Source organism: Monodelphis domestica, chromosome 6 (assembly GCF_027887165.1).
Source record: "Monodelphis domestica isolate mMonDom1 chromosome 6, mMonDom1.pri, whole genome shotgun sequence".
NCBI lineage: Eukaryota > Metazoa > Chordata > Mammalia > Didelphimorphia > Didelphidae > Monodelphis > Monodelphis domestica.
Genome location: NC_077232.1, coordinates 23,215,030 through 23,287,118, shown reverse-complemented (window position 1 = coordinate 23,287,118; position 72,089 = coordinate 23,215,030). Strand labels below are relative to the sequence as shown.

The following is a 72,089-nucleotide window of genomic DNA, read 5'->3' as shown; positions in this document are numbered from 1 at the left end:
TTTAAAATCTTTTGAGAGTAATTTTAGAATAAGAACTTTCTACCTCCCCAAATCCAGAAAGTGTGACAAGGAAATCACTTTAAAAGACTGATATATATTAATTTAAGGTCGCCAAGGAATTCAGCTATGTAATTCCTAAATGAAAACTCAAGTCAGCCGTCAAACTTTTATAGAGTTTAATTACAAACAGGAGGAAGAAAGGAATTAGAGATAGAGAGAGAGAGGGAGAGAGAAAGGGGAGAGAAGGGAATAGGGCTTAAATACCCCTTCAGTTTAGGGTGGGCCAAAAGGCCCAAGCCCTTAGATAGCTGGGGCAAAGAAAGGAGATCAGTCCCTATTACTCATATGACCAAAATGGAGAAACAGTCTCAGGGGCCTCCACCTCCAGCTTCCTTCAGAGCAAGCTTTTCAGAGCACCTCTCCAACCACTCAGAGCCAAAACTCTCCAACCACCCTTCTGTCCTCAGACCCCTCTCTCTTTAAGGAAACCATCCAAGTTCCCTCCCCTCAGTTCTCACATCTACCAACCACTGTCCATGTCTTCCCTGTGCCAATGGTGGCTCTAGCTTAACCCAGGACCGCCCAGAGGTCTGTGGCTTTGCACATATCTGTTGAAGGTCATATTCTCAAATAAATAAATTTTGATCTATGCTGCAGCCCTTCCTAAATCCTGTTAGGACTGAGTGGGGTGGAAATTGTATTTTCTAAGACCTGGTTCTGTCATTCCAAGTATCTCTATGGTATAAATTCTAAAATCAATCATGACTCAAAGAAATTCCTGTTCTATGCTTAAGCATAGGTCAAAGCCTTATTCATTGTTCAGCAAAAGGTTTCTGTCCTAAAGTAATCTTAAGAAGGGAGGAGGAGGAACCACCCTTGCCAATGGGGTTCACATTCCAATAGACTATCAGTAAGAAATTTTTCAAGTATGACATTTCCCAATGGTGAAATTTCCAACATTTATAAGTCTAAGATATTTTAAGGTTTACAATCCCCCCTAATGATCATTGGGAGACTAGTCTTCCCATTGATCATTTAACATAATCATTTTGTAGTTCTAAATTCACTTCTAACTAAAGATATACACAATATTCAATTTTCTAAGAGAAATTAGAATAGTGAGAGAGGAAATAGAAAAGAAAGCAAAACCAATGTTTTGCTATGCGCATTGACAGAAAGCCAAATTAGGGGCAGTCCCTTTTGGCATAAATGTGTACAGTTACAATAAATGTTCAATCAAAAGTTCAGTCCAATCAATCACATCCAAAGTTCATTCTTGATCTTCTTGATGAAGTGTAGGTTTTCGGCATCTTTCTGCAACAGTTCATTCTCTGGATATAAAAGTTTCAAGCTTCTTTCTTGAAGATCTTTTCTCAAATAGAATCAAAATCTTTGAATTTTTTATAACAGTAAAATCTTAAACAAAATTCTTGGATTTTTATAAAAATAAATCTCAAACAAAAAAATTCAAAAATTAAAAAAAAATTCTTAGATTTTAAATTAAAATACAATCCCCCCTGAAGTAAGTATTTAAAAAAATATCAAGTTTAGCTCAGAATGCAATGTTCAGTTATGGGAGTGTATGTGTCAATTATCAAAAGAATAGAAAAATAATCAAAAACATAGGAAAAATTCAAAATAGGCCTTGTATAGGTCCAGTTTAAAGTAATTTCTATCCCACAAGTATGAAGGACAGAATGCAGGGCAAAGCAACAAACTTTCCACAGGTTTTTTTTTTTTTCTAATCCAGGAAGTTGTTCCTTAAGGGAAAAGATATTTAGAAACAGCTCTTCCAGCCAGGACTTTAGGGTCCTGTTGCTGAGATTTAAAACAGCTGTTTTCTGTCTCTCAGAGTCACACAGCTGGGAAGTATCCGAGGTCCGATTTGAACCCAGGACCTTCTGTCTCTAGGCCTGGCTCTCAATCCACTGAGCTACCCAGCTGTCCCTTAAGATTAAAGGGAAGAAAAAGAAAAACTGCTGATTCCAATTTAACTTAAGGAGAAAAGAGGAGAAAAAGTTTTTTATACTCACGTGTTCTAGCATCTGTGTCTTTAAGCCAAGTTTTTTGTTAAAAGGGACTAAGTGGTGAGACGGTAGAGTAAAAAGGCAAGGAATTTCAGAAGTTTATTGAGAGAATTCTTTAGACTCCCATGTGGTCAGCCACAATGTGACAAGGAAATCACTTTAAAAGACTGATATATATTAATTTAAGGTCGCCAAGGAATTCAGCTATGTAATTCCTAAATGAAAACTCAAGTCAGCCGTCAAACTTTTATAGAGTTTAATTACAAACAGGAGGAGAGAAAGGAATTAGAGATAGAGAGAGAGAGGGAGAGAGAAAGGGGAGAGAAGGGAATAGGGCTTAAATATCCCTTCAGTTTAGGGTGGGCCAAAAGGCCCAAGCCCTTAGATAGCTGGGGCAAAGAAAGGAGATCAGTCCCTATTACTCACATGATCAAAATGGAGAAACAGTCTCAGGGGCCTCCACTTCCAGCTTCCTTCAGAGCAAGCTTTTCAGAGCACCAATCCAAACACTCAGAGCCAAAACTCTCCAACCACCCTTCTGTCCTCAGACCCCTCTCTCTTTAAGGAAACCATCCAAGTTCCCTCCCCTCAGTTCTCACATCTACCAATCACTGTCCATGTCTTCCCTGTGCCAATGGTGGCTCTAGCTTAACCCAGGACCACCCAGAGGTCTGTGGCTTTGCACATGTCTGTTGAAGGTCATATTCTCAAATAATTAAATTTTGATCTATGCTGCAGTCCTTCCTAAATCCTGTTAGGACTGAGTGGGGTGGAAATTGTATTTTCTAAGACCTGGTTCTGTCATTCCAAATATCTCTATTGTATAAATTCTAAAATCAATCATGACTCAAAGAAATTCCTGTTCTATACTTAAGCATAGGTCAAAACCCTTTCCATTGTTCAGCAAAAGGTTTCTGTCCTAAAGTAATCTTAAGAAGAGAGGAGGAGGAACCTCCCATGCCAATGGGGTTCACATTCCAATAGACTATTAGTAAGAAATTTTTCAAGTATGACATTTCCCAATGGTGAAATTTCCAACATTTATAAGTCTAAGATATTTTAAGGTTTACAAAAGTGAACTGTTTGAAGAAGGAGCCATGAAAATGCCTGCAGAAATCACACACTGCACCAAAAGATCTACAATGAACTTTGGAATATGGTGAATTTAAACTGTGTGGGGGGGGCATTGAATGCATTTATTTTGAATGTATACTCTTATGCTAAAAGGGACTGCAACCAAACTGGCTCTTTTGGTAATGTAGCAATCACTGTTTTTTTTTTCTCTTTTATTTCCCTCATCACCAAATTATTGTAATTTCCCCTTAGAAAACTGCCATATTTAGGTACCACTAGCTAAACTCATAAGTTGGTTATGTTTACATGACCCACTGGGGAGATGAGTCTTCCAAAGAATCATAGTGGGAATTGTATAATTAGAATTTTTTACCCTTGAACTACATTTCCCAGCATTCCTTTTTCATCCCCACATTATATCCTTACATTTTATAGATAAAGTTTCTGTAACTCTGCCCTCTCTCTTTCTTCTACTGCTTTCAAGGTGTGGGAAACTGTTCTTTACTGATAGTTTTTACTTTCCTCTACTTCAAATGATTATTAATAAATCTTATAAAATATAAAACTTGGAGTGATTGGATATTATTTTTTTTATCTTACAGTAGTTATAAGAAGGTTGTTTAACAGAGCTATAAAGATTAATCTGAGAAGGTTCATTAAATGGATTTCACATTTATTACTAATAAATCATCTTTAACCAAATAAACTACTACCTAACATTATGGAAAAAGAATCTAAAACAAACCCTTCATCTGTCCCAATATCCCAATCAACAAAATGGTAACCCAAACACAAACTCTCTCTCTCTCTCTCTCTCTCTCTCTCTCTCTCTCTCTCTCTCTCTCTCTCTCTCTGTCTGTCTCTTTCTGTTGCTGGGACTCTCTGTGTCTCTGTTGCCATATCTCTATCTCTGTCTCTGTTTCTATTTCTCTGTCTCTGTCTTCCTATCTCTGTTTCTTTAAACCTCTGTATATATCTTTCTTTCACTCTACTCTCTCTATTTCAGCTTCTGCCTCTGTCTTTGTCTCTCTTTGTCCTGTTTTCCTTCTCCCTACTTCCACAAAAGAAGTCATACCTTTGGGAAATGAATATATTTACATATTACAGTGAACTTTCTATAACCTATATTTACACAATTCATTATTTAAAATAAAACATAATTGCTCTGACTGACAACCTGGTTATATGAAACTCCAAATTGACGCTTGTACCTGACAACCTATCTTCAAGAAACCCTTTTACTGACCCTTGTTCCAGATAGAACCATAAACCTTTAAACATTTATTTAGATGAGATTAGCAGATAACCTGAAGTTTTAATTAGCTTTTTGTATTCTTATTTTCTCCTTTTGGATCTGGTCTACTCCCAGCTAACCTAGCTTTTGGCTATTGCAGCTAGACCTCTCCCAGGACCTTTGGACTTTGAATAGTCCAGTTCACAAGTGAATGACAGGGCATAAACCCATCCCTTGTCCAAAATCTGTAGAAACACATTGCATTCTGTGGTCTCATGGAAGTCCCAGAACTGAGCTTCTGAATATCTTCCCAGATAAAAATTTCTACATTGATTAAGACTTTATTATAAATCCTTGGGTAGTTATGCAGGTTGTCTACACACACACACACACACACACACACACACTCACAGACACACAAACACATATATATATAATTATTATATATTATATTAAATATGTATTAAATACATACAAAATATACACATATACACATCTATATATGTGTTTAAGTGTTCACTATCCCCTTAGACTTTAAGTTCCTTAAAATCAGAGACTGTTTTGTCTCCTTTTGTTTGCCCCATTTAGCCATTACATTTGACAACTTGAAATCTGGAAAGCCTCAAATTTTAGTCAGCTTGAAAGTGCAAGATCCCAAATGTTACCTTGTCACATGAGAATTTCTCCTGGAGGGAGATCTGAGGGTTCAGACTAATAATATCCCATAAAGTACTTTACATGGAGCTACCAGACTCAATCAGATGTTAAATATTCTTTTTGCCCTAGAATTTCTCCTCTTGTATCAAATTCCTTTCTCAGGTAGCCCAGCCCTTTGTTGGAACTTTTCCTCTTGTATCCATTTTAAAGCATCAGCCTCTCCTTGATAATCCTGTCTAGAATTCCTCCTTTATAGCCTTTGTAAAACCAATCAAACCTATTCTCCTGTCCTCAGTTCCCCAAGAGGTATATAATATAAGTTCCCCAATTTTCATGGTTCCTTGGTGTTGTCATCTAACATAGTGGCCCTCCAGGGATTGGTAGCCAGAGTATCCACAGCTTTTGGCTCTGTGTGGTTTTGAGCACATGACTCTGTGGAAACTGTACAATTGTACAATTATTTCTTTCCAGATTAAGACTTGTTTTTTCTGACTATTTAATAATTCTGTGTTTTTTTCCCAGTTTAACACATTATATAGTGATGATTAATAAGCATTAATTAGTTAATTGATTGATTGTACATCTGAGGCTGAACTAGGAAGATTCCTCATGGCTTAAAAAAATAGAGCACTTTGTTCTCATTGAGTGGCTAGATTTTCTGTCTCAAATACATAATGCTTGAAAAACTAAGTTCAGTTGTAAACCAACAATCATGATATAGAAGAAATAAATGTAATGGGCCTTATGTCTCCCTACAGCTAATGGCAACTTTGACATAATGATAAATATTTGATGCAATAAAAAGAAAATCATAACCCAAATGGCATTGGCAACACAGAAATAGTCCTCTGGCTGATATGTCTTCCCACAGGCCAGTTTTGGTAATAGTAACATATTTATAATTATACATAAAAAACATGCATGTGTATTGATATATACTTGGATATATGTATATGTAAGTGATTGTTTCAAGTGGTTAATTTGAAATCTGGAGAATCTAAATTTGGCCATGTACCCTGAGAATACACCCTGAGGAAAGACTGAGACTCAGCCATTTCAGACAGAACAATATACTAATAAAGAACAATAGATTTAAATCAAATATTAAGGAACCTTTTGTCTTAGTAGTTGTTCCTATTGTATCAAATTTCTTTCCCAGGTAGCCAAGCACTTGGCTGGGTCCTTTCCTTTTGTATTCATTGTAAAGCATCAGCTTCTCCCTGATAATCCTGTCTTGGGTTTCCCATTTCCTTGTAACCATGGTAATCCCAATCAATCATACTCAGTGGGATCTGATGAACCCAAAGTTTCAGGAGTGGCTTGTAGATCAGAGACCCCAAAACTTGTACTTGTTCCCTGTTCCCATGGAATCTACCCTGAAGGGAATCCCAAGTTAGCAGTTTGAGACTCAGTGGGAGACCCTCAGAGGATTGACAATCCTGTTTGGGTGAGATAAGCATATGCTAAGGTCCCTCTTTGTTTTAGGTAGTCTCCCCTATTGTATTAGAACCTTTCCCAAGAAGATCCACACTGGAGCAGGAACCATCCTTTAGTATCCATTGTAAACAGTCCCTTCTCTTACACCCTTGCCTCTAGCTACGATTCCTTTCCCAAGCTTGATTGTATCCTGTCAGTGTAGTTTGAAAACTCCCATTTTCTTTGCAGCTATAGTGATGGCAATCATCTTTCCCTGCCCCTGGATCTTCCCAAATGGTATAGAGGTTCCCCAAATTCTTTGGTTCTTGGATTTGTCATCTAGCATGGTGGCAGTCCCTAGGGATAACATCCACAGAGTCCAGGGTTTACACCCTGAAAACGTTGTGGTGCCGGCTCTGAGTAAAGGGCCAAATTGGACTTATCCCTATCCTGATTAAAGACTTGGTTTTTCTGACTAATTAATAGTTCTGTGTTTTTTCCAAGTTAACAGGACCTATTTTGCCATTGTATATGGACATAGTTTCTTAGAAATTAAATTTTAGATTGTACTGTCAGAATACTCACTAACAGACTAGAAAATAATTATGGATTTAATTACTACTGCCAAAAAAGGTGAACTAGAAAAAAAAATGAAAAGGAAGAAAAGTATCTAGATATCTTTAGTAAATGTTAACTCCCTCAGACTCACTTATTTTGCTTTCCCTATATTAAGAAGAATGTATAATGAGTACTTATTGATGAATAATTATTATTAAGTTCATGTTCTTTCAGTCTTATGAAAGTTATTAAATACTGTTGGTATTTCTTGTTCCATTTTTAATATTTAATTCATTATTTGGGTTTATTCATTATGTAATTTACTCATATAAAATGTATAAATGGAGATTTTGGACATTTGACTTCATTCCCCAGAAGTCCTTAGTATTTCCCAAAATTCCCTATAATCTCTCCTGCTTATCCAGGCTGGCAAGATCATGTTAACTGGCAGTAATGCCTCCCTCCTCTCTCTTTTTACATGATGTAGCATCAACATTGATGGTGGTAAGGTGGGAAAAATTTAAAAATGGTTAAAGAGCCATGGGCACATGGTTTTTATTTTGTATCCTCTTTATTCCTTGATTTCTAATGATCTTTAATAAACTTCATAAAACATAATATTTTTATTATTAGAGATATAATTTTAGATTTTATAGTTTTGACCAAAAGGAATGAGAGAAAATTTCTCAATTTTTTTTTTGGATAGCCTAGATACATTTTTTTAATCCACATTTTTCTTGCCAAGCCTTTTCACCCACCCCACCCACCACCCACCCACCTTCACAAACTTCAGAAGAACTCAAGCTCTCTTTGTAATTGCTGCCTTTTTTCTTTTCCTACTTTTTGCCCAGTTGCTTGCCCTCCCTACAGGCCTGGCTGTTTTCAGTTTGAGAACTTTTGACCATTTGTTTGAATTCCTCAATTCCTTGCTTCTGACTCTGGTGTTACTAGTATGGCTTCCTCCAGACCCTGCCTCCAATCACTCATCTGGCTTGGCCCTGGCACCAGCCCCTGTTCTCCAGAAATAATTCTCCTGATCAACTCTGCTCCTAAAATCAGCCTCCAACCAGATGCTGACCCCTACAGCTGTTGCTGATTGTTGTAACTGAGAAGCTAGGAGTCAGGGCCCATGGTAAAAAACAAACAAACAAACAAACTGGTGTGTTCTTTCCTTCGGCTACAATAAGCCTTCATTATTCCACTGACCAGGGATCAGAAGGGGAGGGGGGACAAGCAGAAGGAAGAGACAACAGAAAGTTGATTACAAACATGGAGTACTCTATGAAAGAGCAGTGCATTGCCTATTTCAAACAGTTTCTACTATTTATGAGTAAAATTATCCTTTTACTTCTCTTGCCTAAGATTCAGGGGAGAAATTCAAATCCCTGCAACCCTTTGCCATTTGGGCCTACCCAGTTTGAGATTCCAAAACCTATGTTCTTCCTCACAGTGGGAGATTCCATAGTACAGACAAAAGTAATCTCAATGGATAAAAAAAAGGAACTTTAAAGAGACTGGAGGTGAAATTTTTGACCCTTTTCAGACTCCAATGTTTTATAAAAGCCTCTGTATTTTATTGCAATTTTCTGATTGTTTTGTTTAAGATTTAATTTTCTTGGTTTTAAGTTCATATATTAATGTATTCAATACAATTGTTACATTATATCTGTTTAAGGTACTGGGTTTAAACTATTGTTATATTCTGCTACCTTTCCCCTATACCTATACTGAACAAATATTATTGAATAAGCCCATATGAAAAATATAAACTGCTTTTTTTTTCTAGTTTGGCTTTCTCAATTGTCACATAGAGGACGCATGGACTTCATCAAAAACTGGTTACAATTGTATAACAACCTTTGGAAAATTTAAAGAACTAAATATCTCAAATTGATTTTAATGGGTTTTTAGACATGATTTTTAGATTTTTTAAAAAAAACTCTGATCATTTTGCCTCCCTCTAACAGAAGGTAAGGTCCATTTTAGTAACTGAAGTGAAGTACAATTATAATCTTCACTTCCTGATGAGACATTACAGTCTCATACCAAAGAAGCTGGGAAGTTGATCCCAGGGCATGGTACATCTGGATGGATGTCTGCCAAAAGAGAGGCATCTCTCATTTGTCACTCCTCAGTTCACTTTTCCCTTTGACCAGAATGATCTCTAGATTCTTGGTGATATTCTTAAACCCAACATAAACAGTATAGAGGTTTTGATTTTTCTAGACACCTGCCAAATTTTTGTAATGATGGCAGCAATATGATTTTAAAAAAAATATCTCAGCCAAGGTTGAAACATTGCTACTTCTGAAAAACTTGGGACAAATATCCATTTTCTTTAAAAATCATACAGCAGACCCATGTAAAATATGATAGTGGATTTTTTGGCTATTATACTTAACTAGACTATTGTGAACTTTGAGGATATTGATACTTTTAGAATATGCATTACATGTTATACTATTGTTCTTTATTAAAAAAAACTGTTATTTTGTTAAAATCATTACTTTGCACTCACAGAGGATTATGGCCAGGTTTGAAGAGGAAATGGATCTCATTTTTTGGTGAGAAACCATTGTATTCCACATTTCCTTAGCTGACACAATATGTCAATGATTATAAGCTATATATTTTTTTATTTTTAAAATCCTTTTATTATTTTTTGTTTTGTTTTTTTGTTTTTGCTTGCATATTGTGACAAGGAAATCACTTTAAAAGACTGATATATATTAATTTAAGGTTGCCAAGGAATTCAGCTATGTAATTCCTAAATGAAGACTCAAGTCAGCAGTCAACCTTTTATAGAGTTTAATTACAAACGAGAGGAAGAGAAGAATTAGAGATAGAGAGAGAGAGGGAGAGAGAAAAGGGGAGAGAAGGGAATAGGGCTTAAATACCCATTCTGTTTAGGGTGGGCCAAAAGGCCCAAGCCCTTAGATAGCTGAGGTAAAGAAAAGAGATCAGTCCCTATCACTCACGTGACCAAAATGGAGAAACAGTCTCAAGGGCCTCCACCTTCAGCTTCCTTCAGAGCCAACACTCAAAGCACCACCTCTCAGAGCAAAAACCTCTCCAACCAACAACCCCTCAGTCCTCAGACCCCTCTCTCTTTAAGGAAAACATCCAAGTTCCCTCCCCTCAGTTCTCACATCTACCAATCACTGTCCATGTCTTCCCTGTGCCAATGGTGGCTCTAGCTTAACCCAGGACCGCCCATAGGTCTATGGCTTTGCACATGTCTGTTGAAGGTCATATTCTCAAATAATTAAATCTTGATCCTTTGCTGCAGCCCTTCCTAAATTCTGTTAGGACTGAGTGGGGTGAAATTGTATTTTCTAAGACCTGGTTCTGTCATTCCAAGTATCTCTATTGTATAAATTCTAAAATCAATCATGACTCAAAGAACTTCCTGTTCTATGCTTAAGCATAGGTCAAAGCCCTATTCATTGTTCAGCAAAAGGTTTCTGTCCTAAAGTAATCTTAAGAAGGGAGGAGGAGGAACCTCCCATGCCAATGGGGTTCACATTCCAATAGAGTTCCCACTATCAATAGGGAATTTTTCAAGTATGAAATTTCCCAATGGTGAAATTTCCAACTTTTATAAGTCTAAGAAATTTTAAGGTTTACAATCCCCCCCTGATGATCATTGGGAGACTAGTCAACCCATTGATCATTTGACATAATCATTTTGTAGTTCTAAATTCACTTCTAACTAATGATATACACAATATTCAATTTTCTAAGAGAAATTAGAATAGTGAGAGAGGAAATAGAAAAGAAAAGAAAGCAAAACCAATGCTTTGCTAGGCGCATTGACAGAAAGCCAAATTAGGGGCAGTCCCTTTTGGCATAAATGTGTATAGTTACAATAAATGTTTAATCAAAAGTTCAGTCCAATCAATCACATCCAAAGTTCATTCTTGATCTTCTTGATGAAGTGCAGGTTTTCGGCATCTTTCTGCAACAGTTCACTCTCTGGATATAAAAGTTTCAAGCTTCTTTCTTGAAGATCTTTTCTCAAACAGAATCAAAATCTTTGAATTTTTTTATAAAAGTAAAATCTTAAACAAAATTCTTGGATATTTATAAAAATACAATCTCAAACAACAAAAAATTCAAAAATAAAAAAATTCTTAGATTTTAAATTAAATTACAATCCCCCCTAAAGTAAGTATTTAAAAAAATATCAAGTTTAGCTCAGAATGCAATGTTCAGTTATGGGGGTGTATGTGTCAATTATCAAAAGAATAGAAAAATAATCAAAAACATAAGAAAAATTCAAAATAGGCCTTGTATAGGTCCAGTTTAAAGTAATTTCTGTCCCACAAGTATGTAGGACAGAATGCAGTAATATTTCACTTAGCCATTTGTAGCCAAGACTACAGGAAGTTGCCATAATATAAGAAGAAAAGAATTTGAATTCTATTTTGATGGAGAAATGTCATTCCCTTGTCTGATTTTTTTTCCTCAGGGATATAGGGAGCCAACAGGATAGTCAAGCTTTGTACTTGTTTGAGTACTTCAAAAAGAGTATAGATACAAGGAAGTCCTACGACTTAAACATAAGTTAAGCGTCGCAACCTCGAGTCTCATTTTAATACTTCTTGTGTGCTCTATTGGCACTATTCAGGTTTAGTCTGTGCTCCTTGTTTTTATCCCTTTTCCTGGAATCAGACATAAACATTAATCACAGTCCTATAATATTTTATCAATAAATGACAGGTTCCCATAGTTTAAAGTTTTTAGGCATATATTGATATTATAGCAAGAGTATATATACTAACTTGTATTACTGCAGGGAAAAAATAATATTAATATTAATTATGTGTACCTTCAGTACAAAAAATGAGAAAAAAATCAAATATTCTGATCAAAAAAGAAAAGAAAAGAAATAAGAAAAAAAATCAGTAATTCAATATATTCTTGAAAAAACAGCATCCATTTGTCTATGGATTATTATCTCTAATTCATATGATAAGATAGAGTCACAATTCATATGATAGGATAGATTCAATCAATATACAATATACAATCTCAGTTTATTTTTCCCTCTTTTTTTAGTATTTGAAGCAGATGTCACTAGTATATAGAAAATGTTTTAACATTTTGAATTTGCAGTAATATAAGTTTAAAGTACATTTGTTATAATATTAATGCATACCCAAAAAGCTTTAGACAATAAAAATTATGCCATTGATTGTTTCAAAAAAATATGGGATTTTGCTTAATGATTCTGTCTCACTCCAAGAGAAAGGAATAAGAAAAGAGCTATTGCACAGTGCCAAAGAAGCACAAAGTTACTTGCACAGAGCCAATTGAGCACAAGGTCAAAGAGACCAAAGCAATCCTATGTGGATTGATGACATTCTGCTCAAAGAGTTCAAGGACTTGATCCTGTGTGAGACTGGAGGTTGCAGCATTTGACATATGTTAAGATGCAGGACTTCCTTGTAACACACCCTATATCAAATGCATATAAATCAATTGTTCTGGTTCTAGTATCCCTGAGAAAAATACATAAAATCAGACCAGGGAATGACACTTCCTCATCAGTACTTTTTTCTCTATTATAGTACAGCAACTTCTTATCATCTTGGCTTCAAATGAGTAAGTTAAATATTACTATATTTTGTCCTACAGACTTGTGGGATAGAAATCATATTAGTTGGGCCCTGATTCAAGTACCTGTTATGGATTTATTTTTCTTTTACTTATAATCTTTTACACATAAGACTTTGATAGTCTATATTTCATCCACAAATTATTTTCTTTTTATTTGAAATTTTTGATGTTTTTTTATTTATCTTGCCAATTGATTCATATACTTCATAACTCAGCCATGCATTCCTAAGTGATCCCTGTCAGGAGGGAATGTATAATTATTCCAAATTGCAAAGTTTAAATTCTTTAAGAGAGTAATTTTAGGTTAAAAAACATGTTACCTCTCCAAATCCAGAAAATGAACTGTTTAGAGAAGGCATCATGAAGATGTCTCCATAGACCACAAGCTGCATCAGGAGATCAAGAGTGAACTTTGGGATGTGGTGATATGAACTATGTGGGGTTGAATGCATTTGTTTTATATGTATAATCTTATTAATCTTATGCCATAGGGGACTGCCCCCTAACTGGCTTTTTGTCAATGCATCTAGAAATCATTGGTTTTGTTCTCTTTTACTCCTAGCCTCATATTATTATAATTTCATTCATGTTTACAAGACACACTGGAGAGATTAGTCTTCTGCATGTCTCAAGGAGGGAATGTTTAAATGGAGATTTTGAACTTTGACTTAGTTCCCCAGAAGTCCTTAGTATCTCCCCAAATTCCCTATAATCTCTTCTGCATCTCCAGGTAGGCGAGATCATGCTATTGGTATTTAACTGGTGGTAACAACTCCCTCTCTCTCTCTTTTTGTATGATGTAGAATCAACAGTGAGGGTGGTAAGGTGGGGAAAATTTGAAAATGGCTAACCAGCCATGGGCATGTGCTTTTTATTTTGTATTCTTTTTGTTCCTTGATTTCTAATGATCTTTAATAAACTTCATAAAAATAATATTTTTACTATTAGAGATATAATTTTGGATTTTACAAAAATAAATAAAATATCATTCCATTATTTTATTTACCAAATGTGTATTTCTAAACTAATACTAAAACAAATAGGAATATTAAAATGTTTCTTTTGAAAACGATTTGTTTGTAAACTAGGAGACTTATTTAATAGAATTCTTTCAAAGTTTCCTTTGTTTTTCAAAACCTTTGTCAGATCAAACTATGTGAGTTATATTAATGCTTTCCCAGGAGATAGTCTAGGTAGTGATAAATTTTTATGTTTGGGCTTGTATATCTAATTGGTGGCACCAGGGATTTTATTTCTAAATCCCAAAATGAATTACTAAAGTAAAATGCATTCATAATACTTTATTTTACAATAGAGGAAGATATTAAGGAAGAGAGAAAATGTGTGTGAGAGAGAGAGGGAGAAAGCTCCAGCTTCTTCAGAGCCAGGGGGAAATTCTAAGGCCCTCTTCAGGGAAAAGGAGTCTCAAGATGATGGACCATTCTTGAAGCCTCACACCTCCAGAAAGGGAAAGGAAACTAAACCTTTCACTCACCATGGTGATCATCTAAGAGGAAAGCAGTCTGAGGTCTCCTGCATGAGCTCCTCCAAGGGTCCAGTTCCACAGCCAAGTGTCTTTACTCCAAGTCTGAGTGTCTGTCTTCCAGTCCAGTTTCTCACGTGTCTGTCTTACAGTCTCTCCTCTGAGTGACTCTCCTCCATTCTTCATTCCCCTTGTGTGCCTGTATTTCCTCTATTTAAAGATCTTTTTCTCTTGTGTCACCTCCCCTAAATTTTATGTCTACCAATCACAGAAGATGCTCCTCTCCTGGACTGCCCATTCTTTCACGTGTGGCTCACAGATCTCCCATTCAACACCATTTGGTATTCACAACTTTTTTGTGATTAGTTCACATCTTTTTGTGGTTAAAATTGGTAGATATACTTTAAATACTGGGTTAACACTTTGAGGGATTAAAATCTAAAAATAGATAGGGGATTACAATTTAATCTTCACAATAAAGGAAAAGCTAAGTACCTTTATTGTTACAATCAGGAGATAGCCAAATCCAATCTTCACAGTAGAGATCATCTAGATGTACAGATGGGCCACTCAAGTCAAGATAGCTAAAGTTGTAACAGTGAGTACGGCATGAAATATAACAATGGCTGTGAGCTGGTGGGACATAATAAATTCTATCAAGTATACCAGAAGCAAGGGAATTAATTTTATTGATTACCTCAGCCAGATTAGTGCTTTCAAACACAGTCGGTTTCTCCAAATCACTTTGAATCCCAGGTAAATAGAGTCATTCTTACTCATCTTCATCATCCACATAGTAAGCCAAATTATGTATATTAATATAGCTAGCTAACTAGTTTGATAGATAGATACATATATAAACTGATGGATAGATAGAGATAGATATATAGACAGAGAGAGAGATAGAGATAATGTATTTGTAAACCTATATCCATGTGGGCAGCTAAGTGATATAGCATATTTAGAACTGGACCAGGAATCATCTTTCTTAGTTCAAATTTGGTCATTAACACTAGCTGTTTGACCCTGAGCAAATCTCTTTACTTGGTTTATATCAGTTCCTCATTTGTAAAATGAACTGGAAAAGGAAAACTCAAACTATCCCAATATTTTTGCCAAGAAAACCCCAAATAGGGTCAGGAAGTGTTGAGCATGACTGAAACTGAACAAATATATACACATATAATATATACAAACATGTATGCATATATGTATATATATATATGTATATATATGTACATAGACAGAAACTTAAATATGCCCTCATAAATCATCTAAGCATTACTCTTGCCTCATTCTTGCATGATCTTGCAACAAACAAGGAACCTTTCTAAAATGCATTTTGGTTTCATAGCATGTAGGACTGTCCTAAATGGACAGCTTTTTCAGGACTTTTTATTCACTCTTGTTGGGGAATAATCAAATATTTTAATGCCAACTCATATATGCCTTAAATACTCGTTACTGAGGCAACCTGGTATAGTGGAAAGGGTGGTATTATTAAAACTAAGACCTCAATTCTATTATTTCATCGGGTACTTAATGTGTGGTGAATGGAAATCTATTGCCTGTGGTTTGTTATTAAGGGTCCACGTATATAAAATTAAAAAAAGAAAATGATTACATATTTACTCTCTGATCAATGGTTACTATGAGGAAAGCATGGATAAAGTGTTGTAGAAATAGGAATAATCTCAATAACATGAATATAAATGATGATACTGAATCCCCTGAAATTATTTTTCACTAGTACCTTTCTCTCTTCAGTATCTATCTTCATCCTCCATAATCAAGTGAGAATAATTAGGACAAAGGAGGAAAACATGGATCATGGAATTTGACCAACTTAAAAAGGAAGTTAACTGTATTGCAAAGATAAGGTGTGTACACATAAATATTTACATTTAGTGTGATTTATAAAAAAAATAAATCCTATTGTCAGTTTTTTCATGAATAATAATATAGCAGGTGCATATATGAGCATATATGAATCTTGTATTTCTCTTTGTATAGCACTTTTGATGATTTTTTTGTTTTGATATATTTTCTCTTCCCTTTGATCCCATCTAGTTCTTCAATTATAAATAATTAAATATATATATATATATATATGTATATGGAGAGAGAGAGAGAGGAGAGTAAAAAAGGCAAAATAAAATTAACCATCCAGTCCTCTAATATTTCCTGTCCAAGAATACAAGATTGCAAAGTCACATACACAAAGAGACACAAAATTGCATTCTGAAATTATTTTGCCTATCTTAGATTGCTTTAAACATCAAATCAACAAGGTCCATTTTAATAATGAGTTAGAGGGTCAAGAAACTGTCATAATGCAGGAATTTGATCTAAGTCCAAGATTAATTTTGTTTTACTTTGTTTTGCCATTCTATATAATGTCTATCTAAATTCCTGAAACCTGAATCCTTAGCCCCTTCTCTATTTGCCGCTCCTGAACAGAACATGTCATTAATGCTTCAATGACACTTTCATTGCCTTATCAAGTGGTTTCCTATGTTTTCTCATCTCAATGAATAGTGAAAGGTTATTTCAATTTATTTTAATACATAATTAATGGTCATTCTCATGAACATTTAGAGCACTTATTATTTGTCACTACAAGACATAAAGAAAAAATACTTTCAATTAAATGAAATTCAAGAGGAGGAAAGAATGAAGTATTTCAAAATTTTAACTGAAATTAAAATAAAGAGGGGAATGAATAGATACATACATAAAAACTTAGAAATATCTATTAAGGAGGCGGAGTTAAGATGGTGACTTAGAAAAGTGTTAGAAAATATTACAAAATGTTAAAAACAACTTTATTATATTAATTTAAAAAGATTTTGTACAAACATAACCAATGTAACCCATATTAGAAGGGAAGCAGCAAATTGAAAAAAAAAATCTTTATAACAAAAATCCTCTGACAAAAGTCTAATTCCTCAAATTTATGAGGATCTAAATCAATTGTACAAAAAATGAAGGCATTCTTCTCCAATTGTAAATGGGCAAGGGACAGGAATAGTCAATATTCAGATAAGAAATAAAACAATTAATAAGCATATGAAAAAGTGTTCTAAATCTCTTATAATCAGAAAAATGCAAATCAAAACAACTCTCAGATACCACCTCACACCTAGCTGATTGGTTAATATAACAGCAAAGGAAAGTAACCAATCTTTGCTGGTAGAGTTGTTAATTGATCCAACCATTCTGGAGGGCAATTTGGAACTATGTACAAAGGGCACAAAAAAAACTCTCTGCCCTTTGATCCAGCCCTAGAATAGCTGGGTTTATACACCAAAGAGATCATAAAGAAAAAGACTGGTACAAAAATATTTATAGCCATACTCATTTGGTGGTAAAAATTGGAAAATGAGGGGATGCCCTTCAATTGAGGAAGGACTGAATAAATTGTGGTATCTGTTGGTGATGTTATCAAAGGAAAAATGAACTAGAGGAATTCCATGTGAACTAGAATGACCTCCAGGAATCAATGCAAAGTGAAAGGAGCAGAAGCAAGAGAACCTTATACACAGGGAATGATCCACTGTGGTATAATTTAATGTAATGGAATTCTCTACTAGCAGCAATGCAATGAACCAGGACAGTTCTGAGGGACTTATGAGAAAGAACACTATCCAAATTCAGAGGAAGAAATGTGGGAATAGAAACACAGAAGAAAAACAACTGCTTGATCACCTGGATCGATGGTGATATGATTGGGGATATAAACTCTAAACAGTCACACTAGTGCAAATATTAATATACTGGAAATATGTCTCTATCCATGAAACATGTAAAACCCAGTGGAATTGCACATCAGGTATGGGTAGGGGTTGGTGGAAGGGGAAGGAAAGAACATTAATCTTGTTACTATGGGAAAATCTTCTTAATTAATTAATTAATTAGAAATTTCAAATAGAAAAATATCAATTTATGTATCTGCTAAAAATCCAAATTGAGAGAAAATAGATGATAAAAATAGGGAAGACAAGAACCAAGTTGAGGGAGCCTGTAGGAATAAGATTTGGAAATATACGTATAATGAAAATATATAATGCTCATTATGAATAAGGTATAATTAAGTAGGAAGAAGAAAATCCACTGTTCATGGCTAAATGGAACCAACATAATAATAAAGCCAACAAAAGCATTATTCCAAAAGTAATTTCAACAATTTAATTTTATATCAATGAAGTACCAAAATATATATTTCATAGACTTTGATAAAATATTTTTAAAAATTATTTAAAGAAGCAAAATATCTTTATTACACAGTAAAATAACACCTAAAAAAGCTAGACATGAAAAAGGAATAGAAATTCTAAATGTCAGAATAGTATAAAGCAGTTGTCATCACCACCCTGTGGTACTGGTTAAAACATAAAGAATTAGATAAATGGAAAAGATAGACAGTGTTCTACATATTTTGGGAAAAAATTTGTTACAAAATTAACCTTTATTTGATTAATTTTAAAAAATAAAAATATCTGAGAATGGAGGAAAACACACAGGAAGAAATCTAAATTTTAAAATCCCATAGTTTTTATCCAAAAGAAGTTCAAAATAAATATAGAACTATAGATCATATTCTTTTCACTGTTATGGACAACTCATACAATTTTTATATCACATTTTTTTTATTTTCCAAATTACACATATTTTAAATGAATATTTCTCTTCACTAAAACATTAGGCAATTTGAAATACACCAAACCAAATATTTTAATGCATGCTTACATAGCACATCAAAATAAATACTAGATTATTATGACTGAAAATTTGATTAATATGTTTCTTCTTCAGTTATTTTGAATCTTGATTTATGATCATATTGATTAGGTCTCTAAATTCTTTGATTTTTTTAATTCTTTATAATGTTAACATTAAGTTTTTATTTTATGCTTACTTGATCTGCATTATTTCACAAGTCTCAATTTTTTTCTGAAATTACAAATTTCATATTTTGTAAAAATTATATCCCATTATATTCATATTCCAATTTTTTGTCATTCCTCAAAAATAGTGTACAAATTTAATTTACAATTTTGGATTTTTATAAAAATGGTGTTGGAAAGATATTATTTCCTCTTTCATTTACTTATTTGGGGTACAAACCTAGTAGTGATGTATCTATATCAAAGTATATTCAAAATAGGTTTTTTCTGAATAGTTAAAAACTATCTTCCACAGTGTTTCAACAAACTCTAGCATCACCAAGTGTGAACTAGTCTAAAGTTATTTTCATGAGCATTTTGACCATTTACCTATTTAGTGATTTCTCAGACATATAAATTTGATTGATTTCCTAATATTCTAGGAATTAGACATTCATCAAAGACATTGTTAAAGATTTCCCCCGAATCATATGATGTATTTTATTTTTTAATACATTAGATTTGTGAAAAATATAAACAAATGTTTCTTTTATTGTTTGTTTAATCTTCACTGTGACATTTAGTCACTTGTTCTCTCCATTTTCAGAGATATAAAATCTAATTTCTTCCTAAGTCACAATTTTTTATTATGGAACTTAAAAAAATTCTAAGACATGCAGCTATTTCTATTTGTAGTACATCTTGGTATATATCATTAGATATTAGCCTAAATCTAATTTTGCTAAATTGCTGTCCAGTTTTATCATAATATTTTTCATTGTTGTTTTTGAAAATACTTCTTGTTCTATTAACTATGGTCTTACATTTCATCACAATATTCCATTGTATTATTTGCCATCATGTTACATAACTAATATGTTCCAATAATGATTCTCTCTCTCTCTCAAATACACACACACACATACACACACACACACACACACACAAATATACACACAGTTCTTAAAAAAGAGGTCAATGTTTTAAGAAATAAGTGCACATCCACAATACAATAAACAAAGTAAAATTCATACTGGTGCTAAATACAAGATGTCTCTTGATATTAATCATCATCTAAAAGAAATGAATATTGATAGAACCCATAAGGGTCCTGAGAAAAACAAACAACAGAAATATCTGGCAGTTATTTGATGTCTTTAAAGAATGTTGCTAAGCAGGAAGTTTTTGGGGCACATTGAGGATACTCTGAAAGAAGAGGAAAAATATGTGTCTATAGAACCTGAGGCATAAAGGGAAAAAAAAAACGAGACTCCTGGCTATTTCTTTATTGAAAACAGTCCTTTTGTTTTGATCTTCTTCAGTGAAGTAATGACATCCTTGTTCCTCAAAGTGTAAATCATGGGATTAAACGTTGGTGTCACAATGGTGTACAAAAGAGAGAGCATTTTGTCTTTTTCAGCTGAGTGGCTTGACTTGGGTTGTAAATATGTAATAATAACAGACCCATAGAATAAGCCCACAACTATAAGGTGAGAAGAACATGTTGAGAAAGCCTTCTGTCTTCCCACCGATGGCAGCTTCAGGATTGTATTAATGATTCTAATATAGGAAACAAGTATCAGAAAAAAGGGAAGAATGCCAAAAAGTACAGAATTAACAAAAAATGAAAATTCATTCACTGAAGTGTCTGCACAGGCTAACTTCAGTAATGATGAGACATCACAGAATAAATGATTGAGTTCATTTGGACCACAGAAGGGCAGAGTGAATATCTGGTATGTCTCTCCTATCATGACTGGAGTCACAAACATTAAGGAGCCAAGTATCAGTATGTTACACACCCTGTTGTTCATGATGACAGGATAATAGAGAGGCTTACAGATGGCTACATATCTGTCATAGGCCATTATACCCAAGAGTAAGCACTCAGTGGCACCCATAATATAAAAGAAACAAAGCTGTACAGCACAGGCCAGCAATGAGATTTGTCTCTTCTGTGTCCAAAGGTCTGATAACATTCTGGGGAGAATAGCTGATGTGTAGCAGATTTCTAAGAATGAAAAATTTCCAAGAAAAAAGTACATGGGGGTTTGGAGAGCTGGATCAACTCTGATTATGACAACAATGAGACCATTTCCTATCAGTATATACATGAAGATGACTAAGAAAACCCCAAAGAGAACTCCTTGGAGATTGGGAAGGTCATAAAATCCCAGGAGGATGAATTCCACCACAAAGGAAATATTTTCTCCTGCCATATTTACTGTCTCTTTCTTCTCTTGAACTAATGAATTCAGAGCCAGCAAATCACTTTCTCTTTCTGCACCTCAGTTTTCACCTTAGAAAAAGAGAAGGCGAGTTTGGATGAATGATATGTTATAGCCATATTGGATTTGTTAATATAGTTTAAATACTTATCAGCTTAAAAATAAGCTCATGATTTTAAAATCCATTTCAAATATCTACTAAAGCATGATCTTGTTTGTTATTTTTGTTTTTGTTGTTAGAAGGCACTTAACAGTTAAATTATTGCTGTTATTCTAGTTAATTTGCATTCATGTGTGGAGTTTGGAATGGATATCTGGTTAACTTAGTAATATCTTTATATAAAAATGTATCATCCAATGTCCCATTCTATAATAAATATTTATTTTTTCAAAGAAGATCATCTGTAATTAGGGACTTTGGGGAGGTAGGTTCAGATGGGAGATCAATGGATTATTTTGGGCCAGTATCAGGGTTTCCAACTGTGTGTTGAAGGACCTAAAAGTTGGCCCTTGCTAGGTCAGAGTCTGATCTGAGACCAGGACACAGATTTACTCAGTCACAGTAAATGGAAGATGTAATTTATTTCCAAAGAGGGGGGGAGGAAATGGGGTTGAAAGGTAAGGGGAATTTCTTTTACTAATCCATTAGCTACAAGCCCAGATATAAACCTCCTCACAGAGGGTCTTCCTAGACTTAATAGACTACATTTATTACACTCTTCTCTCCAATTATAAACCCAGTTCCTGTTCTAAATAACCTGCATTAAATCTCTCTCTTGGGTATTACTAGAGGTGCTGGTCTATTACAAATTTGGCTGGGTCCAGGGTAGGTCCCAGGTCCAGAGGGACCCAGACCTCTGTTTACTGCTCAGTGCAGATAGCTGGTTCAGGATCACAGATTTCTTCTCCTAAAAAAACACAATGGGAAAACCACCAGGAAATCCAGCAGGAATAGGATTAGCAGTCTCAACACAGACAACCACACTCCCCAAGTTGCATCATGAGAGAGACCCAACTGCCCCCAGTTGCAGCTTCACCCTTCCTTCCAATATTCCAGAATCTTTCTCTGCAGGCCTCATGCATCTATTCCTTGCAAACCTTATCTCTTCCTCATAATACATCCCAAGAAAGTAGAAGCTATTAGCTTCATATAGATAATAAAAAAGGAAATATAATTTATTTTCATCCAAGCCAGGGTTAAACCCCATCATCAATGATTTTTTCAACCTCTCCACCATTGTTTTGTTGTTATTGCTGTCCAGAATTCTGGATCCACTATCTTTTGAATATCAAATTCCTTTCCTCCATTTGAAGTGTTAATAAATCTCCCATGTCTCTGAGCTACTCTTCTGAGTAGTCTTCTCTATGACATTCAAAGGCCTGCATCACCCAATCCCCTACCTTTCCAAACTTCTTATACTACCCTCTGATAAATACCCTTCAAATCAGTGGTATTGACCTTGTTATTCTTTAAACAAGACACTGCATTTCTTGTCTCCAGGTATTTCCTCTCAATGTTCAACATGACAGGAATATTCATTGTACTCATCTCTGCTGTCTGCTTTACCTGGTTTCCTTACATTTCCAGCTAAAATCCCTACTTCTATAGGAAACTATTTCTAAAACTTTTTTAAGTCAAGTGTTTTGCCTCTGTTAATTATTTCCCAATTTCCTCTATGTTGTCTCCTCCCTTAGATTGTGAATTCTTTATAGTTAGACTTCCTTTTGTCACTTTTTATATTCCCAGTAGTGAAAAAACATTCCAATAAATAATTAATAAAAATTATAATAAACAATAAATCCTGGAAGATTGCTTACAACTTAGAATATCAAATCCAGGATGGATCTTATTAATTACATATCCAAACTAGCTTTCTCCTTTTTTTAAAGGAGGAAAAGAGGCTCAGAAAGATCAAGTGATTTATTGCTTTCTCTACCTCTCTGACTATCACTGTCCCCAACTATGTGAATTGAGCTCAATTTTCCCACTTCTTAAAAGAAAGGATTAGAATGAATATGTGTTAAGTTCTTTTCAAGTCATGACATTTCATTTATTTTTTCAAGAATGATGATTCTCTCATAATCACACTTTAAGAGACCCGAATTTTACCTTGCTGTAACATTCTGTGATTATCATAAAGACTACCCAATTTCTTTTGATTAAAGCTTACAAGGCATTCAAAAGTAATCCAAAATCTGCAGCAATGGCAACCAATCAGAATCATTTTCACTCTCCTCATGTCAGGTTCCAAATACCTATTTTATGTAACTTTCTGCCTCACTTTCTGGCTAATCTGTACTATTTAATTAAAACACTATTTTTTTAAATCATGATATTACCTAGTAGGCAGCAGAACATATTAAAAAATCACTATGGCTTCTACTAAAAATGATGCCTGTTGGTATTGATGGTAACATTGTTGTCATTGCTGTATTCTTATTTTTTGGGGTACAGAAGCTAAGAGGTTCTCCCAGAGGGAAACTCAGTGATCCTGGCACAAGACCCTCTTTAGTAATATGTGAGTTAGTTAGGGCTTCCTTAAAGAAATTGGAATGTTAATGGACTCATTCAGAATGAGAGTCTAATGAAAACCCCTTCAATGTTTCATTGAGTGGTGCCTAGTACTTTTTTTTATTAATGCAAAGTTTTAATTTTATAATATCAAAGGCCTACTTTATTTTAATTAGAGACTCTAGCAGGTTTGATATTTCAAACTTAGATTGTATTGGAAGAACTTCTGGGACATTCTAAAAGAAACTTGTGTATGTTAATTCCTGTGAAAAAGTATATAGGGCAGGATAGGAGTTAGAAGAAGAATCATACTTTCTTATGAGATCTATTTTTCTTCCATTGCAGCTACAGAAAACTAATTTAGATATTATTCATTCTTTATGTAAATCACTCAATATTTACCATTTGATTTGTTTTCAATTTTCAATTTGACTTCTTTTTAATCTGAATTAAAGCAATATTCCTGTTCATTATTATAAGTATTTGTACACTTCCAATTTTTTCATAGTCATGATGTTTTTTGATTTGCCAATTCTATAGGTATAAGAAAACTGACAATATACCTGGAAAAAGACAGATTTACTTCAATTCAGAAGATTTCTAAAACTGTATTGATATAAATGTGTCTTCTCTATATTAGCTCTCTATGCCTAAGTAGGTCCAATGTTTTACACATAATAAGAGTTTGGAGATCAGATATAAAAATAACCACTAAATCTCAGCAACTATAGATAACATGATGAAAGAATTCATGCTTACCTTTATCTGATGTAAAAAAATATAGTATCTATCTGTGTAATTTCTTTAAGAAAATATGTTGATGAATATTTCTATCATTTATCTTCCTTTCCACAATCTCTCATCTTCATCTATCAGTTATCTTTCTATTACTTTTTCTCTATTTTCCTATCTATTGATTTACACTAAACATTACATTCCATAAAATCATATAATAATAATCAAAATATGTGTAAAGCCTCCTTCATTTTCAATTAATATGAGAATTATTTAATAATTAGCCTTAATATTTAGGTTTATTTATGGAGAAAGGCTTGCTTTTGTATTATGCTCTTTGGGGACAACTCCTGTCTCAGCCCAATTTTCCATTTTTGATAAGAAGCCAAGTGTGAATCCAAGTACATTGTGTGCCAGATATCTAATAATGAGGCAGTCAGGTCTAGTGGAGTGATTAGGCTCAAGAGATTTTAGTTTTGGTTTAGTCTTGATGTTTACAAACAGTGTGAACAAATGGAAACAATTTCCTTATCATCTGATTATAAGATTCTACCTTCATGAAATAGGCAAAGGATTATAATGATATCAGTGTTGAATGATGTCAGAGATTGTCACAAGAACAATAGTAAATGACACTATTGAATTCTTGGAATATAAGTCAAAGAAAGATAGCACTTTTATCACCTATATCATACTACTTGTTGTCTCAGGAAAGGGACAATATGGATAAATGGAAAGAATTTGTTTGGTAAAATGTCAGAAAACAAATTTTAGAAATTATTTCTATGTGTAATTGGAAAAAAAATATAATGACATCTTTGGAGAAAATTAACATATAATTAAGGAAGCTCCTCCTTTCTCTCTGTAGGATCTCACTGTGATATATTATATTAATCATGGTTCTAATCTTGAGTTTTAGAAGGGATGAGTGTGATTAGGACTAGAGATCACATCAATATATTTTTATATAGTTTGAGTGTGCCAGAGGTTTTTTTTTTTAATTTATAAATTTATTCATAAAAAATAAATAAATTTGGGTTTGAATAATAGATTTGCTTTCTGTTACTTAGAAGTGTATTACTATAACTCCTTATCTTAGATATTATATAATTAGAAGGCTTGAACCCTAGGACTCCATCTCTCAGAATTCTTTTCTTGTCCCAAGAATCTTTTCCCTTCATTTACACTAGGGTCAATTCATTATTGTTTTTAAGTTGAATTCTTTTCCTATTCTCACTCTCACCATGCCTTGAGTTAGCTCCCTTTTTACTCCAACTTTTTTCTTCATGTTAATTTTAGTAAACTTTAGAAATGTAATACTTGGAGAATTTTGGATATTAATTTTAAAATCTACAGTATCATTCCCCTCCTTGTTGAGATGAAGGGATTAATAAAGTTAATTCTATGTTCCTTTCCTAAGTCAAATGAACCTATAGCTGGAGAATCTTTATAACCATGGTCAAGTGAATGGAAATTTCTGATTTAAGGATGAGGCCCTGTGTCTCTGTGGACATTTTAAGGGTTTTCCTGGAGTCAAACCATGAGCCTTACCCTAGGTCACATGTAGAGCAATCTTATCCTGTCAAAATTTGGCACCACAAAAAAAAAAATGTCAAAACTTGAGGTTGCTTGCTCTCTGAGACAAAATGTTTTTAAAAATTCAGATACTCTTATTCCCTACTAATTCACAACACCCTTTATTTATCTTATTTTTATCATATTAAAGATGGAAAGAGTGATTATGTGAACTGTGTCAAGGAAGTTCATTCCCTCCTCCTCCTGAGTAGCTTGGCCTGTCTGTCAACATTCCTCACATAACACATTTACATCAGGTTTGCTTCCATGTACGTGCTATATGTCAATAAAAGTGTGGGGCTTTTGGCTTTAGTTTTGTAGGCTAGATCAAATGAGTGAAGAGAATAGCAGAAAAGGGGGAAAGAGGAAGGGACTGGCAGGCTAGACAATTCATGGTCAGGTTACTTAAAGGAATGATGAGATTTAAAACTATGATTGTCTTCCCTTTCTAATAAACTTTATAAAATATATATCTGGGTGGAAATATTAATTCAATTCTTACAGATGGCAAACAGATTGGTTCTTTAGGACCTTTAATTTTCTCCTGAGCAAAGTTTTGAGTAAGTGCTTAGGTAAGCATAGGTGAATAGAAGCAACTTCAGTTTTCTTGCTTGCCTGTATATGTGAAACTCACCTTGGCTGAGAAAGAGAAGTAGAGCCATCTAATGAGCCTCCCCAGATTTATTGGTAAGAAAACTCCCTCCCATATGTTTCCCCAGCCCCATTCTTTTACCTTAGTCAAGGGTGGTTCTGCAGAGTTCTGGCCAGAGCACAGGAACCCATCCCAGCCCCTGACTTCCCCAGGCATGCTGAGTGAGAAGACACACCTTAAATTAATCCTGGTGGTCTTTCTAAACTGTGGATTAGAGTTAGGGGCTCCCTGGGGCAGTAAAGAAGGGGAAGTATGCTTTTGGCATAGACAGAACTTGGCCCTAACTTTTCCAACCCAGCTTTTGTGACCATTGACCCAAAGTCCTCCCACTGCACTCAGCACAGCATAGCCCTTGTGGACTGCGTGAACAGTGAACAGGGGTGGACCCCTAGGAATTTGTGTAAGACCCCCATGCCTCACAACTTTTCAATCTGGCAGTGAGGGGCTAGAGCAGGGAACTCTTGTGCTTGGTAGTCAGACCAAGAGGGAGAACTTCCTGGGTTAAAAAACAAATAAACTTGGCACTGATTGAGCTGGTTTCTGGCAGTAACAAGCATCCCTCAACTTTTGAAAGAAACACATGGCTGTTCGCTCTGGGGGAGGGGAAGGGATTTAACTCCATTTTCTTTCCTTTCTCCCTTCTCCCCCTCAAACAGTCCTTAGAACTGGGCTAAGAGGACGTGCTTTTTGCAGTTATTTTCTTTCCTCCCTTTCTCCCTCTGCACATTCTTCAGACTGCATTTTCATAAGGATGTTCTCTTTTGAATTTTCTATCACCTTCCCTTTACCCTCAAACTTTCCTTGTAGACTGCCTGCTTCCTTTAGCATATCAAAACCCACAATTTCTTTCTCTTCCTTTATCTACCCCAACTGTTGGGTTTTTGTTCTCTCCCTTCCCTATCACACACATTTCTTTCTCCCTGCTTGTTTAGATAAGGCACCACCTAATGTCAAGAATTAAAACTGCAGGAAAATAAAAAGAATTCCTTTGCTACTGCTACTAGTGATATAAAACAATGGCATTAAATTGAATACTTTCAAATAAAAGGATTATTAAGAGTTAAATATTAAATCCAAATTTCTACAATTGAACAAAGCCAATATTAAATCAAATTAATTACATACAATATTAAAGAATAATTTTAGAACACAATAAAATTAATAATATATCAATAACAATAATTAAATTTCAAAATCTTAAGCAAGAAGACAATGAAAATCCATCCCAATTTATGGATTGACTTATTGAGCTGAGAGGAAGGTATATAGATGTTGATCTTGATAGGGAATGGAACATTAGACAAATCAGAATATAATTCGTGAAAAACAGTTGTAAGGTAGTTAGGAATTATTTTATGACTAGCTGTCCAAACTGATCTTCTATGGGCCTTGAGGAATTGAAAAGAGTGGCAGTTTATGCTTTTGAGGGACATAAGGAAAAGAAGAACACTGATTTAAGGGAAGCCTTAAGGAAGGAAATAAAGGAATTGATTGCTAAACAGGCTGAGAAAGATAAAGAGAACACCTCTTTAGTAGAGACATTGAGGAAGGAAATAAAAGAATTAACCAAAACAGTTGGAAAGGTAAAGCAAGAAGAGATCATAGCTCCCTTACAATAATCCACAAAACAACCACTAAGATATTACTTTTGTGGAAAAGTGGATCATGTAATTATGAATTGTAAAAAGAAAAATCAGGAAAATAGGAATAGAAGTTTCAGGAATAGTAATATTGATGGGAGGAATAGTTATTCCAATGAGGCAAATGAAAACTCACACCCAAACATCTGTACTCAGTGTGAGGGGCTCCAGAGGTGTGGACAAAGGGATTGTGATAAATGATGGTACTTGGGAGGGGAAGGATCCTCAAAGAGTCTGGAGGTGAGTTTTAAACTTTGTCAGACCTCATTGTCTTATTGATGTTAACTGTTTCCATTTGTTCCCCTCCCCAGAATGAAGAAGTCTATGTAAATTAATTCTAAATACAAAATGTATGTAATTTACTGTTAACCATTTAATAAGCTATTAAAATTGAGATATTCTGTTACATTGTTTTTTTATTTGTACCACCCTCATGATTATGATTGTCCTGAAGCCCATAAACAGCATTTTGTTCCTTTTTTACCTTTGTTAATCATCACATATATGATGATGGATGGACTTCAGCAAATTGGTTTCAACCTGTATACAAGTTTTGGGAATTTAATTGGTTAACAATTTAAATTTATTTCAATGGGTCTTCAAAAGTTATTTTCAGATATCTAGGAGTATCCCTACCTCTGACTGATCATTTATTTGCTTGCCACTGAGTTGTTTGTAACAAGAGGTAAGGGTCCATTTGTAGTTCAAGTAGAGTGCAATGGCAGTGCTGTATTTTCCCATTTCTACATTTATTGAAAATGTAATGGATGACATGCCTGAAGTGATTTTCACTTTTTAGTCCTAGGGTCCACGTGAAAATGGGTGGGACATATTGGATACAGTTCTCTTATGCTGTTATAGTCTCATACCAAGAGGGGGGGAGGTGCCCAATTGACTTAGTTACCCTTTCATGTGTTATAATATCATCCAGTAAGTGGAAATTATTTTTTTCTGTGAAGCCTAGTAGCTTTGAAATGAATTTATTATATTTGTATCTTTTTATTAACTGTACAGAGGTTGTTTGTCTCTCCCACCAAATTTTGGAATGATGGTAATTATAGACTTTGTTAAAATATCTCATCCAAGGTTGAAAGATTGGCTAAATCTGTAGAACTTGTGGTCAGTAATTCATGTGTTCATAGGTTTTTTGCATGTGACATAGTCATGTGCATCCTAATGATAGTTGGTTTGTTGCCTATTGTCTTAAATGGGCCCTTATAATTTTGGGAATTTTGGTACTTCTTAGAAGCTTTATTAGTTGTTATACTACTGTGTTTAAATGGCTTTTACCTAGTTTAAAAAATATGTACAATCACATTGAGGACCCTGGTCAAGTTAAGAGGGATATAAATCTCATTTTTGAGAGTGCACCTTTTGTGTTGTGGCTCTGTTTGGCAAACACATTGTCACATTGCATATGAACTCTGAAATTATAATTAAAAAAAGTTTTTTCTCTTTATCTTTGTAATGGAATATTTCATTTTTTCCTATCCTAGTTGATACTTGAAGTACATGAAGTCAGTATTAATTTTTTATTTACTTGAATGATATAGTTTACAGTATAAGTTCACAGTATCTATTAGCCATAGTACCTATGCATACCCAAAGGCTTTAGACTATGGAAAACTACTATTTATCAATAAATATTATGGGATTTTCATTAATGATTATATCTGATTCCAAGAGAAGGGGAAAAAAAGAGCCAATATACATTGCCAATTAGCAAGAGGTCAAAATAGAACAAAACCAATCCAGGGAGGATTATTGAACTTCTATGCCAATATGAAAGGACTTAAACCTAGTGTGAGAATCAAGGTTGTTGCATTTGACATATGTTAAGATGCAGGACTCACTGTACCACAGTCCATGTGCAATATTCTGAGTCAAGTATCTCAGTTTGGCTACCATTCTGGCTCTCCCCATCTCTGACAGTGTAGGTACAATCAGACCAGGGAATGATTTTTCCCATTTGCTGCTAAAACTTAGTCCTTTCTCTCTTATAGTTTGGCAATTTTCTGTAGTCCTGGCTGCAAATCCGTAAAGTGCTGTATTGCTGCTATTGTCCTAGAGGACTTATGTGGGACATAAGTCACTTTAATTGGACCTTGCCTGTGATTCAAGAATCTCTTACAGGTATATTTTTTACTCAGGATTTTATACACATAAGATTTTTATTTTGTTTTTTACCATTTCTGTATTTCTTAATTTTACACAGAATTTCATTTTTATTACTCTTTTATTTTGGAATTTTTTGGGGGGGGTTGTTTTTGTTCTTCTTTTGACAATTGTTTCATATACCTCATAACTCAATCATTTATCTTGGTGTGATTCTGGTTTTGATTGACCCCCTCCTAAGGAGGGATTTTATAATTTTCCTAAAATCCAAGATTTAAATTTTTTTGGGAGAAATTTCAGGAAAAGAAGCTTGCTAACACCCAAAATCAAGAAAGTGGATCCCTTTGGAGAAGGCTCTGTAAAGATGCCTGAAGAAGCCACACACTGCATCAGAAGATCCAGAATGAAGTTTGGGATATAATGATTATATACAAGATTATATATACTTTTAGCTAGAAGGTATTTAGAGTTATAAGATATATTTAAATGATCCCTTGGGGAGACAGGTCTCCCAAAGGATGACAATGGGGATTGTGTCAAGGAATTTCATTCCCTCCCCATCCTGAGTAGCTTGATCTGTCCTTCAGCATTTCTCACATAACACAGTTATTCCAGGTTTGCGTACATGAGTGTGTTGTATGTCAATAAAAGTCTGAGGCTTTTGGCTTTAGTTTTGTGGGAAGAAAGCAGCAGGTAAGGGGGAAAGAGGAAGGGACTGGCAGGCTAGGCAACTCATGGTCAGATTACTTAGAGGAATGATGGGATTTAAAACTATGGCTATCCTTTCCAATAAACTTTATAAAATATATATCTGGGTTGAAATATTAATTCAATTCTTACAGAATCCATTAAAGAAGGAAGAAAGGAAAGAAGCAATTATAGAATTCTTACTATATATCAATTATCATGCTAAATGTTAAAGATAAAATTACAAGCAAAAAGATAGTCACTTCCTGCCCTCAAGGAAATTCTTGTTATTGTTGACCCTTCATATTGTACAGAACCAATGGCATCATGAGAGCAATGTATTTTCTTTTTTAATTTTTTCTTTAATTTTTATCAATTTCTTTTTTTTATTACATGTAGAAACAATTTTCAACAGATGTTTCTTAACATTTGGGATCTAGATTCCTTCTCTCCCTACCTCTTGTCTCCCCTAAAGAGGGTAAATAATCTCATGGAGGTTATAGCAATGCTGTAATATACTACATTTTCCCCGATTTCCCAAGTTGTAAAAGTAGACATGTATCTCATATACAAGATAAAAATCCTGAAGGAAATTGCTGACATTTTATAAAATTGAAAAATCATTATAACTATAAAGATGCTTAATGCTGAGCAGATTTCCAGGTTTGCCCAATGTAGTTCAGTAATGTCTGGAGAAGAGAATTTTAAGTTTAAACAGATTAATACCATCATTGTTATGTTAAAAGGTATGAATGAGTTATTAGGTGCTTCTGAAAGTACTTCTAGAAACAAATAATAACATCTATTTTCATCCATATAGCAAAGATTACCCTTGATGATAAAAGATATAAATATTGTAAGATTACTTTCAGTTTCCTCCTTCCTATTTCTTATTCATATTTCCTAATAATAAACTAAGTGTTTTGCATTTAATAAACAACACACTGGCTTTTGTTTAAACTTCTCCCTCCCCCCCCCAAAAAAAATAAAGAAATTAACCCTTTACATAAGGAAATTAAAAAAAAAAGAAAATCCATACCACTTTCCTCTTACTTTTTTTCTGCTGGTCTAGTTCTAGGACTTTGAAATGTGTGTAATACAAATGATTGCATCTGTTACTGTTCTCCATGTTAAAAAAAAGAATAATTTAGTGTAATTAAAAATACTATGCTTGTATCTGCATTCCAACTCAAACAGTTCCTTCTATGGTAGGAGATAACATTTTTCATTGTGAGTCCCCTGAGGTTTTCTTGGATCTTTGCATTGCTAAAAATAGTTTAATTTGTCATTATTGATCATCATATATAATGATATTCTGGTTCTACTCACTTCACTCATATATTTAGATACCAGTGATATGCCATGACCAAAGAAGGCAAGTTAGTCTTTTCACAGTGATATTTGCAAATTATGTGCTTTCCAGTATTTTTTTTCTAAAATCGTTTCCATCAATTCTTAGTATTCCATTACATATACAGTGTGGTATGTGTGTATGTGTGTGTGTGTGTGTCTGTGTGTGTGTGTGTGTGAGAGAGAGAGAGAGAGAGAGAGAGAGAGAGAGAGATAGGAAACTCTGATTTATTCTGCCAATCCTCAGTTGATGACATTAGATATAAAAATATCTGTGCCATCATTCCGAGTTGAAGGTCCAGGTATAATTGTGGGAAAATAGGGATGGAGTTCTCACCATGCTGAATCTGTGGCAAAGATCCCATTTAGATATATAACAGTTTCTTTTATAGTATTTTGACATCTAATTAGCATAAGTGATTAACAAGATATAATGTTCAGAGTATGTGAAATCATGTTATAACAATTTGATCACAAGTGATAAGAATTAATAAATTCTAGTACAGGATAAAGGTAAGATACATTATAAAGAAATTTAATCTCATAGCTACTAATCCAGAACCATCTTCCCAACTCTGGGAGGAAATAAGTAATAAGTACCTTATCTTAGTTATAAGACACTGAGAGAGCTGTAGTGAATATAAATCTTCACAGGAACAAATAATAACTGGACATCCAATGTTGTTTTCCTATGATCTCATTAGGACATCAACTCCAGCTGTGTACTCACAATTCTAAATGAGCACTTCTCTCATCCTACATGAATTTCAGATTCTCTAGATAACTATATAAACCTGATTTTTTTTAATTCCTGCAACAGAAGCTCTTCATCTAGTTAGTTGCTTAGCCATAGTATTTGAAAGGATGTAGTTTGGTGTGTTAATATTGTATGTATGTGTTAGTATATCTATATCCTTTCAAATATTATGGTTAATATACTATTATTGTAATTGATAGCTTTTATATAGCAGGTTTAATCCTTCAAAAAATTATGGTTGCAATTACCTACCTAAAAGAGTATATGAGATTACCTGACTTGTGATCAGTGATGGGAAAGTAATTTATATATACACATCCTTTCTCTTTTTAAAATTTTATTTCTTTGTATTCTTGAGTGAAAGGACATGGATAGTTTTGTGGAGCTATAGGTGTGCTTCCAGATTGCTTTAAAGAATGATTATTTCAGTTCACAACTTGACCAATAGTATATTCATGTTTCCATCTTCCCAAATTCCCATTTTCATATTAGCCAAAATCTGATAGGATTAAGGTAAGAGCTCACAGTGGTTTTAATTTATATTTCTCTAATCAATAGTAACCAATAATTTTTCAAATGAAAATGGTTTTGATTTTTTTTTCATTTGAGAACTCCTTGTTTATATTCTTCAACCATCTATCTGTTGGAGAATGACTTATAAAATAGAGTTAGATTTTTTTAGGATTTTTTTAAGGAATTTTAGGAAGAAAATATATCTCTATTACAGTGTTTTATAGCTATTTCTCTTTATTTCTTTCACTACTAATCTCTATATCCTTCTCCCTAACTCACCATCTCTGTCTCTTTCACACATGCAAAAAAAAAAAGAAAAAAGAAATAAAAATTCACATAATTAAATTGACTTTTTTAAAAGAGAAAAGTTGGTAGAAAAATAGTAAGTAGTAGAACCACAATCAAAGAATTTTTAGATATTTATAATCATTTACATAAAAAACACTATTCAAGTTCAATTGGGAACTAGCAAAACAAAATGGAAACATCAGATTGTTTTCTTAAATTTTAAAATCAAATCTCTGGAGGGGCTCTCTTTGGATGCAATGACATTGCTACAGGAGACATAAAGAGAAATCTATTTCTATATGATCAGTGGAATATATGCAGTAGAACCCAAACATTATACATTTAGTTAATTGTTTAGTGACCCAATAGACTTAGGAAGTAGTTTTCTTAGTGCAGCTAGGACATCCTTATTTCTCAGACTGTATATCACAGGGTTAAGCATGGGAGTCACAGTAGTATAGAAAAGAGAAAGTACTTTACCTGATTCTGCTGATTGAAAAGACCTGGGCTGTAAATACACAATACTCCCAGACCCATAGAATAATGTCACAACCATGAGGTGAGAAGAACAAGTAGAGAAGGCTTTGGTTCTCCCTGAGGTTGAGGGAAGTTTCAGAATGGTAGTAATGATTTTTAAATAGGATGTGAATATCAACAGAAAGGGAATTAGGACAAATAACAGAGCAATAACATGGACAGAGACCTCTATCTTATACGTGTCACCACAAGCCAGTTTCAATAAAGGTGGGGCCTCACAAAAAATATGATTGATTTTGTTAGGTCCACAGAAGTTCAGAGAGAAAATCAGGTATGTTTCTTCTATCAGAATTGGGACCCCAATCATCCAGGAAGCCACAACCAGTTCAATACAAATCTTATTATTCATGATGAGAGGATAGTAGAGAGGCTTACAAATGGCTACATATCGGTCATAAGCCATCACAGCCAGAAGCAAGCACTCTGCCCCTCCCAAAATATAAAGGAAGCAAGTTTGTACAGCACAGGCTACAAATGAAATAGTTGTTTTTTGGCTCCAGAGGTCTGCCAGCATTTTGGGAATAGTGACTGATGTGTAACAGATTTCTAAGAAAGAAAAGTTCCCAAGAAAAAAGTACATGGGGGTTTGGAGAGATGGATCAACCTTGGTTATGACAATGAGCAGACCATTTCCCATCAGTATACACAGGTAAATGACTAAAAAAACCCCAAAGAGAAATCCATGGAGGTTGGGAAGGTCAGAAAATCCAAGTAGAACAAATTCTGCCAGAAATGTGAGATTATTCTCTGCCATTATGACTCTAATCTTCCTGTGGAAATAATGAATCCAGAAATAAGCAATCACTTACTTCTTTGTGCCTTGGTTTCTCTTTCAGCAAATATCAAAAGTTGATTAAAAAATCTGTCAAATGATTCACAAATTTAATTTCATCTTTTCATCATCACCCCAGCATTCTGTGTTATATTCTTTCAAGTTCTCTCTCCATAGCAATATTCTATATTTTTAAAGAAAATTTCAAAATCTACTAATAAATTATTTGATATTTATTGTAGAACAAGCCCTCTGGTAATGTTCTTTTACTGTCACACTCAGATGAAATTAGCATTAAAAGAGCACAATTCTATACCATATTTGATATTTCAGTATTATAATATGGTATTTTCCTAAAAACCTGAGTCATAACTTCATATAAGATATGGTATAAAAAACAAAAGCAGATATAATTTGTTTTCCAAGCAGTGTTGTCCTTATTACTTGGTACTTTTCACCAACCTATCTTTGCTTATGACATTTATCATGCCTAGAAGATTTTCTCTCTCTCTTTTTAATCGGAATTCTACCATTCATTTTAAGTCCATCTTATTTCCTTAATCATACGGTGTAGAGTTCTCTTGCTATCTCTAATCAAAAGAAATCCCTCCGTTTCTTGAATTTCCATGTCATATCATCTGGACAAGATATTGGTCAATTAAGAAATTCCTGATCAATTTAACCTCAATGATCTCATCCTCTGCTTATTTCCCAACTTTTTTCTTAGCACCTTAAGGGCAATAGAGAATCCTTATATACGTTTAAATGTATTGAATTTGATCCTGAACATAGTATGTATTCAATAAACATTTGTTAGTTGGATTAGATTACATTTATGATATGAATTGAGAAAAATATATTATACTAAGAATATTACTCCTGATAAGTGAGCCTAAAAATTCCAAATTTAGAAAATCATGGAATTATATTAATAAATTATCCCATTTTAATACCATTTCATTCAGCATTTTCTCTTTTCATACTTTCAGAAGCTTCATAAGATTATTTCCAAAGTAGCACACTAGAGAAATATTCATTGGAAGACTGAGACAAACAATTGGATTAATTATAATAGTTCAAGATTAAAACCTGAACATGAACTGAAATATAGTTCAAGAAAAATTGGCCTATATAAGGGAAAGTGTGGGAAATTAGGCTATAGTAAAATACTAGCTTCCTGAAAGTTTATAGGTCTCCTGAGGACCAATACTGCTGATAAAATACTGAGAGGCCTAAAGTAAATCAAAACAATTTCATTTTGTTTTTTTTTTTAAATAATATTCTTTAATCTAAAATCCTGTCCCTCTAGCCATCTTGTTTCTTAAATGTGTTAACTTAGTACATTAGAAACTTTACTGCCTTTGCAAAGAGAAGATGGATTCAGATATCACCACTCAGCCTTTACCTACTGTATTTCCATTATGGAGCCATATATCTATATATACACACATGTATACATATATCCACATATGTGAATTCATATATCCACACCTATACATAATTTATTTTTACCTTATTTTATGTTAAAATTTAGATTTTTAAAATTCTTCTGATACCTCCCATACCTGCTGAAAAGGCAAAAGTAATAAGATATGCATTACAATTGTAGCCATATAAGAATAAAGGGAAAATATGACATTACAATATGTACTCAGAGTTCATCAGGTCTCCCTCTGGAGGTGGATAACATTTTTTTTTTTGTCATGAGTTCTTTGGAGTTGTCTTGGATGATAGTTTTGATCAGGGTAGTTAATTCTTTCAAAACTCATCATAATTACATTGTTTTTATTGGCTACAGTGATTCCTGGTTCTTTTTATTTCACTTTGTACCAGTTCATATAGGTCTTTCCATGTTTTGTTTTCCCTTTAAACACTCTCCTCTCATAGCAGAAATAGCCTTCCCTCATAATCATATGCAGTATGTAACCATTTTCCAAATGATGAAAATCATCACAGTTTCCAATTCTTTGCCACCACAAAAAAAAGAGTTATTGCAAATATTTTTTACATATAGGTCTATTTTCCTTTTCCTTTGATCTTTTTGTGAGTTTGACTTAGTTGCAGTCTTGCTGTATCAAAAGGTATTCATAGTTTTATGTCCCTTTGATCATAATTGCAAATTGTTTTCCAGAACTTTTGGAGCAGTTTTCTACTCCTGAAAAAATTCATTAATTAATATAAGTATTTTCCCTCATCCTCTACAGTTCTTAGTATTTCTGATAGTTGTGAGGTAGTACACCTTCATTGTTTTAATTTATCTTTCTGTAATTAATAATGCTTTAGAGCATTTTTTAATACAACCGGCTCTTTGTATTATAGTCCCGTAATTCTTAAAGTTCTATTTACACTATCTTTTCCAGGTCAGTTACTTATCCAAAGAGATATTTCATATTTTCTTTCAATTCATTCTATTCTTTCAACTTTATTTTATTGTTATTTGAATTTCAATAACTTTTTGGCAATTCTAATTCTAAATTTTAAGACTTTTTAAGAAAATATTTTCTTCCTTATTTTGTATGTTCTTTTTCCATATGGTTAGTTTTGCTTCTTTTTAACAGATTCTTTTCCTTAGTGAACTTTTTGCCTCTTTTACTATTTGGCCAATTCTGTGTTCTATTTTGTTTTTATATTGCCTATAATTTTCTTCCTATAGTATTCTTGCATAACACATTTCTTTACCAATTTTTCCTCTACAATAATAACTTCTTTCTTTAAACTCTTCTAGGTTTTCTTGCTGACCTTGGTTTCAATAACATTTTTATTTGTGGTTTTCTTTATAATTGTTTTCACATTGTTATGTTTTTCAGAATTTGTCTTTGTTTTTCTCCAATAGTTTTTTTTAAGATAAATTTCTTTTTTTTCTTATTTTTGTTCATTTCCCAGTCTACTTTTTAAAACTGCATATCAATATAAACTTTAATAATCACTTTATGACATTTTGTGGCCTATATTCTCTTCCTCCCTATCTTTCCCATTCCCCCAAATGACACTTATATCCTATAGTTTATACATAAGTTATCATTCAATTTTTTATTTCCTTATTTCTCATATTCTGAAAAGGACACATTGCTCATACAAGAAAAAGTAAAAACTCACAAAGGAGATAAAATGAAAAATGTTATGCATCTATCTGCATTTAGAATCTAACAATTCGTTCTATGGAGTTGTGTACTTTTTTCATCATGAGTATCTTGGAGTTGTATTGGATTGTTGCATTGCTAAAATAATTAACTTATTCATATTTGATCATTAGAGATTATTGCTCCTACTGGGTATAGCATTCTCCTTCTTCTACTCATCTCACTTCACAACACTTCACTAAAATATTTCCAAATTTTTTTTAGTATTGTTTTGTTCATCATTCCTTAAGGCACAATAGTATTCCTTAAGGCACAATAATCATATCTCACAAATTAGGTCAGCCTTTTCCAAATTAATGGACACAAATTCATTTCATAGTTCTTTGCCATCACAAAAAGTATTGCTAATTTTTGTAGGTAGGTCCTTTCCCCTTTCTTTGATATCATTGGGATATAAACCTAATATTGTTATTGTTGGGTCAAAGTGTCTAGCCTATTTCTTGACTTTCCATCTTACATTAAAGTTGGACTCTGTTCACCTGGGAGTGGGGAAGCACCTTCCCAATCTTCACTTTTTTTGTGTTACTGTTTTCAGAACTAATGCTGGGGGTCTGCAAGTTTGTTTGTTTTTTAATCTTTTCAATATTGTGTGATCCTGAGAGAGTTGTGGTCACTGCCCTATGGTTCAGCAATGTTTGTTTTTTTTCCCCTGAGGTTAAGACCCTATTTCCTTATTGTATTCTTGGCCCTGGATCTGAGGCCAAGTAATCTGCTCTCTAATGACTAACATCAAAATACTCATTACCACCCAGTAACTATGAACTAAGAAGGTTATAGGCAACAGAATTGGCAGTCAATGCCAACTGCATCCAGTTCTAGAATAAAGTTCTTGTTCTCATTAAGACCAGTTATCTGACACTTACCATATCCAGACTCAGAGTTCTTAAACCTGCTGTGGTTGTAGCTGTAACTGTAGCCACCAAGGCTTACCGATGTTACTTCTGTCAATCCAAAGGCCTATGCCTATTCTACAATTACAGACCTTTTCTCTTCAACTTCTTAGTTCACTTAGTTTGGAAAAGATTTCCAGTGACTTCATTGCCTCTGATATTGCAATCACTCTCATTGAAGAAATATGATCCTAACTCTAAGATCATTATAGGAACTGGGACTGAGATTAAAAACACTAAAATTTCAATGCTACGCGCATTAACAGTAGATTTACTCTAATGAAGGTTGGAAGAAAATTAGATTCAGGTATGAGATAGTATTTAAGTAAATGTTTCAGAAACTGTTTTAAGAGAAAACAAGGATCTAGAATTATTTCCCTAGTTTTTGATGGACTAACATTGTAGGAATCACTCATCCTCCCAACCATTTAGTAGCCTAATATTAGAAAGTCTCCAATTTATATCCAAAAACATGTTAAAGCAGATAGTCGCATTTATTGTTATAACAACTTATACTCCTAGAATAAGAAACAGCGGTTCTTTTTAAAGGACTGCTCCTGCAGTTGTAAGTTTTTGGTCTCTTCTATCTGTCACCTAGCTTTGAAATTCAAATATTTTTTCTACTATCATAAATTTTTCCAGTTACATTCAAAATATCCCCATTTACTCCCTTGACTTATCTTCCTATTTATCTATATTTCTTTTTCTTATCATTTTTTTAATTATCCTAATTTGCCATGAAAAGCTGCTCATTGACTAGGTACTCTAAGTGGGCTTGAAAGATCATATTAAATGATAATTTTATCCTAAGCATCAGAATTTTCTATTAACAAGAACAGATTCCTTACTATAATGATTAATGTCTTTACCTTCCTTTTGGTCTGATGTCTTTGACTCACAATTATTAGACCCTCCCTCATGAATTATTCAATCTTGTATATTAGGAGGAAATATCTCCCTTCTCATGCTCACACAGAATGAGTATTTACTAAATAGAAACATGGCCCATGGAGTTTCCTGTGTAAATTACTTTCTCTGTGACTTACATCTGCCCTGCCCTTTCTTTCCTATGTTTACCTTTCTGTGTCTCTCCAAATCTCTTTCTCTGTCTTATCTTTGATTTAGATGATATTAACATGATATTCATCACTATTCATCAATAAATAAACACATTTTTTAAAATTTTTTATGATTAGAGAGAATGTTTCAATTATGTTTGCCTATATTGGACTTGGCCTTATGTTTGACTTCCATGGGGAATATATTTAATATTAAAAAAAAAGAAGAGAGCATATTTCAATGGTTTTTATTCTATTATGCATTTGATTAAAATGAAGCAAGGGCTACTAGGTGGATGACTAGAATGAGTACCTAAAGTGAGAAAGACTAACTCAATTTAATGAGTTTTAAATATATCTTCAGAAACTTACTAGCTGTATGACTGTGGACAAATCACTAATAATCCTATTTGATTCAGTTTCAAATCTATAAAATGAGATGGAGAAACAAATTACATGTCACTTCAGTATCTTTGCTAAGAAAACCTGAAATTGGGTCACAGAGTTGAATATAATTTTACAGCAATAAAATGAGGCAGCCAAAGGATAAATTACTTACCAAGGTTCAAACAGCTACTAAATGTTGGAAGTTAGATTTGAACCGATGAATCTAGGTCCTCTTGATTCCAAGATTAGTATTATTGCCACGGCAATATCTAATATCACCATTTAAAGAAAAGATATAAAGAATAACAAAAAATCAACATTTTAAATTACATGAAATAGAAGTTTTCGGATAAAGAATTCTAATGCAATAGGAAGAAAAGTATCCAGTGAAATTGCCTAAAGTTTCTGATAAAAACCTTTTTTCCATATCTATATAAGTGGACATATGCACATATGTATATATATATTACATGTAAGCATAATTATGCCATGTATTTGTCATAAAAAAGAATATTTAAAACTATAATAATAAAAATATTTATAACAGATTGCATTTTATAGCACCTAATACATATGAGGCTCCAAGCTTGACAAACATTATGTCAATTGTTTCTTAAAAAAAAAAACACCTGAAAGGCAGGTGCTATTACTTTACCCATTTTGTATATGAAGAAATGCAGCAACCAGATATAATATGATCTACATGGAGTCCATAGATATTAAATTTCTGAGTTCAAATTCAAACTCAAGTTGTATCCACTGTGCCACTTAACTTCCTGAGGTATTATACTTATGCTCTAATTGATAATTGACAAAAAATAGCAACACTATTTACAAAAGAAGAATTATATCTAATTAATAACCATTATAATGAATTACTTAGAGGAGAAAATGAAATTAATACAAATCTCTCTTTTGACCTCATAATCAGAAAAAATCAGAAGTAATCAATGTTGGAGTTTGACCAAGAAGAGAAGGATAATGATATCTTTGTTTTGAAGTTGATAATTGATTCAACATTCTAAAAATCTGTTTGGAATTTGGAAGAAAAGTCACTAACTCATTCACTTTCTTTGAATCAGTAATTTGACTACAATAACATATATAGGAAAGAGGTTAGTGACAAAAATATCCCGCATATGACAAATATTCATAGCAGTGTTAGTAAAAGAAAAAGAAAAATCTAAAGACTGGAATGAAAATGGGTAATCATCGATGAATAACTAAATATTATAGCATATAAAGAAATCAGCAAAAAATTGATTTGGGGACTTTTAATTTTCAATAAATGAGAAAAATAAAAGAAAGACAAACTGTTCTAACATATTATACATTAAAACAACAGATAAAAAAATCTCAGTTGAAATTAATTGCTCTAATAAATTTTGGACCTGGAGAATAGACTTTGCTCCTATTAAAAATAAGAGTGGAAATTAGTGTGGAATATTGGATGTATTATCAGATATGTTTGCTTAAATACCTGTCTTCTTTAAATACTCTTTCTTTGTTAAAAAAGAAATTGATTGGTGTGTTCGAGGAAGTCACGGTGACTAAAAATAGGAGACATAAAACCTCAGAAAAATAGAAGCAGTTAAAAAGAAGCAAAATGAATTCATTCATTTGGCCATTTTTGTGTATACTAGTGAAGGATCCTGTCTATACATTAATAGATGGCAGAGTAATTAGGAGATTTCTGTAAGAATGAATTTCTCATTTTTTAAGCATTCTTTTTCCTATATCTACATCTCAGAACTAGATAGTAAATTTCAGAGCTACCAGGGAGCTCATGGATCAGTGAAAATTAAACAATAAACACCCACCAAGTAAGAAAAACTGAAGGAGAGCTAGAAAAAGAGTCCACACTTACCTTTTTCATTTTTGATTAAAACATATTCAGCTGTTTCCTTCACTAATGAATACTAAAATGACACAAGAATAAAGCAACTTTCATCCATTTAATGCTTAAAAATATCTTAACATACATTAGGTAATAATGTAAAGCTATTTTCATCACCCCTTTCCTTACTGCCTTCAACCCTCATTTCTCCATCTAAGGAGTGTGTTACTCAAAATTACAATTATTAGATTTAATCCTAATATAAGCACTTAATATTTTTACTGCAGGTTTTTCATTGTATATATTAGGAGACTGAGATTCAAACAATCTGAATGCCTTAGAAATTCCATATTGCTTTTCAGAGTGAAGATTTCAACTTTAGTGTTGTTATTACTGATGGTTCAGGACTTCATTAGGCTATGTCTCACCTTAGCAATTCAGTATAACACAAACTAAAACCAAACTCTACAAGTAGGACCAACTTCCTTCTAAAAATTATAGTTTGATCAAAATCACATTCTTTAAGTAGAAATGATTGCTGTCTTTTTTAGCCCTATGGGGCAGCTCTTCTCCCATGCCACTTATAACATTTTAATGATAGGGAAAGTATTTTGGTTCAAAGTCCAGTAATTAAAACATCTTTTAATAAGGAAGTTTATGTGGTTAAAAAAAAGTCTGGGGCTTTGAACTATAGACCATTTGGCATCCATAACTGAGCAATTTCTTAACTGTTTAACTATTAGTCACTATTTAGAAACCTGAGTTTCTCTATCTGAAAAATGGGAATTACACTTTTAAATTTTGTGTATTATTAATGTGTCATCATGAGAAAGGAAGTTAGAAAGGGGTTGAATGTTTGCCTTAGTAGTTATTATCATAAATGATCACAACTATTCTTATATTAAATTTATATCTTGAACAAAGTTCTCATCTTTAGATCATCTTACTATAAAATACAGAATTATATATATATATATATATATATATATATATATTATCTCAACCACATGCCCTACCTTTCAGATCTTGGGAAGATACACTAGTATATTTATTATGCACTGAGATGTAGAGAGTACCAAAAATACTGAATTCTGAATCAGAGAACAAATGTGTAAATCCTGGCTCAAGTTTTTCTCATCTATGTGACTTGGGTAGTTTCTTTCCCTTCTTTGTACCCACATTTTATTTCAAAGTAGGAAGTTTTAGTAAATTATGGCTTTATTCCTCCACCTGGATTGGAGGACACAACTATTCACAGCAATGGGATGGACAAGTCCCTCTTGGATGTAAGGGAGCAAAGGAATTTCCCTGATAATAGTTTGCCTGAGTTTCTGGGGGCACAATGCCCATGTCATCATCAATGTCTTGAAATATTCTGAGCCTTACTACTATATGCTCAGTGAGGAATGGAGCAAAACTGGTTCCATGTTTTACCATCTAATTTGATAATAAAAGTTAAAGATCCCATGAACCGGGAATCCTCCATTTTTTTGGGTTTGTTTTTACCACTTAATCCTCTCATTTGTTGTTGTTTTTTTATCATTTATACTGTAAGTTGTAAAATAGATGAGACTATCTCCTTTTTCTATTGATATACACACTACTTGGCACAATACTTAGTGAAAAGTAAGTGCAATATAAATTTGTTTTCCTTTTCATTTGTTCTTTTATTCACTCTCAAAGGTATAAATCACTGATTTTATGACCAGTGTATTTTGGCTTGAAAAGAGCTTAGATCATTATTTTGGTTCTAGTCTAGGTCTACCTCTTGTCAACTTGAAAAACAATTAAAGAAGCACTAAAGTAGTCAGCAAAACCAAATCTTTAATCATGAAAGAGACTGGTCTGTTAATATTTGGCTGCCAAACAGAGCCAAGTCCTAAATACCATACAGAGTTGACCCCTGGGGGCTCTGAGGACAGTGTCTCTGAGAGGATCACTGAGTTAGGTGATTCTCCAAAAAATAATAAAACATGGGGATCTTGAATACCTTTTTGGGAATTAAGCACAGCAAACACATTGCCAGTTTGTAATCAGGCTTGGGAAATAGACTGTAGCCCAAGGCTGGGATATCAGGGAGTGGTCTATTACAATGGATTATAAAAAGATGGTTCTTGCACAGGTGTTGGTCCTGTTGGGAAGGGGATCTCTGATACAATGAGGGAAACTTCTAGAACTAAAGGGTGATTTTTGCATTTGAGGATTTCTATTACTCCTATTTAGGAAACTTAACGGGCAATGGGAGATTCCTTATTCAGTCTAAGACAAAGTAACTTTGGGACTTCCCTTAAATTAAATTCTCAAAGTGATGAGGGCAAACGTGGGGTCTCTAGATTTCAAGTTGACACTCTTTAGTATGAATAGATTCATCATTGTCTGATGTCAGGGCATTTTTTCAGACTATTCTGATTCTGTGACCCTGTTTGAGGGTTTTTTTTTTTTTTGACAAAGATATTAGAGTACTCATCATTTCCTTCTGCAACTCATTTTACAGATGAATAAACTAAGCCAAAGAGTCTTAAATGACTCACCCGGTAGTCAAAAAGGTAGTAAGTGTGGAAGGCTAGTTTTGAATTCAAGAAAATTAGGTTGTTGTTTTTTTAAACCCTTCACTTATTGGCTCCAAGGCAGAAGAGTGGTAAGAGCTAGGCAATGGGGGTCAAGTGATTTGCCCAGGGTCACATAGCTGGGAATTGTCTGAGGCCAGATTTGAACATAGGACCTCCCATTTCTAGGCCTGACTCTTGAGCCACCCAGCTATCCCTGAAAATGAGTCTTCCTGACTCTAGGACTAGTGTTCTATCCTCAGCACAATCAACAATTGGCCAAGGGCTAAACAAAATCTCTTTTTATTACACTTCATAATCTTTGTTGAATTGAGTTATTGGAAATGGCCCTAGTAGGCAAACGTATTTTCAAACTTTTTCCTGGGAAATGCCAATCAATACATTTATTCTGAAATCTAGAGGCAGGCATTTAACAGTCCTTTGCCTCACTTCTTTTCAAGTCACATTTCTATTAATGAATCATTGTTAATTTGAATAATCTGTTTGTTTTTCATTTATTGGTTCTGTTTTGTTTTGTTTTAACATCCCTGCATAGCAGAGAAGAGCGATTACAGGAGAATGTATTATAAAATGTGTAACTCTAAATTAACAGAAATTATTGTTTTAAGTCATAAAATGTAGATACTACTTTAAGAAAGATAATGTTCAGTAAAAGAGTTTTGTACAAGGTCAGTGGAAAGAAAGAAAGAGAATGGAAAGGACCTACATTCAAGATCCAGGGAAGTTCTCTAACTGAACAATAAGTTGGACTAGGGAAAGAAAACCATTTTGAACAGTGACTGGTAGAAGGTAAGATCATCTGCAGTGAGGCTACAGCTAGATAACTGGCTGACTTTGGTTAGCTAATAAGTCAGTTATCTATTGTCTGAAATTCACGAAATCAGACCCAGAATCCATGTTGTTTTATTCAGGAAACAATAGGGGGATACTAGAGTGTATTAAGGTAGTATCATGATTAAAGAACTAGGCTTAAGGAAAATCAGACAACTTTGTAGAGGTCAGAGTGGTGAGATGCATGAATGGCAAAGATTAAAGAAGAACCTAAATTGCAATAATCAAAGAATGAGGTGATAAAAACTGACTGGCCCAAGCAATTGAAATTTTTAAAAATGCTGATGAATTCAATTTTACATCTGTCCTTAATGTTTCCACAAGGAAATACACTGACCCCAGAATTTTGGAAGGAAGCAGTTTATTTACACAGAAGCATAGCTTGGAGTAATATCCCAAGAGACTAAGCCCAGAATCATTAAAAAACAGAGCTTATATAGGTTTTTGTATATGTACTGAGTCTATGGTTAAGGAGTAGAGGAAGAGTAGAACAAACATCAGATTTTGGGAGTACTTGACTAAAGCCACCTGGTGGCTCTTGGTGATATCAAACTAGACAGTCAAGGTTGAACAATCACACATACCAAGGCCAGAGATGAGCTGGGGATTAGGCTGTGGATCAGTCAGGAGGGAGGGGCTTGGGGATATGTATGGTGATTTAGCAAGATTCATCTAATTATAGTTGATTGATTGGGAAAGGGGAGGAAGGGAGGAAGAAAGGGGGTTCAGTCTTAACACTGCTTCTACAAGAATACTTATGTGTCAAATATTTTTTTTTCTAAATTGCATCAATATTCTTTTCAATATTTAGGATCTTGGAGTCCAACTGTACCATGCATATCTGCTTTATCCTTTTCCCTACACTCCTTCCACTGACTGATCCCACCCATCTTACTATGATTCCTCCTCTAGATCTCACCCATTCTACTCCTCTCCAACTCCCCCAGACCCACCCCTGTCCTCTCCACTCCACCTCCAGTCCCACTTCCATTCCTCTTATCTCCTCCCCTAGCCCCATCCCCATTCCTCTCCTCCCCAGTCCCAACTCAACCATTGATCTTTTTGCCCTGCCTCCCCACCTCCTGACAAGCCTCACTTTCCCCTTCCCCTACTGGCCTCACTACAACCCAGTTCATTGAAATCCAGATACCAGGCCAAGCAGCAGTTATAAAAGATGATTCAAATAAAGGCCTATAACCTTGCAGAGATGTTCCTATTTATAACAGACTTGGAGACTTAGGAAACATTAGACATCTTACATCTTTCTCTCCACAGAACATTGAGACATTCAATGAAAAATTTTCCTCTTTTGAAACAGCCCAAGTTGCTCATGAATAAGGTTGAAACCATTTTCCACACATATAATCTAATGTGGAAGATTTGCTCCAGGCCTTGCTTATGGAAAGAGAAAGAGATAAGATTATTTCTCTTGTTAATCAAGCCCAGGGAGAGGGAACAACTTGTTGGCCAAAGTAAGATCCCAAATGGTACCCAAATTCAGAGCAAGATTACTTACAGCTATGTCTGGCTAGAAATGTATTACTAAAAGCTATAAGAGTTTGTTCTGATAGGCCTGCTATGTGGACTAAATTTGAAAATCTAAAACAAGAAGATAATGAAAACCCCTCTCAGTTTATGGATAGGCTTGAACTGGGAGGAAGGTACATAGAAATAGATCTTGATAAAGGGACATTAGATGAATCAGGATACAATTTGTGAAAAACAGCTGTAAATGTTGAGCATTATTTCATGACTAGCTGTCCAAACTGGCCTACTATGGATTTTGAAGAATTGAAAAGAGTGGCAGTTTATGCTTTTGAGGGACATAAGGTAAAAGAGAAGGAGAACACTGATTTAATGGAAACATCAAGGAAGGAAATAAAGGAATTAACTGATAAACAGGGAGTTAAAGATGAAGAGAACATTACTTTCATAGAGAAATTAAGGAAGGAAATAAAATAATTGGCTGAAATGTTGGAAAGGCAAAGCAAGGAGAGGCCTCACATATCTCCCTCACAAGAATCCACAAAACAACTACCAACATGTTATTTTTGTGGAAAGGTAGGTTATGTAATTATGAATTGTGTGAAGAGAAATCAGGAAATTAGGAATAGAAGCTTCAGGAATAATGATATTGCTAGTAGGAATAGTATTTCAAATGAGGCAAATCAAAACTCACACCCAAACATCTGTATTCAGTGTGGGAACTCTTCGCAGTATGGGGAATCCAAGAGATGTGGACAAAGGAATTTTGGTGAATGATGGTACTTGGGAGGGGAAGGAACATCAAAGAGTCTGGAGGTGAATTTTAAGCCGTTTCAGACTCTATTGCCATATTGATATTAACTATTTCAGTTTGGTCCGTGGGTCACCTACGTGCAGGATCGTGACTAGAACTGCCAGTGGTCACCTCCACCTGTTGCGTTATCACTCCCCCATCACCCCAGGTCTTGAAGAGGGTGGACGGAGTTATAATAGATGAGTGTGCACAAAGATACTTGTGCGTGAAAGAGATATAAGTGGAAAAGTCGATGCACAAAGACAATCCCACTCTCTTGGCGTTGGAAGCCTGGGTCCAGTGGCACGAAAAAATTGTTACGTCTAGAGACTTCCTCAGCTGCATTGGATGTCCATGTTGTCCTTTGTGCTCCAACACGCCCTGAGCACTCCACAGTGCTTTGCTGCATCGCCCTCTCAGCCATTGAACCTTCTTATTGGTTTCTTCCATCTATTCAGCCGAAGCAGTCTTCACATGCTGGGTGAGCAAAGCCCTGGTTCACCAGGGGTTGAAGACCCGACAGCTACCCTCACAAGGTTTAGCCGGCCTGTCGAAGCAGTTGCCCGGGGTGTGGCCCCTGCTACATGCTAGCAGCTACTGGGAGCCACAAGTGAGACCTGGGTGTCAGGTGGGGGTCAGAGGCTGGAGAGCTGCCCTAGGAGGGCAAGACAGGCCCTCCATACCAGAGATACTACCCCTCCCTGAGCACCCCATACACCCCCATATATTTCAGTTTGGTACTCTACCCAGAATGAAGAACTCCCTGTAACACAATTCTAATTGCAAGATGTAATTTCCTGTTAACCACTTCATATGTTATTGTAATTGAAATATTCTGTGACATAGTCTTTATTTGTACCTGCCCTATGCCTGTACTATAGAATGTATGATTGCAAAAGCCCATAAATAACTTTTTGTTTCTTTTTTGGCATTTGTTAATTTTCACACAGAGATGATGGATGGACCCCATCAAACTAGTTTCAACCTGTATGAAAGTTTTCGAGAATGTAATTATATAACAATCTAAATTGATTTTAATGGTTATTCAGACATGATTTTCAAATATCTGAGGGCAACCCTACCTCTGACTGATCATTTGCCTGCCTCTGAGTGTCTGTAACAAGAGGTAAGGATCCATTTGTAGTTGACCTAAAGTTCAATGGCATTGTTGTATTCTCCCATCTACGCATTTACTGAACATGTAATGGATGAGACATCTGAAATGATTTTCACCTTTTAGTCCTTGGCTCAATGTGAAAATGGGTGGGACATATTGAAGACACTTCTGTTACACAGTTATAGTCTTATTCCAAGAGGAAGGGAGGTGCTCAAGTGGCTTAGTTACCCTGTGATGTATTATAATCTCCAGGAGGTGGGAATGATTTTTCCTGTGAAGCCTAGTAGCTTTAAAATGGGTTTATTTTATTTGTAACTCTTAAGTTTATTCTACTCTTCTACCAGGATAATCTAGATTCTTGGTGACATTTTTGGACCAAAAGAATTTTCATAAACTGTATAGAGATTTTTCTCCCACCAAATTATTGAATGATGATAATTATGTATTCTTTAAAATGTCTTATTCATTGACTTAAGATTGACTAAATCTGGTGAACTTTTGACAAATATGCGTGAGCTTAAAAAGCTTTTTTTTCTATTTAAACATTATTTATTTGGTCGTTTTCATACATTATTCACTGGAAACAAAGATAGTTTTCTTTTCCTCCCCTCCCACCCCCCTGCCTTTCCCTCTCCCATAGCCGACGCATGATTCCACTGGTTATCACATGTGTTCTTGACTCGAACCCATTTCCCTATTGTTGGAATTTGCATTATAGTGTTCATTTAGAATCTCTCCTCAGTCTTATCTCCTCCAACACTGTAGTCAAGCAGTTGCTTTTCATCGGTGTTTTTACTCCCACAGTTTATCCTCTGCTTGTGGGTAGTATTTTTTTTTAGATCCCTGCAGATTGTTCAGGGAAATTGCATTGATACTAATGGAGAAGTCCATCACCTTCGATTGTACCACAATGTATCAGTCTCTATGTATAATGTTTTCCTGGTTCTGCTCCTTTCGCTCTGCATCACTTCCTGGAGGTTGTTCCAGTCTCCATGGAATTCCTCCACTTTATTATTCCTTTTAGCACAATAGTATTCCATCACCAACATATACCATAATTTGTTCAGCCATTCTCAAATTGAAGGGCATCCCCTCATTTTCCAATTTTTGGCCACCACAAAGAGCGCAGCTATGAATATTCTTGTACAAGTCTTTTTGTCCATTATCTATTTGGGGTACAAGCCCAGCAGTGCTATGGCTGGATCAAAGGGCAGACAGTCTTTTATCGCCCTTTGGGTTAGTTCCAAATTGCCCTCCAGAATGATTGGATCAATTCACAATTCCACCAGCAATGAATTAATGTCCCCACTTTGCCACATCCCCTCCAGCATTCATTACTTTGCATAGCTGTCATGTTAGCCAATCTGCTAGGTGTGAGGTGACACCTCAGAGTTGTTTTGATTTGCATCTCTCTGATTATAAGAGATGTAGAACACTTTTTCATGTGCTTATTAATAGTTTTGATTTCTTTGGCTGAGAACTGCCTGTTAATGACACACAAGAAATTGCTATAGAGACTCATGTGAATCCTAATGATAGCTGATAGAGCCTCTCATGGCTGCAAGGAATGGATTTGTTTGAAGTTGTCCTAAAATGGGCTCTTATAATTTTGGGGATTTGGGCATTTCATAGAATCTGTATTAATTGTAATACTACTGTTTTTAAAATGCTTTTTTCCTTGTGAAAAAAATTATGTACATTCACACTGTAGATCCTGGCCAAGTTAAGAGGGATATAAATCTCATTTTTGAGTGAGCAATCTTTGTGTTGTGCCTCTGCTTGGCTAACACATTGTCACATGCAATGTTAACTGTGAAATTATTATTTTTATTTTTTTATATTTGCAATAGGTTATTTGATTTTTCTTCTTTCTTTCTTTCTTTCTTTTTTTCTATCTTTGGTAATACTTGAAGAACATGAAATCAGTATTAATGTTTTTGACTTGAAGGATAAAGTTTACAGTATTAGTTTACAATATCTATTAGCACTAATATCTATGCATACCCAAAATCTTAGACTATGGAAACCTGCCATAAATTGATAAATGTCATGGGACTGTGTTTAATGTTTATGTTTGATTCTAGGAGAAGGGAACAAAAGAGCCACTATACAGTGTCAAGTAGCACAAGGTCAAAAAGGTCCAAATCAATTCAGGAAGTATTGTTGAACTTTTATTCTAATGTAAAAGGATTTGAACCTACTATGAGGCTTGAGGAAGTGGTGCTTGACATATGTTAAGATGCAGGACTCATTGTACCAAACACCTTGTGCAATATTCTGTCAAGTACCTCAGTTTGACTATCATCCTGACTCCCCCTATCCCTAACAGTGAAGGTACAATCAGACCAAGGAAAGATTCTTCCTATTTTCTGCTACAAACTAGTCCCTTCTCTTTTATAGTTTGGCAATTTTTTGTAGACCTGGCTGCAAATGGGTAAAGTACTGTATTGTTGCCATTATCCTACAGGGTTGTGGGACAGAAGTCACTCTAATTCAACCTTGCCTGTGATTCAAGAACCTGTTACAGATTTATTTTTAACTCAGAATTTTATACATGTAAGATTATTATTTATTTTTTATCATTTTTATACTTATTATTTTTATACAGAATTTCATTTTTGCTTTTTATATAGGATGTTTTTGGTGGTTTGTTTTTCTTTTGACAAATGTTTCATATATCTCATAACTCAGTCATGTATCTCAGGGTTATTCTGGTGTTTGTCAACATCCTCTTCAGTGGGGATTGTGTAATTATCCTAAAATCCAAGATTTAAATATTTTTGGAGAAATTTCGGGAAAAGTAACTTTCCATAATATCATATCAAGAAAGTGAATCCTTTTGGAGAAGATGAGGTAAAGATGTCTTAAGAAGCCACACACTTCATCAAAAGATCCTGAATGAACTTTGGCATATAATGAACTGAACTGAAGGGGGTTGAACATACTCATTCTGAATGTAAACTATTATGGCAAAGGGGACAGTCCCCTAATTGTCATTTTGTCAATGTGTCTATCAAACTTTTTGTTTTCTTCCATAGAGAAAATATTCAGTCTTTGAGGGACAGAGTCTGAAGGACATGCAGAGGTTTGTATCCATGGGGGTGGGGGCGGATGGTGAGGGAGGTTTGGAATCTTGAGGAAAGAGGAGATTCCAGGAGGACTCAGTTGATCTTTCTCTCACTTGAAGAAGCCAAAGGAGAGAAACTGATCACAGATTTCTCTCCTGAGCCATACAAAATCCTTCCTTGATCCTAATCACCATCCCCCCCCCCCCATAAGACACCAGGAGTTGTGGTAAACCTGAGAAGATCTCACACAGATCCTATGACACCCTGAGTTTGGACATTCATCTCTGCTGTGCTAACAACAGGTGTCACCAAACTCTGAGCCTTTTAGAGACCAGGCTGATAAGCCTAGGTATTTCAACTTTGGGGGAGGGAGAAAGATAATTTTAGACAGATAGGGACTTTCCCTACCCTCTTTCCTATAAACTCCATCCTGAAGACATCTTGCTATCTTACCCTTAACCACCATTTTTTAGAATAAAGAGTCAGCTATCTTAAAGTGACTTCCTTGTCATATTGAAGGGAGAGAGAGCTGATTTCTCTCTCTGTCCCCAGGGGAAAAGTTTCACCCATTAATCAGTTATTAGAGGGAAGTAAAGACAGGGCTAGTGGAGAGACATATTAGAAAAAGACTGAATGGGAAATCCATTTCACCCTCCTTTTACTTTCTGGGATCATCTACTCTTTTTCCATTATACCCAAACCAACCCTCTAATACACCTTTCATCTCTAACTATTGTAATTTCCTCTTAGAAAGTTCAATATTGTGTGTGCCTTTACCTAGAAGATATATAGAGGTATCAGATGGTTATGTTTAAATGATTCATTGGGGAGCCTCATTTCCCAAAGTATAAAATGGGGAGTCCTGTCAATAAAGTTCATTCCCTCCCCCTCCTGGAGGGCTGACTGATTGATCCACATTCTCCACATGCCAGGGTTTGCGTCAGCAAATGTCTGTGAATGTCTGTGAACATCCTGTATGTTAATAAAAGAAAGGGGGCAGGAACTCACTGGGACTTTTTGGATGGATGGCTGGTAGAGAGAGACAGGAGAGGAGGAGAGAGGAAGATGCTTGCAGGCTAGGAAACATGTAGTTTGAGAACTCAGAGTAAGAGATTTAAATCTATGCTTATCTACCTTTTCTATTAAAAATGTCATTAAAATAATAACTGATAGATATATAAATTTTAATTATAACAATAATGACATGTTATTTAAGTTTCAAAAACCTATAAAACATAGTAATGAACATCTTACTGGTGTGTTGACCAGTTGACCACAGGTTGGGTCTGGAGAGACCTTTAGCCATGATTAATTAATTAACCACAATTAAAATTTGAATTTTCAGCTTCGAATGGTGGCTCAGAGACTTCTTCATTTCTAACATGTGTGAATTTTAAAATCTCCATCTTGCTTGGTCTAGCACCCAAAATTGTGCACACCCACACTACATGAGCATGTTCTAGTCAATGACAAATCAGAAATAACTAACTGCCCAGCTGGGCTGTCCTAAACCAAGCTTGAGCCACCATTGGCACTTATGAGGCACAGGAAGTGATGGAGAAAGCAGCCTTTGGAATTAGCTCACTTCCTGTGGGCAGGGCTAGATGTCAGTTTGTGCTAGAAGCTTGAGCAAGGTGGAGGCCCTCAGATAGCTTACCTTCAGATTGGTCACATGAGTCAAGGACTAAATCCTCTCTATCTTGGCCCTTTGGGCCTAAACTCCCTCTGGCTCCCTGCCAGAGGTTGAGTAACCCCTTTCCCTTTTCTCCTCTCTCTTTCTCTCCCTCTCCCTTTTCTTACTCCCATTGTAATTAAACCTCCATAAATTTCATTCTGACTTGAGTGTTTCATTTTAGGAATTTCACAAGTAAATTCCCTGGTGGCCATACTTTTAATATTATAACAATCTTCAAAGGTGAAATTTTCACTACACATGTCTTCCAATTAATGCCTTCTATTTATATATAACTTTAATATGTACATTATACAGTCCAGCCAAAATAATATTATCTTCCTCACATGGCATTATTTCTCTGATCTCAGCTTCTTTACTCTAGCTATCCCCCATGCAAGGCACATAGTTCTTGATATTCTTTCTTTCAAGACCTTTTTTAAGAATCACAACAAGAATTATTCAAACAGATTTGGATCTTCATGGGTATGAATTAAGGTGCCTCTATCCCTTAGAAGACATAAGGATTTATTTGTATATTTTTGCATTCATACATGCATACATATGTATTTATACATGCAATCTATATGTATATATTTACACATCAAAATATATGTACCAAATATACATGCACAAACAGTTATGGGGATTTATATTTTAAATTGAGTTCCAAATTATCTGTCTCCCTTCTATTCAATACCCCATGCATTGTACAGGTAAGAAATATGATATCAATTATCCTTGTGAAATCTTACAAAATATATTTCCATATTAAACATGTTGCCAAAAAGAAAAACACCACTAGAATAAAACGTGAAAAAAAGTGCTTTAATCTGCTCTCAGACACTATCACTTCTTTTTCTGTTGAGATGGATAACATTTTTCATGACATGGCCTTCAGAATTGCCTTTGATCATTTTATTGATCTAAATAACTGTTATTCCTTAGTTTCTTATGATATAATATTAATATTTCACTACAATTTTCTCCTGATCCTGCTTATTTCATTTTGCATTAGTTCATTTAAATTTTCCCAAGTTTTAACTTTTGTGTGTAAGTACTATTTCCTCTTTGTTCCTGCCTCTTAGCTTGATGCTTTGGAGGCTATGCCCCTAAAAAAATTAAAAAATAAAAATTCATTATATGAATCCTCTAAGTGAATACAGAACTGACTCTGAGATGTTGCTGCTTTACTAAGAGATCCAGCACAGGACCACTAGTGCATAGAGGGAAGATCTTTTCCCTACTCTACCCACATGGATATGAGGCCATGGTCAATCTCCCATCTATATGGGCTCATTATTGGCATCTGTCCAAGCTTCCATGTGTTCTGGAACCATGTTACTTCAACCTCTTTTCTTCCACATCAGCCCCCTTCTTGCCTTCCTACTTCCTCTGGAATTTGAGGTTTAGAAAGGTTAATTTAAATCTTGAAAAATAAAACCATGGATAAGATGAGACTAAGTAGTTCTGAATTTCACTAGAGAATGTTTCAATCAGTTAACCATCAACAGCATATTAGTGTTTCAATTTTTCCATATCACCTTTCATTATTTGTCATTTTCCTTTTCTGTAAAGCTAATCAATCTGATATTTTGTGAGGTGATATCTTAGAAATTCTTTAACTTGCATTTCTCTAAATGATAGTGATATAGAACAATTTTTTTCCATGGATGAAGAGAGGTTTAAGTTCTTAAAACTACTGGTTTAGATTTTTTGAACATTTACAAATTAGGAAATTATTCATATTTTTATAAATTTGACACAGTTTTGTAGTATTTGAAATGTAAGGTCTTTTTCAGAGGAAGTTGCTGCATTTTTCTGAGTTTCCTGTTTGTCTTCAAATCTTGACTGCATTTCTTTTCTTTTGTAAAACCTTTATAAATTTTTTTTTCTTGGAACCATAATACTTCATTTTACTTCCTATGATATGTTCTCTCTTGTTTCTTGATACTTTCTTTTATCCATAGATCTGACAGGTCTAAATCTGTATGTTCCTCTAATTAACTGATATTACCTTTTTTATTTAAATCATATACCTATTTTTACCCTATATTGGCATATGGTGTAAAATTTTGGTCTAAATATAGTTTCTGACAAACTCCTCAGATTTCCCAGAATATTTTGTCAAATAGTGATATTTTGTCAAAAATATAAACCTTGGATCTTTGGATTCACAAATATTATATAACAATGGGGGGGATTTCTGGGTGGCACAATGGATAAAGTGCCAGGAATTGAGTCAGAAAGTCATATTCTTCACTTCAAATGTGACTTCACATATAACTATGCTTTGTAACATACTTAATTAGTTTTGTGACTTTAGGTAAGTCGTTTAACCCTGCTTGCCCTTGTTTCCTCATCTCCAAAATGAACTGAAGTAGGAGATGAAAAACCACTCCAATAATTTTTGCTTAAAAAGCCCTGCTAGGAGCCATCAGAACATGATGGCTTGACAGTCACATGTGGTAACTGGGGAGACCAAAGAGTGTTCCTTGGCAAGATGTGACTGCTCACTCTATCCCCCTTGCAAGACTTCTTTCATCAAGCCCCTTACCTATGAATTAGCATGATTATTATTCCCCCTAGTCTCAAAAGAAATAATGTAAGAGCAAAACACCTGTTCCCTAATTCCTCAAAACATCACCAGATGATCAGACCCTCAAACCCAATCCCAAAAGACTATCATGGGTAAACTTTTATTTAGGTGCATAATTCCCAGTGAAACCATACCTAAAGGTCAAACCCAAAACTTTCTCATGAAGCCAACACTCAAATCAATCATAGAGGCCCATACAATACATATAGGTACAGTACAGGTACACTAAACTTCAATATGCCTCAGTGACTCGATTACACAAATCATTAATTCCCTAGAAGCCACTAGTCTAAATTTGAATTGTTTTCCCAGACCTCTCAGCCCCTATAGTATGATTGTTGAATTGTATTCTAAGGACTGCTGATTAATCATTCCATTTTATTAAAAGCAATACGTAATTTTCCTTGATTGTTTGTAAGCTCAAAACTTCTCACAGGATAATAAGAAAATTAAGCCACCTGTGATGAAATCATTTATCTTGTATGTAAACTTTATTCTGTCTGTAATCACAATACAAGAATATAGAATGTTAATCAAGTGATTTGTTAAAAGTTAACGTATTACTTTTCCAATTATCTCTCTTTGATTTTGTGTATCTGCATGCGAAGAATATGGATATAAAAATAAATCTGAAGCCTGGGAATGTTGGAGCAGCTGTCAGAGCCAAACCAATCCCATGGCTGTTATGATTAAGCTGTCTTCCATTTGTTATTTTTGTTGACTGATCATTCGCCACCAGTTGGGATACCCTGGAGATATGGGCGAGGGTGGACTTTGTTCGTGACACAGCCCAAACTTAATCTATGAAGTGTTGGATGCAATTTAAATGACTGGATAAAATTACCTGGATGTATACTACAGGGTAGTACGCAGGGTACTACAGCTATAATCATTTTTTTTAATGATTACTGACCCTTTTGAAATTCTTAACTTTTTGTAATTCTAGATGAATTTTGTTTTGACCCTTTTATTTTATTTTATTTTTTCTACTTTGAATAATATGGCACTGAATAAGTAGATAATTTAATGATGTAAATATTTTTATTATGATATTTTCTCAGCTTACATATGAGCAATTGATGTACTTCCAGTTGTTTAGTGTATTAAAAAAAAAGATTAAAAAAAGGAAGTTTGTGCCCTGAGGGATGTTTGGACTTTCGGTATGGAGAGGGGGAAACAGAAGAGAACCCCCTTCTCAAAGTGTTGTTCAGGGGAGACATCAGATGTAACAAGTTGGCTCAAAGAGAGGAGAGGGCATTTGAAGATTTTCCCCCTTCTGTCTTTCCTCCTTCACTAGAACCACTCCCCCAGATTTGCTCTTGTCACTCTTGTCCCCCCTCCATACCTCAAGACCAAAGGGTCTCCCCTTGATCTGTTCAGTCACACTCAGTTTGGGAAACAGTTTTTTTTTTTTTAAATTTAAACATTATTTTATTTGGTCAAACAATATTCCTTGGAAACAAATATCCTTTTCTTTTCCTCCCCCCTTCCACTGTCCCTCCCCTAGCCAAAACACGATTCCACTAGTTATCACATGTGTCCTTGATTCAAACCCATTTCAAAGTTGTTGGTATTTGTATTAGGGTGTTCATATAGAGTCTCTCCTCATTCCTATCCCTTCCACCCCTGTAGTCAAGCAATTGCTTATCTTTGGTGTTTTTACTCCCATAGTTTGTCCTTTGCTTGTATATAGTGTTTTTTTTTTCCTCCTGGATCCCTGCAGATTGTTCAGGGACATTGCATTGACACTAATGGAGAAGTCCATCACCTTCGATTGTACCACAATGTATCAGTCTCTGTGTACAATGTTTTCCTGGTTCTGTTCCTTTTGCTCTTCATCACTTTCTGGAGGTAGTTCCAGTCTCCATGGAATTCTTCCACTTTATTATTCCTTTTAGCACAATAGTATTCCATCACCAACATATACCACAATGTGTTCAGCCATTCCCCAATCGAAGGGCATCCCCTCCAATCCAATTTTTGGCCACCACAAAGAGCGCAGCTATGAATATTCTTCTACAGGTCTTTTTCCTTATTATCTCTTTGGGATACAATTCCAGCAGTGCTATGGCTGGATCATAAGGCAGACAGTCTTTTATTGCCCTTTTATTGCCCTTATTGCCCTTTTATTGCCCTAATATGCCCAATTTGGGCATAGTTCCAAATTGCCCTCCAGATTGGTTGGATCAATTCACAACTCCACCAGCAATGAATTAATGTCCCTACTTTGCCACATCCCCTCCAGCATTCATTACTTTCTTTTGCAGTAATATTAGCCAATCTGCTAGGTGTGAGGTGATACCTCAGAGTTGTTTTGATTTGCATCTCTGATTATAAGAGATTTTGAGCACTTTTTCATGTGCTTATTTTCAAAACTTATCAAAAATAGTTTTGATTTCTTTGGCTGAAAACTGCCTGTTCATGTCCTTTGCCCATTTATCAATTGGAGAATGGCTTGATTTTTTGTACAATTGATTTAGCTCTTTATAAATTTGAGTAATTAAACCTTTGTCAGAAGATTTTGTTATGAAAATCGTTTCCCAATTTGTTGCTTCCCTTCTCAATTTAGTTACATTGGTATTGTTTGTACAAAACCTTTTTAATTTGATGTAATCAAAGTTGTTTATTTTACATTTTGTGACTCTATGTCTTGCTTGGTTTTAAAGTCTTTCCCTTCCCACGGGTCTGACATGGATATTATTCTGTATTCATTCACCTAATTTCCTTATAGTTACCTTCTTTATGTTCAAATCATTCACCCATTCTGAGTTTATCTTGGTGTAGAGTGTGAGATGTTGATCCAAATCTAATCTCTCCCACACTGTCTTCCATTTTTCACAGCAGTTTTTGTCAAATAGTGGGTTTTTGTCCCAGAAGCTGGGCTCTTTGGGTTTGTCATATACTATCTTACTGGTGTCACTTACCCCAAGTCTATTCCACTAATCCTCCTTTCTGTCTCTTAGCCAGTACCAAATTCTTTTGATGACCACTGCTTTATAATAGACTTTGAGATCTGGGACTGCAAGGCCACCTTTCTTTGTATTTTTTTCCATTATTTCCCTTTGTTCTTCCAAAAGAACTTTGTTATGGTTTTTTTTCTAGGTCAGTAAAATTTTTTTTGGAAGTTCAATGGGTATAGCACTAAATGAATAAATAAGCTTGGGTATGGTTGTTCATTTTTATTATACTGGCTCGTCCTACCCAAGAGCAGTTAATATTTTTCCAATTGCTCAAGTCTAGTTTTAGTTGTGTGGAGAGTGTTTTGTAATTATGTTCATATAGTTCCTGTGTTTGTCTCAGGAGATAGATTCCTAAGTATTTTATTTTATCTAAGGTGATTTTAAGTGTGATTTCTCTTTCTAATTCTTGCCGCTGAGCTATTTTTGAAATATATAGAAATGCTGATGATTTATGTGGGTGTATTTTGTAACCTGCAACTTTGCTAAAGTTGTTGATTATTTTGACTAGCTTTTTGGTTGATTCTCTTGGATTGTTTAAGTAGACCATCATATCATCCACAAAGAGTGATAGCTTGGTCTCCTCCTTGCCTATTTTGATGCCTTCAATTTCTTTTTCTTCTCTAATTGCTACTGGTAGTGTTTCTAGTACAATGTTAAATAATAGAGGTGATAATGGGCATCCTTGTTTCACTCCTGATCTTGCTGGGAATGTTTCTAATTTATCCCCATTACAGATGATGCTTGCTGATGGTTTTAGATATATACTATTTATTATTATTAAGAAAGAGTCTTTTATTTCTATTTTTTCTAAGGCCTAATTAATTCAATTTCTTTTTATTATTTTATTTCTTTACATAAAAATTATAGTATAATATTAAATAATACTAGACGTAATGGGCACCTTGCTTCACTTTGACCTTATTAGGAATATTTATAGTTTTTCTTCATTACAGATAATATTTTCTGATGATTTTAGATAGATGATAATTATTTTAAGGGAATCTCCATGCATTCCAATGGTTTTTCATTTTTATAAAAGGATAATTTTATTAAAAATATTTTTCTCCATCTAATAAAATGATAATTTTTTTTATTATGCTGAGATCCTGGAGTCAACAGATAAAATAAAAATAGGAAAAAAATTCCACTGATCATCTATAGCAAGAAATCCCCAAATGAAAACTCCCAGGCATATGATAGCCAGATTCCAGAACTCCTACATCAAGGAGGGAATATTGCAAGAAGTCAAAAGGAAATAATCTATATTATAGAACCACATTCAAGATCACACAAGATTTATTAACTTCAATGTTAACGTAGTAAAGGACATAGAATATAATATTATAGAGGGCATGGGAGCTAGAAATACAACCAAGAATCATCTACCAAACAAACGGAGTATAATCATTTTGAGGAAAAAATGCAAATTTAATGAAAGAAATTACATTGAAATATTTTTTAAATTAATAAATTAATTGATTTAGAAGCTTTTTCCATAGTTACATGATTCATGTTCCTTACCTTCTGTCCCTCCCCTTTTTGGGAGCTAATAAGCAATTCCACTAGATTTTACATGTGTCATTGATCAAGACCTATTTCCATATTATTACTATTTTCAATATAATGATAATTCAAAATCAGCATCCTCAATCATATCCTTATCGAACCATTTTTTTGCATTTCTACACCCACAGTTCTTTTTCTGGATGTGGATAGTGTTCTTTCTCCTAAGTCCCTCAGAATCATCCTCCATTGCATTGCCTCCAGTAGAGAAGTCCATTACAATTGATTGTACCACAGTGTTTTACTTGCTGGGTACAATGTTCTCCTAGTTCTGCTCCTTTTGCTCTGCATCAATTCATTGAGGTCATTCCAGCTTACATGGAATTCCTCCAGTTCATTATTCCTTTCAGCACAATAGCATTCAATGTTACAAGGGAATCACTTTAAAAGACTGATATATATTAATTTAAGGTCGCCAAAGAATCAGCTATGTAATTCCTAATTGAAAACTTAAGTCAGCCGTCAATCTTTTATGGAGTTTAATTACAATAGGAGGAAGTAACTAGAGATAGAGAGAGAGAAAAGGGAGAGAAAGAAATAGGGCTTAAATACCCCTTCTGTTTAGGCTGGGCCAAAAGGCCCAAGCCCTTAGATAGCTGGGGCAAAGAAAAGAGATCAGTCTCTATTACTCAAGTGACCAAAATGGAGAAACAGTCTCAGAGGACCCCACCTTCAGCTTCCTTCAGAGCAAGCTTCTCAGAGCCCACCCGAACCAAATCGACCAACTACTCAATCCTCCTCCTTGGAGTCTTCAGACCCCCTATCTTTAAGGAAACCATCCAAGTTCCTCCCCTCAGTTCTCCCATCTACCAATCACTGTTCCTCAATTTCCCTGTGCCAATGGAGGCTCTAGCTTAACCCAGGACTGCCCAGAGGTTTCTGGCTTTTGCACGTGTCTGTTGAAGGTCATATTTTCAAATGATTAAATCTTTGCTCCTTTGCTACAGCCCTTTCTAAATCCTGTTAACCTGAATAGGGTAGAGATTGGAATAATTAAATTTTGATCTAGGCTGCAGCCCTTCCTCAATCCTGTTAGGACTGAATAGGGTGGAGATTGATTGCAAGTATCTCCATTGTATCAATTCTAAAATCAATCATGACTCAAAGAAATTCCTGTTCTATGCTTAAGCATAGGTCAAAGTCCTTTCCATTGTTCAGCAAAAGGTTTCTGTCCTAAAGTAATCTGTAGAAGGGAAGAGAAGGAACCTCCCATGCCAATGGGGTTCCCATTCCAATAGACTATCAGTAAGAAATTTTCCAAGTATGAAATATCCCAATGGTGAAATTTCCAACATTTATAAGTCTAAGGAATTTTGAGGTTTACATCCATCACCATCAGATACCACAATTGGTTTAGCCATTCCAAATTGTGGGTCACCTTTTCATCTAAACTTTTGCCAACACAGTGTACAGCTATAAATATTTTGGTACAACTATTTTTCCTTATTATCTTTTTGGTTTACAAACCCAGCAGTTTTTATGGCTGTATCAAAGTGCAGGCAATCTTTTAAAGTCCTTCGGGCATAGTTACAAATTACCTTCTAGAATGGTTGGATCAATTCACAACTCCACCAGCAAGGCATTAGTGTCCTAATTTTGCCATATCTGCTCTGACATTTATTACTTTCCTTTGTTGTCATTTTGACCAATCTGCTAGGTGTAAGGTAGTAACTCAGAGTTGTTTTGATTTGCATTTCTCTGATTATAAGAGATTTAGAACACTTTTTCATGTGCTTATTGATAGTTTAGATTTCTTTATCTATAAACTGCCTAATCATTTCCCTTGCCCATTTATCTATTGATTAATAGCTGGATTTTTATACAACTGATTTAGCTCCTTATAGATTTGAGAAATTAGACTTTTGTCAGAGGTTTTTGTGATATATTTCCCCAATTTGTTGTTACTCTTCAAAATTTGATTGCATTGTTTTTTTTTTGTACAAAAACATTTTAATATAATGTAATAAAAATATTCATTTTATATTTTATAATTTTCTCTCTCTTGCTTGGTCTTAAATCCTTTTCTTTTCCAAAGGTCTAACAGGTATACTCTTCTATGCTCACCTAATTTAATTATAGTTTCCTTCTTTATATTAAATTCATTCACCTATTCCGAATTTATCTTTGTTCACGGTGTGAGATTTTGATCTAAACCTAATCTGTCCCATACTGTTTTCAAATGTTCCCAGCAGGTTTTTTCAAAGAGTGTTTTTGTTGTTGTTGTTGTTTTAAAAGCTAGGCTCTTTGGGTTTATCATACACTATCTTGCTGAGGATATTTATCCCAAATCTATTCCACTAACCCTCCCTTCTTTCTCTTTGATAATACCATATGTTTTGATGACCACTGCTTTATAGTACAGTTTATGATCCATACTGCTAGATGCCCATCCTTCACATTTTTTCATTAGTTCCCTTGATATTCTTGATTTTTTGCTCTTCCAAATTAACTTTGTCATAATTTTTTTCTTATTTAATAAAAAAAGTTTTTTGGTAGTTTGATAGGTATGACACTAAATATGTAAATTTTCAAATATTCTTCATTAAAAAGACCAGAGCTGAATAGAAAATCTGATCTTCATCTACAACTTGTAAATGAAACATAAAAAGTAAACAGGAAAGAGAAATCATAAGGGATTCAATAATAATAATAATAAGTTTTAATTAATGAATGGAAGATTATACTAAAAGCTCCCAAGAAGTTTATCCTTATTAGGGCAGTTAGAAGCATATCCATAGAGATAAAGATGTGAACTGATTATGATATGATGACAAAAATAATTAAATAAAAGTAAGGAATAAGAAAAAGGAATTTCCTGGATAAAGGGCTACAGAAGAGCTAGATTGTGGTAAATTCTCTCATGTGAAAGGGAAGCAAATGAACTTTTACAGAGGCAGGAAAATGGCGGTGAGTAATGCTTGAATGATACTCTCGCTGAAATTAGCTCAAAGAGGGAATAATATACACCTTCATTTGATTATAGAAATCTATTCTACCATACAGTAAAGTAAGGAGAGGAGGGGGAAAAGAGAAAAAGGATGTCTTAGAGCAAGCAAGACAGATTTAGAGAGGTGGTGGTTAGAAGCAAAATATTTTTGAGGAGGGAAAGAAAGAAAGGAGAGGGAGAAATAGATCAGCAGGGGAACAATGGTAGAGAAGGAAATATACAATCATCATAAATGTAATGTGATTGAGATAAATTGACTCAGAAAATGGGAATAGAGCTGGAATATAATCTATTGTACTTTAGATGAGATTAAAAATCAAGTATAGTGATCATGATACTAGAAAAAAACAGTAAAAAGCAAATATGTATAGGGAAATTTTGGTTTTCTAAAAATCATCATAGTCAATGAAAAAAGTAATACTAAATTGTATTCACCAAATAAAATAGCAGAACAAATCTTGTACCTGATTTCAAGGACACTCTCAGAAAACTTTTGCTAGATTTGGTAAAGGGTGTTTCTTTATCCTGCAGTTTGCTATATTATGAAATTCACAAGTCCAGAAATTGTCATGGAGGCAAAATGACCTAGGCGTAATCCACTCACCATCCACCCTCCTTGGGGTACTAGTTCTTTTTTGTCTCCCAGGCAATTTCTACATGATTTAATTGCTATAAATTATCATATTTAACCAGATGATAAAAATTACTAGATAACATTGTGGAAATAGAATCTGAAATGAATGAACTCAATCTGTCCTAAAATTATCCTCACCAATAAAATGGTAAACCAAAGACAAATTTTATCTCTGTCTATGCCTGTTTTCATATCTCTGTCTCTACCTTCCTTTCTCTGTTTCTTATCTCTCTGAATGTCTTTTTCTCTGTCTCTCTGTTTTTTTTTTCTCCAAAGAACTCCAAGTTGATTTTTCTTCCTGAAAGTCCACATTTAAAAACCTGACCATTTTTTTTAACAAGACCCTTGTTCCAGACAGAACCATAAATGCTTTCAGCACTGCATAACATAACTTATAACAAATGCTCATAAAAGGCTATAGGACAGCATGGACAAAGTATTGGAATGTATGCCAAGCCAGTACTAATGCAATTGCTATGTTCCCCATGTTCCCCAAAATACAGACTTTTTTTTGCATTTCATACCCCTCTGCACAGCTGCCCAAAGTAAACATTTCTTCCTTCATCTGTCTGTGTTAATGTGAGGGGTCAAAGGCAGCTTGAAGTTGCAGTTTGGGCACACCAAATTGAAAAACTTCACCAATGCTGTTATAGGATATATAGAGATAGATAAATACCAAAATAATCCTTGTTTCAATTGCTTAACCAGCTTTAATTAGCATAACTAGTTTTGTAAATTGTTCATTCCAATTAACAACTTTTCAAGATAACATTGTGTCTCTCAAGTAATCAGTCAATGGTGAAAAAAGGGAAAGATCATCTTTGTGTTAGGAACCAGGATAAAAATGAGGATATCTGCTCCTATACCTTGAACTTCTGGCTGACTATAACACTAGTAACACTGGTTTGTGAATGCCCATTCTTGCAAGAATTAAATATAAGAGACTTTGGTACCCTGATGCTGAGTTCAAGTGTTTTGGTTTCATTTTTTTTTAATACGTGGTCTTTCCTCCCATTCACCATGGCTATTAGAAACTCTTGTATAGTGAAAAATATTTTAGGATAGAATATAAGTGAAAATAAAAAGAAAACCATAACTAAAACAGCATTAGCAATATGGAAAGAGTCCTCTGTATGATAATGTATTCCTATAGGCCAATTCTGGAAATAGTAGGGCATTACAGAAAATAGGATTGAGTTTGTTCAAACCATGGAAGGGCAAAGAAAATAAATATAATATATGAATCTTTTATCTGAACTCAAACCTAGAGTATCACTATGAAAAGAGAGAGTGGAGGCTTGCAGATGGCCACATAGTGATCAGAAACCATCATATGAAGAATCATTATTTCAGGGCCCCACAGTATGCAAAGAAAGCACATTTCTGCAATACACGTGAGTAAAGAAATAGTTTCTCCTTTCTTTTACAAATCTGTCAATCTTCTGGGAAAAGTTACTGTTGTGTAACAGATTTCACAAAAAGATTTTTCCCCATGGAAAAATTGCATAGGGGTCCACAAAATTGGATTAAATTTTGTTGATGAGGTAATTGAAATAACGAGGCTCTTTCTTATGAGCATAAGCAGTTGTCATCATAATCAAGTGGTATTGGTTAAAACACAATTAAATGGAAAAGATAAGGTTGTATTCTAAATTTCTGAAAAAAAAAATGAGGAAAATACATTTCAATTACATTAATTTAAAAAGGAAAATATCTGAGAAAATAGGAAAGTAAACTTTCCAGAAATTTTTTCCAGAATTTCCACATATATATGAATATATAAAATATTAAAAATATACAAAAAATATCAAATAAAATTTCCAGAAAGAAATCTAGATTTTAAAATTGGAAGAAAATCCCATATTCTTTTCTAAAAGTACTTCAAAATTAATAGAGGACTATAGATCATATTCTTTTCACTGTTGTGGGCAGGTCATATTCTTTTGATCTTATATTTATTTATTTTCTTAAGTAACATTTTAAAATGTATTTTTCTTCCCCTTAAACATTAAACAATTTGAAATATGTCAAATCAAATATTTCAATGTATGCTTAGGTAGTCTTAAAAGAAATACTAGAATAATTATATTTGAAAATCCATATTTCTTATAGCATCTCATGTGTAACATCTTGCATGGAAAATGAATGATATGTTTCTTTTTCAATCCTTTTGAATTTTGATTTATCATCATATGGATTAGGGCTCTAAAGTTTTCTGAGGTTTTTTATTATTATTTATATTGTTAATATTACAATTTTATTTTAATGCTCACTTGATCTACATTATTCCATAAAAGTCTTCCTAATATTTTTCTAATATTATAAATTTTACTTTTTATAAATTAAATTGCATAATATTCATATTTCATTTTTTGCCATTCATCAAAAATAGTGCACCAATTTTGGTTTTAAATTTTGGATTTTTATAAAAGGTACTACTGTAAAGGTATGATTTCCTCTTTCTTTTCCTTTTTTGGGTGGTATGAGTCTAGTAGTGACATATTTATATCAAATTATGTCCACAATTTGATGGTTTTCTTTGATATTTAAAAAAATATTTTCGACAATGTTTAAACTAACTCTAGCTTTACCAAAAGAGAACTAGTCTAACATTATTTTAATAAGCATTTCTCTACTACTGATTTAGAAAATTTTTGTTTTCAAATTATTGAATTCTTTGATATCTTCCCTTTAAAATATTCCAGTTCATAATTTTTGACCATTTAGATTTTTAGAATTTTTTCAAATTTATAAATATGATTCAGTTCCTAATATCTTGAAAAGGAGACACTTAGAGGCATTTTGAAAGGTTTTCCTTTAATTATTTAATCCCCTTTAAATTTAAATATATTCAATTTATGAAAATAATTATACACAAATATTTATTTTGTTATGTGTGTAATCTTCATTATAACATTTAGTAACTAGCTCTTCCTTTTTTTTCACAGTGACAAATTTAATTTCTTTCCAGGTCATAAAATATAAAATGGGATTAAAAGATAGAATCTCAGTCATACATCTATCTATTCCTATTTATTATATATCTTGATGTATGTCATAAGTTATTTGTCAAAATCTAATTTCTGCTAAATTGCTGCCCAATTTTATCACAAGATTATTTTTATTTTTAGTATCTTATTTTGAAAATACATCTTCTTCTGGTAATGATGTTCTTAAGTTTTATCAAACAGTATTAGATTCTATTATTTACTATCATTTTGCATTCCTAATATGTTCCAATAATCTTTCTCTCTTTCTTTCCTTTCCCCTTTCTCTTTTCTCCTTTCTCTCTTGTTCAGTAGGAACTCTTTTGTGCCTATTAAAGATACTCAGAAAGAAGAGGGGAAAAATATGTCTATAGGACCTGGGGCATGAAGGGGAAAAATGAGGTTCCTCACTACTTGGTTACTGAAAGCAATCCCTTTGTTATGATCTTCTTCAGTGAAGTAATGACATCCTTGTTCCTCAAGCTGTATATTATGGGATTAAACATTGGTGTCACAATGGTGTACAAAAGAGAGAGCATTTTCTCTTTTTCAGCTGAGTGCTTCGACTTAGGTTGTGAATACGTAATAATACCGGACCCATAGAATAAGACAACAACTATAAGGTGAGAAGAAAATGTGGAGAAAGCTTTGTGTCTTCCCACTGAAGGCATCTTCAGGATTGTATTAAAGATTTTGATATAGGAAAGAAGTATCAAGAAAAAGGGAAGAAAGCCCAAAAATACACAATAAACATAAAGACTCCTTTGATGTAGTCTATTTCATTAGGTGCTGGGGAGAGGAAGCGTGTGGCATCTAGATTCCAGCCATGATTACCCCAAAGTGTCTAAAGTTATTTTCATGAGCATTTTGACCATTTCGCTATTAAAAATTTCTCAGATATATAAATTTGATTGATTTCCTAATATTTTAGAAAGGAGACATTCATCAGAGACATTTTTAAGGTTTCCCCCAATCATATGATATATATAATGTCATTATATATGTCATATATCATATATAAATATATAATATATAATACATTAGATTTGTGAAAAATATAAACAAATAATTCTTTTATTGTTTGTGTAATCTTCACTGTGACATTTAGTCACTTGCTCTCTCCATTTTCACATCTATAAAATCTAATTTCTTCCTAAGTCAATTTTTTTTATTATGGGTCTTTAAAAACTTCTACGTCAGGCAGCAATTTCTATTTATAGTACACCTTGGTATATATCATTAGATATTAGAATAAATCTAATTTTGCTAAATTGCTGTCCAGTTTTATCATAATATTTTTTATTGTTGTTTTTGAAAATACTTCTTGTCCTATTAACCATGGTCTTACATTTCATCACACTATTACATTGTATTATTTGCTATCATGTTACATACCTAATATGTTCCAATAATAATTCTCTCTCTCTCTCAAATACACACACATACACACACACACACACCCAAATATACACACAGTTCCTAAAAAAGAGGTCAATGTTTTAAGAAATAAGTACACATCCACAATACAAGAAACACATTAAAATTCATATTGGTGCTAAATAGAAGATGTCTCTTGATATTAATCATCATCTAAGAGAAACAAATATTGATAGAACTCAGTATAGATCCTGAAAAAAAAAACAACAGAAATATCTAGCAGTTGTCTAATGTCTTTAAGGACTGTGGCTAAGTAGGGAGCTATTTGGGCACATTGAGGATAAACTGAAAAAACTGAAAAAATAGATATCTATAGAACCTGGAACATAATGGAAAAAAAATGAGGCTCCTGGCTACTTCCTTAATGAAAGCAATCCCTTTGTTATGATCTTCTTCAGTGAAGAAATGACATCCTTGTTCCTCAAAGTGTAAATTATGGGATTAAACATTGGTGTCACAATGGTGTACAAAAGAGAGAGCATTTTGTCTTTTTCAGCTGAGTGGACTGACTTGGGTTGTATATATGTAATAATAACAGACCCATAGAATAAGACAACAACTATAAGGTGAGAAGAACATGTGGAGAAAGCCTTCTGTCTTCCCACTGATGGCAGCTTCAGGATTGTATTAATGATTCTAATATAGGAAACAAGTATCAACAAAAAGGGAACAAAGCCCAAAACTACACAAATAATATAAAGGGAAAATTCATTCACAGAAGTGTCTCCACAGGCCAACTTCAATAATGATGTGACATCACAGAATAAATGATTGAGTTCATTTGAACCACAGAAGGGCAGAGTGAATATCTGGTATGTCTCTCCTATCATGACTGGGGTAGCAAGAATTAAGGAGCCAAGTATCAGCATGTTACACACCTTGTTGTTCATGATGATGGGATAATAGAGAGGCTTACAGATGGCTACATATCTGTCATAGGCCATTATACCCAAGAGTAAGAACTCAAGGGCAGCCAAAATATAAAAGAAACAAAGCTGTACAGCGCAGGCCAGCAGTGAGATTTGTCTCTTCTGTGTCCAAAGGTCTGATAACATTCTGGGGACAATGGCTGATGTGTAGCAGATTTCTAAGAATGAAAAATTTCCAAGAAAAAAGTACATGGGGGTTTGGAGAGCTGGATCAACCCTGGTTATGACAACAATGAGACCATTTCCTATCAGTATATACATGAAGATGACTAAGAAAACCCCAAAAAGAACTCCTTGGAGATTGGGAAGGTTATAAAATCCCAAGAGAATGAATTCCACCACAAAGGAAACATTTTCTCCTGCCATATTTACTGTCCCTTTCTTCTCTTGAACTAATGAATTCACAACCAGCAAATCACTTTCTCTTTCTGCACCTCAGTTTTCACCTTAGAGAAAGAGAAGGCAAGTTTGGATGAATGATATGTTATAGCCATATTGGATTTGTTAATATAATTTAAATACTTAGCTTAAAAATGAGCTCATGATTTTAAAATCCATTTCAAATCTCTACTAAAGCATGGTCTTTTTTGTTGTTATTTTTATTTTTATTGGTAGAAGGCACTGAACACTCAGATTAATATTGATGTCATTCTAGATAATTTTCATTCATGTGTGGAGTTGGGAATGGATTCTGGTTAACTTAGTAATATCTTTATATAAAAATGTATCATCCAATGTGCCATTCTATAATAAATATTTTTTTTTCAAAGAAGATCATCTGTAATTATGAGCTTTGGGGAAGTAGGATCAGATGGGAGATAAATGGATTACTTTGGGCCAGTATCAGGGTTCCAACTGTGTGTTGAATGACCTAACAGTTGGCCCTTGCTAGGTCAGAGTCTGATCTGAGACCAGGACACAGATTTACTCAGTCACAGTAAATGGAAGATGTAATTTATTTCCAGAGAGAGGGTGATGGGGGTTGAAAGGTATGGGGAATGGCCTAATAAACTGATGCATTGTGATTTGTATCATGAAAAAAAATCCACTAGCTACAAAACCCAGATATAAACCTCCTCAGAGAGGGTCTTCCTAGATTTAATAGACTACATTTATTACCCTCTTCTCTCTAATTATAAACCCATCTTTCATAGGCCATTATACCCAAGAGTAAGAACTCAAGGGCAGCCATTTTTTGTTCTATTGTTCATATTGTTCTAAATAACCTGCACTAAATCTCTCGCTTGTTTATTACTAGAGGTGATAGTCTGTGCCAGATTTGGCTGGGTCCAGGGTAGGTCCCAGGTCCAGAGGGACCCAGACCTCTGTTTACTGCCCAGTGCAGATAGCTGGTTCAGGATCACAGATTTCTTCTCCTAAAAAAAAAAACACAATGGGAAAACAACCAGGAAATGCAGCAGGAATAGGATTAGCAGTCTCAACACAGGCAACCACACTCCCCAAGTTGCATCATGAGAGAGACCCAACTGCCCCCAGTTGTAGCTTCACCCTTCCTTCCAGCATTCCAGAATCTTTCTCTGCAGGCCTCATGCATCTATTCCTTGCAAACCTTATCTCTTCCTCATAATACATCTCAAGACAGTAGAAAATATTAGCTTCATATAGATAATAAGAAAGGAAATATAATTTATTTTCATCCAAGCTAGGGTTAAACCCCATCATCAATGATTTTTTCAACCTCTCCACCATTGTTTTGTTGTTATTGCTGTCCAGAATTCTGGATCCACTATCTTTTGAATATCAAATTCCTTTCCTCCATTTGAAGTGTTAATAAATCTCCCATGTCTCTGAGCTACTCTTCTGAGTAGTCTTCTCTATGACATTCAAAGACCTGCATCACCCAATCCCC

General features: G+C 34.2%; 3 protein-coding genes across 3 annotated transcripts; all 3 read right to left on the bottom strand.

Annotated features, from left to right (window-relative positions):
- Positions 1 to 20,234: 20,234 nt before the first annotated feature.
- LOC100022327 (olfactory receptor 10AG1-like) lies at positions 20,235 to 20,825 on the bottom strand. Its single transcript, XM_001374171.3, has one exon. It carries the CDS (start codon positions 20,823 to 20,825, stop codon positions 20,235 to 20,237), a length of 591 nt encoding a protein of 196 aa, XP_001374208.3.
- Positions 20,826 to 34,238: 13,413 nt separating this feature from the next.
- LOC130455211 (olfactory receptor 10AG1-like) lies at positions 34,239 to 68,728 on the bottom strand. Its single transcript, XM_056803762.1, has 3 exons — positions 68,688 to 68,728; positions 44,532 to 44,569; positions 34,239 to 35,293 (listed from the first exon to the last, which is right to left on the bottom strand). Exons 1-3 carry the CDS (start codon positions 68,726 to 68,728, stop codon positions 34,356 to 34,358), a joined length of 1,017 nt encoding a protein of 338 aa, XP_056659740.1. The 3' UTR covers positions 34,239 to 34,355.
- Positions 68,729 to 69,643: 915 nt separating this feature from the next.
- On the bottom strand, positions 69,644 to 70,585 carry LOC100618109 (olfactory receptor 10AG1-like). Its single transcript, XM_003341510.2, has one exon. It carries the CDS (start codon positions 70,583 to 70,585, stop codon positions 69,644 to 69,646), a length of 942 nt encoding a protein of 313 aa, XP_003341558.2.
- Between the last annotated feature and the right edge of the window lie 1,504 nt (positions 70,586 to 72,089).

Coding starts and splice junctions, on each gene's coding strand:
- LOC100022327 (XM_001374171.3), bottom strand. CDS start 20,825: ATGGCCTATGACAGATATGTAGCCATCTGTAAGCCTCTCTATTATCCT.
- LOC130455211 (XM_056803762.1), bottom strand. CDS start 68,728: ATGGTCAAAATGCTCATGAAAATAACTTTAGACACTTTGGG. Junction 44,570..68,687: donor ATAACTTTAGACACTTTGGG/GTAATCATGGCT, acceptor CACCTAACTCAG/TGATCCTCTCAGAGACACTG. Junction 35,294..44,531: donor TGTCCTCAGAGCCCCCAGGG/GTCAACTCTGTA, acceptor TCATAATGGCAG/AGAATAATCTCACATTTCTG.
- LOC100618109 (XM_003341510.2), bottom strand. CDS start 70,585: ATGGCAGGAGAAAATGTTTCCTTTGTGGTGGAATTCATTCTCTTGGGA.